Consider the following 51,537-nt stretch of genomic DNA (forward strand, 5'->3'; position numbering starts at 1 on the left):
GAGATTCATCTTGTTATGTGGGTTTTGTCCTGGGCACTTCCATTTTATCATACAAATGTATTATATTTGCAGACAGATAAACACAACATACCCTGTCTGGCATGTGAATGGTTGGAAAAATAATTTTCAAACTTCATCACGAATATACTGTATATTAAAAAGTATTGATTCATTTTATATGTAATCCAATAATACATTTCTCAAAATGAGTTGAAGGTGCACAATGCTTTCTATCAACGTACAAAATGTTTTTTTTTAAATAACTAAGAGGGATGAAATGGAGAAAGAAGAGAGGCGAGAGAAAGCGATAGACAGTTTGGTCTGGAGAGTGCTGCTGCTGGTGTGTCTGACTCTGTCTGACACTGACTTCAACTTGATTCCACCGGAGCGGGAGCTGCACTCTGAGCCTGGGAGAGCCCTCCGCTGTATCAGGGAGGAATGTGCCTCGATGTACCTACTGGACGTGTAAATGTCTATAATTAAGATAATAACGACTTTGCTTTGAGGATGAAAAATAAGCTGCTATCAAACACCTGTTTTAAAGAAGCCTCCCACATCCTGAAGAGGCAAAGATACAGTAAGTCTCGGCCTAAAAAGAAATCACCATGCCTCTATTATATTATCACATGTAAGGGGGTCAGATTGTGTAGAGTCATCCACACTGGGGTTTATATAAATTGTAATGCTCTTTAAGGGTTGTGTTGTTTAATAATCACTTTGCTTTTTAAAAGGTTAATGTGCCTGCTCCTTTTTCCCAAAGAGTCTCCCAGTACACTTAGAAAGACCTAAACAAACAGGAGATAGACAGGGCTCATTGTCTGTCTCTCTCCGTGTGTGTGTGTGTGTGTGAGAAAGAGAGAGGGAGAGAGAGAGGGAGAAGTGGGATGGGGGGGGGGGGGCAAGCGCGAGACAGCCATGTTCTCCCAGCCTCCTCGAGCCAGTAACCATGACAACAGGATGGCTGGGAGACACGGCTCAGGCTCAATTCAGGCCGGTGTCTTTCTTTTCCTCCAAAATAGACCTTGGTCGCGTTTCAAGATCGGTTTGTCCTCCCTGAAAGCGGACAGGAACTAACCGCTCTTTCTCTTTCCTCCTCTCGGATAAAAAACACACACACACACACACACACACACACACACACACACACACACACACACACACACACACACACACACACACACACACACACACACACATCACCGCAATATCCCACGGCCCGAACGGTGCGTATCTTTCAGCCTGCGAGAACTCCACAAACACTGCTGTCCTGCGCCCGTGTTTGTGTGTGTGTGTGTGTGTGTGTGTGTGTGTGTGTGTGCGTGTGTTTGTGTGTGTGCGTGCGTGTGCGCGTGTGTGTGTGTGTGTTTCTGTGTGTGTCTGTGTGTGAGACAGAGCATTTTTTGGTGTCAGATTAAAAAAAGACCAGCAGGACGTTAAACGCAGCCTCCATGATAATACACTAAACATAGCTGATATTCCTCCGTCGGTATCAGCCGTTAAACGGCTGTTTTAACGTCAACACCGCCATTCTCGCTGAAAACGTCAACACTGTAGCCGTGTGTGCTTTATCAAATGGACGCATCGTGTCTCCACTCACCGGTGAAACGCGCTCCGTCACAGGCTGAGGATGAAGAGTTTTACAGCCGCGGTCTTCTCTGTCTCTCTCTCTCCCCCCGCCGGGTCTCCACATCCACACCGGGGGACAAGCACTGACGGACGGGCTCTTTTTGTCTCTCTCCCCGCTGAACGTCCTCACAACGGCATGCGCGTGCTTCCGTTGTACGCCACCTCCACACACCGACCCGAGAGCGTGGTGTAGCCTGCACAGTCTCGCGCAGGCTGTCAGGGGCACGCAGGAGGTCCAGGCGGCGGGGAGCTGATGTAGTGATGAATGGACGGATGAACGGAACCGTCCTCCTCCTCCTCTTCCTCCTCCTCCTCCTCCTCCGCTCCTCTCCTCCGCGGTGTGGTGTGTGTGTGTGTGTGTGTGTGTGTGTGTGTGTGGATGCACTGTAGCCTGCAAAGAACACCAAGCAGCAGCAGCTGTGTTGACACCCGTCACTCTCCTCATATAACTGTACCAGACCTGGAGTGTGTTCAAGTAACTGCTTCAACTTTAACTCCATCCCATAGGAACTGATGTTTACTTGAGATCAGAGGGTACACAAACCACCTGGAGAGGCTCCCAATATATGTCCTCACAAGCATAGATTTTATTTCTCCATCAGATTTGGAACTTGTCTAGCTTTTTGTGTGTGTGGGGGGGGGAGATGATTTACAGACAGCCAGATAGTGCTGTCCAAGGTCTAAAGTCCTGCAGCTGTCATATCCGGGAGCACTGAGCATTATTGGTCACGCTTTAGTTTGGGTAGATAGGAATTTGGTGTATGAGGGAAAACATGATGCATCAAACTGTCAATACCCGGATTCTTTCGACCCGGAGTTAACTGTGTTCGGCATAAATTACATTTATATTCATACATTCATTATAACAAATAACAGGGAGCTCAGCTTTGACTTGGTACCAATAAATTATGATGTGGCTTAAATTCTATTTCATTCCACATGCTATTGTCACAGAACACTACCTTGACCTTTGGTTGTTGTTATCTTTTAATATAGTTGCTCTATAGGCAGTTAGTGCAGGTCAAAATTTTTAACTATTTCTGCAATCTAATTTTAAGAAATCATATGTTTTTAAGGCTTTTATTGTTGTAGATTGCCTCTGACCACATTCTTACCACAGAGGAGCCTGAGTCTCAGTACTGCTGATATTTCTTAGTTCCTCTTTTTTTGAAGGAGGAGAGTGTGAATACTGCTTCCTTTGTGGCAGGACTGTAATTACAGCCTATCCAAAACAGAAGTAATGAACGACTGTAAGTAACACAAGCAGTTATTTGGGCTGGAGAACAAGGAGGATTAGATGCAGTGTTATCTGTCATTTCAGGAAAACTATGCATCATGGTTACTTTTGTCAAAACGACTTTGTATGCCGATTATCAATCATTCAATCAAACTTTATTTTTACACCCCGTATTCACCAATCATATCATGGGGCTTAATAATTTGAACAAGATGCAACATCCTCTGTCCTTAACCCTCGACTATAGTGAGGAATACCTACACAACAAAAAAACATCTCTGTTCCAGGATGGACAAAGGTAACAAAGCACACCAGCAAAATAACATCTTTGAGAGAAGACATGGGAGAGATGTGTTGCCTCTCTGTCCAGCTGAGGAGTTGATTGGCAGTCAAAGAGAGACGGAAAGAGATTGTGAGGTTGAAGAGACGTCTGCACGGAGCTTGTGATGATGACATGTGTTCTGTTTGAAACTTAGATAACACGAAATGTTGAAATCTTGGCACCAGGCTCCTGACAGAAAGACAGTTCATGTTATCTGCCGGCCTATACTTTGACTTAAATTGTTCTCTGCCCTTGCTAAAGCTCAAAGGGCATTTCTTCCAGTCATGTCCACCCCTCACTTTTCACTCCCTTTCAACCGGCTCCTTCAGCCTCGCTCATCTTCTACCAGTAAAACCAATAAAGTAAAAATAAGCCAAGAGACAAGTTCAACTAATTGTATTGTCTCATATTAATACATAGTGGTTGGAGCGATCAAACTCTGAAAGCATATAGTACAGTGCTTTGAGAGTTGCCTCCTAATGGTCCACTCTCAAGGTCATAAACAGAGGCACAGCAGCAGAACAGAATCACACATATGGCTCTGCACTGTCTACTGCCAAGATTTGACAACGGTTTCTTCAGGGAACGTCCACACAGCCCTTTACAGTTTTTCACAATTGTTAACACACGTTTTTCAAAACAATAACGGCTTTCTCAAAACTGCACACACAAAACTGAAAACCTCACACACAAAATGCTAAACCTGACACTCCCTTTGCAAGATGACTCTTTGCCATCAAATCTCTTACCTGTTCACAAAATGGAAATCATGTTTTCATTTGGTACACACAGCCATATTTTCAAATGACACACACATACCATTCATATGGAACACACAACTAAGCATTTGCTTGCACACTACCAAGCATTTACAGCACACTGAAGTGCAAAACTGAAAACACAATCATCAAAATGGAACACACCATATGAATGAATGAGCCATTTCTCCGTCTCATTGTAGGCCTACTTTTTTCATAGTCAAACATAAAACAGCACACAAATATGCAGCATAAAAAGGTTTATTTCGGTACACCCAGAGAACAGTACAGAACTGTAAACCGGCCTACTCACCCCCCCCCCCCCCCCTTCACAAAAATTACAGTTTTTCACAATCATTAACACACGTTTTTCAAAACAATAACGGCTTTCTCAAAACTGCACACAGAAAACTAAGAACCCCACACACACAATGCTGACAGGCCTCGACACTCACGTCGCCACAGGCCTCCTCCATGGCCTGGAGCAGTGGGACCAGGTCCTGTGGGTTCCGTTCATATACCTTCCACCTTCAAGCTGAAAATAATTCCTCAATGGGATTCAGGAAAGGAGAATAAGGTGGAAGGTATAGAATGGAGAAATGTGGGTGGTCCTGGAACCACTCCCGCACTTGAAAGCTCACATTGTCCCGGATGACAACGTGATTGATCCACTGTGGGTCATCTGTCTGGTCAGGTGGTACCAGCAGGTCATGCAGGCCATCCAGGAAGACGAGGAGACGGGCAGCGTTATAGGCCCCTAGGTGGGCATGACGGTGCAAGACCCCATGGTGATTCATTGCAGCACACATTGTGATGTTCCCACCACGCTGGCCGGGGACCTCAACAATGGCCCGCTGGCCAATGACGTTTCTGCCCCGTCACCTCCTCTTCACCAGGTTGAATCCCACCTCATCAATAAAGATGTACTGGTACAACACATGAGCTGTGTCATGCTCCTGGATCAGCATGATAATGCAAGTTACAGTATGGACACAGAGAGGTCAACACAGTGGGCTACAGTGAGACACTGTAGAAAAGGAACAATATTGGATTACAGGTACAATACATGCATGTGTCAGTGCTGAATGTTGGTACTTACAAGCACAAACTCTCACCATAACTCCTTGATGGCTGTGTTCCGTTCAAATGGGACCCTGAACACTTGTTTCATCAGCATGGCAGTCCTATGAAGAATACAGTCCAATGACGGTCTGGACGTTTCTAAATGTAGCATGGTCAGCCAGGATCCGAGTTTTTATTGGTCTGAGTGTGATAGAGTTGTTCTCACGAACCATATCTACAATGTCAGTCTCCTGTTCGGCTGTGTAAATGCTGTGAAATTGCTCAACAGACCTGAATGTTTAGAGATTCGAGTATTTGTGTGTTGTAGGTTGATGCTTGGAGATTTTACTTGAGAAGTGTGTGCAACAACTGAACATTGTGTGTAGTGTTTTGACAACAAGGTGATGTGTAATTGACATCAGAGTGTAAACAAGGAAAGTCAGAGACTAATGCAGATAAGGGAGTGTGAAGTAGTGCCAAATTGGGTCGAGCAATTGGTACATGAAGTGAAGGTTGTGCAAATTGTGCCGAATTTTCGCTTTTTGTGTGTTAACAACTGAGAAAAACTGTACAGTTCCAAGCTTTCCAAGCTTCAGTGTAACGTCTGCATGGAACCTCTGCCTCAGATCCACTGATCAATACCACATTAGAGGGAGAAGAAGGAAGAGGAGAAGAACGGGGTGGCTGAGAAGAGATGAGGAGAGATGAAGGGGACTTAAGAAGGAGAAAGGGATGGGTAAAGCATTGGTGATGATGTGGATAGAACAAAAGGGGCCGCAGGTCGGTGTGTGTCTTTGAAGACAAGGGGAGGAGAAGGTTAGAGGCAGCGAGACAGGTGGAGGGGGGTTACGCAAGGAGAGAGATGGAGAGGGGAGGGGGGAAGGAGAGGGGCTGAAGATGACAAAGAGAGTTCAGAGGATGCACATATGACCGGAGAGAGAGAGAGAGAGAGAGAGAGAGAGAGAGAGAGAGAGAGTGTGGGGAAATAGTTTTTGGGGAAACCCACCGCAGACGCAAAGTCAATCCTAATTACTAATTCATTAAGTTGGCCGGCTCCCTTCCCCCCTCTGCAGCCACCACAAACACATGCACACACACACACACACACACACACACACACACACACACACACAAACACGTGCACTCACTGCTCCCTCTTCTATCCCTCCCTCCATGTCCCATGAGAAGGGGAGCGATGGATGGATAGAGAAATGAAGAGGTGTGTCTGCAGCTAAGTGACATCTGCACGGCCGAGATGGCGGCAACGTGTTGGGAACACTGGAAATCCCTGATGTGACAAAGGGAGGGGGGGCGGCTGATGAGGAGAAAAGCTAACAGCTTGCGTTTTGGTTTGTTGGGGTGGGTGGTCTCCTGTGATGGTGAACATAAGTGTATTAATGTGCAGGGCTGTGGTGTCAGAAAACGTATACGTACGGGTTTCATCATGTGTGCATTTACCTTTGTTTGTGTGTGTGTTCAAATGGGCAATCAAGTGTAAAGTGTAATGGCAGAAGGAGCGTGTGTGTGTGTGTGTGTGTGTGTGTGTGTGTGTGTGTGTGTGTGTGTGTGTTGGCATAAAATGAAATGAAAGCAAGTAGTGGGGTAGATAAATCAATATGCTGATGTTGGTGCTCTAATAATAACATTGTGAGCCTAATCAAAGTGAGGGGGAGGTGCGAGACGAACTGATGGTGTGAGTCTTCAGTCTCAGACTTTCTAGGTGTGTGTGTGTAGGCGACAGAAGTGCACACATACATGTTTTCCGCCACACAAACACACACACCAACACCTACTACAGCGTTCCCCTGCTCATGCTCACACATGCAACTCAATATGAAGAAAAAGGACACAAATGCACACACACAAGGACACATTCTTCGACCCGAGAGTGCATCCACAATCACACACACACACACACAAAAGAAGATGCATTGCTGCTGACTGAGGTGGAATTAAATAGAGAAATCCTCCAAATAAGCATCGATCCACAGAGTTTACAGTGGATCTGCTACGGCAGGGCAAACAACAGGGAGCTCTGTGAGACAGCTGGGGCACACACACACACTCACACACACTCACACACACAAACACACACACACACTCACACACACACATATATACACATGGGATGCATTGTTGGCCCATATTTTTAACACACATACACACAAACCACAAAATGCAATACATCTTGTGGATGTTTGATCTGAGGACTTCACAGCAGAATGTACTTTAGAGTGTAAAAGCATGCACACATATCTGATGTGTGTTTGTGTGTGTGCGTGTGTGTGTGTGTGTTTTTGTGTGTGTGTGTGTGTGTGTGTGTGTGTATGTGTGTGTGTGAAGATGGACATAAACCATATTTTCTACAGGATCTTTACAATTTGTGTCACTGATCACAAACCGAACCTCCCATGACAATGTTCAAGAAGTGTTTGCTGATCAATCAGCTTATGCTATTAAACTGAATAAATTATTTTTAAATACTGTTTTGCAGGGATGCTAACAGACCTTTACTTGTGCAATGTTTGAGGAAAGTAAACAGCAAAGTTGTATTCTTTATTATTCTTTAATCAATAATATTTTGTTTACTAAATGCAATATTTAGCATATTGTATTGGAATTTGGATGGATGGGAGAAAATTATCTGGTCTGTAGGTCAACTTAAACATAATACAATCAAATATTTATATGCTGTAAATCATTTTTCAGCTGCATGCTTCAGAAAACACTTTCACATCTATACCCTGATTTGTTTGAACTTCTCTGACTTTACAGTTTAGTCTGAACCAAAATACCAGGTGTGAGAGGAGCCTTGGACCATGGTTTGAACCAACGGACCAAAAATGAGTGAGACCAAAAGAGCCGATCCAGATCAAACTGACCCATGGATCAGATCATTTGCAGTGTGACATTTTCTTTGATAGTTCCACCAATTACAGGAAGTTGAGACTGCATTAAACAATAGACAGTGTAACAGAAGCAGAAGTCTTCCTCTCTGAGTTCATACCGTTAGAATGACGCCCCAAAGCAATACCATAATGATATTATAGTTACAACCAATACCATAATGATATTATAGTTACAACCAAATGAACATACATTCATCTTCTCTATGGAACTAGTATTGTTTTCCATGTGCTTCACAGATCACATATAAACAACGTAACAAAGAAATTAATCTTGGTTTGGCTCCTAGCTTTAAGCCAGTGTTGTTCATAGGAGATAAATGTTTTCACCATGAAAAACAAATGAGTGTTCAGTTCATTTACTTGGTACTTCTGGGAAACTGAGCGCAGCAAGACACATTTTAGCACCGGGGCATCATCAGTAACACAACAACCTTGATCCACAACACGTATCGTTCCCTGGTTTCAGCTTCATGAAAAAGCAATAAGGAAAAAAGAATCATCACTCCTGCCTTCATGTGGACATCATTATTTAGCTGCACAGCTTTGTGCTAGACTCCTGTGATCCCCCTGATGACCTCATCAGCATTCAGTACTGCTGAAGAGGAGGGGAACACAACACTGTGTGTGTGTGTGTGTGTGTGTGTGTGTGTGTGTGTGTGTGTGTGTGTGTGTGTGTGTGTGTGTGTGTGTGTGTGTGTGTGTGTGTGTGTGTGTGTGTGTGTGTGTTTGTGTGTGTGTGTTGCGCTCATCTGGGTCATTGTATCCACAGGCATGAAAAAGCAGTTTACAATGACACACATCTCTTCATGTGACACAGGCAAACAGAATGGAGTGGGGGGAGGGTTTTCATACGAGCATCAGTCACTTCCACCTGTGACCACTTGTCCTTAACACTGAGCTGAAAAAATGAGCAAACAGAAAGATGCTGTGTGTGTAAGTGTATGTGTGCCTGTGCGTGTGTGTGTATGTGTGTGTGTGTGTCTATCCTAAAATTAAACTGCAGACGAAGAATTGATTGCCACCTCATTGCATGGAATTTCTCAAGTGAAATGAGAAACTAATATGTACCACGTATATAATCTATATTTATATATATATAAATATATATATACCGAGAAACGAAAGCTGTGTTTATATGTGTTTACATGTGTGTGTGAGAGTGTGAGAGATAAGGACAGCCAGACAGACAAGCAAGGAAAACAGTGGCATCTATGCCAACATGGTGCCAGAAAATGCCATGTGTGCCACAGACACTCTGTTGGTGTGTGTGTGTGTGTGTGTGTGTGTGTGTGTGTGCGGGCAGCCAGGTTAACAGACAAGTCTGGTCACCACAGCAACAGTGGCACACTCTGCCCCTCTATGCCAAGTTGTAAATATGGAAGTAATATAAGAATAAGGAAGACCGACTTTCCCTTTAATTACGAGGCAGTTGAGAGTTCCTGTACAATGGGCTAAATTATCATATCTGCCTCATGTGGTATCCAAGTTAAACACTATACAAGTTATAATGTAATCCAAGCAAACATAGCATTTTGAACATTTCTGTTACTCCAATTTGCTTAAAACTGGTTTTCTTTCCCTGATGCATGTGTGGTGTAATCCAAGTGTCTGTAAGGCCCGACATTCAAATTCGACTTGAAACAACGTCATATACACAATGTTGTAAGCCTGAAAGTCTGCCAAAAGTTCTACATCTGTGAAGCTCTAGCTACACACAGGTGAACATCATGATCGTGGTAGGCACAGCTAACAATGCTAACAATCAAGCTTTAGGCAAAGCAGATCACTGTTTTCTGAGAAAAACCACTGATAGATCCACTGCTCACAACCCAAAACCAAAATATGAGCAGCTCCAGCTACTGTTGATCAGTATTTAGCAGCTTAAGAGCCAATCTATTTCCCCCAGGATGTGATACAGACAAAAACAGAGCTCAATGGAAGTGAACATGACAACATGGGATGTTGAGTCAACTATAAACTATTTTAAACTCAATATGAAAACTATGCAAATAGGTCAACACATGGTGTCGTGGTACACCAGTCACCCACAGTTTGTACTAGGTAAATTAGTTTGGGGACTTTACAGACATTCTTCATTGTGGTCTGCTTATGTGAAGCCATGCTAATGTACATCCTCTTCCCAGAGCAGGCGCCATGGTGGTGGGCTCCATGCAGTAAACATGGGGGAGGGTCGAGGAACGAACATGGGGGAGAATACCAATAATTTGACCATGGAAAATTGCCTGCCCACGTTGCTGAATCAGGGCCACAAAAGCATGATGGGAAATATAATGTTGAGGTAAGAAACTGTCATCCTCAGCTGTGCTGCTGATTTTTGAGACATCTTGCAATTATTTTTCTTTATATTTGCAAATGAAGATGTAAAATAAGCAAATGTTGGTACTGGAATAAGATATTAGATAGATTATGCAGATTTAGTCTCAGCAGAGACTTCATGGTGTGTCCTCTCTCGTTTTGTCCTGCATGTTCGATTATTAGAGGTCAAAGGTCATGGCATGTGTTGACATTTGAGCAGGGCTTGGGCAACACACTGCAGACTCCAGAGCCCAGGACACCAGGAAGAGTAGCCGCTGTTACAACACAGTGGCTAATGGGGATCAATGAACTTAAAGTGAAACCCCCTAACTGTGTTCGCCTAAGGGGGAAATTTGTATGAAATTAAAGTGTTTATTTATATAATATAGGAATATGCAGCATGGAAGCATAATATTAACAAAAAACGCACTTAAACCAATACAAAAACAGAGAGAGGCTTTATAACACATAGTGCACGGAAGAGCAAAAGGTGGAAAGTACAAAATGAAGTATTTTAGAAAGATAGTCAGACAGATCCTTGATAATACATTTTGATCTATTAAATTAAGTTAATATAATTTTTATGTATTAAAAGTGGACACAGAGTCACTGCAAAAACATCTCAACACAGGATAACAATCACAGAGCAACCTTCTGACCCTTACCATTTCAGTTTATTATTTGCTCAAAGTACCACAGTGATATGTGGTGCCTCTGGGGGTCTGAATTTAAAGGCCTTAATGGCTTGCATGAATAAAATTAAGGAAGCATTTAAAGAAATAGGTCACATAACTCAAATGAACATTCCAGTAAATTCATTTTAATCCTCTTTCAACCTACATGTGTTGTCTTTTATTGAACCAGAAACAACGTAAAGTTTAACCATTATATGTCACATGCAGCAAGCTACAATGACTAGCACATGTAACAGTTTGGTAAATATTAGACATTATTACACTGTACTTTACAAACAAATGTCTAATGTGTCAATGGATATATGTGTACACCTATTTTCTTTTTTAAATCTATTTATTTGATGTATTTTATCTTTATTACATTTTTGTAACATTGTTATTAATGTAAATGGGGTAAAAAGGTACACGAATAACACAGTTCAATCGCTTTTTAACTTCTGATAAACAATAAATACAAACATATTTATATACTATGACTACAAATTAGAGCTGTGAAAAATAACGCGTTAACGCGTTATGATTAAATTACAGGATTAATTCGTTTTTTTTTTTAAACGCATTTAACGCATGCGCAGAAGGACCTTCCAATTCCGCCACCTCTGCACTAGTCGCCGCTCTAATGCAGTCAGACGGCAGCTGCCATTCAAACAAACAAACAACATGGATAATTCTGATGAACCTGAGGACCTTCTGGACGGGAAGATCGTGTTCCAAAAAAACAAAGATCGAACATTCAGTAAAACCAAGGTGATATGCACACTCTGCGAGAAGACGTTATCGTTTCACCGTAGCAATACCCGCCTAACCACCGCAACGCGAAGCATGTGTTGGTCGGCGAGGGGCGTTCAAGTGGAATGCGCCAAACCAGACTCAATCGCAGGACACATTGTGCAAAAGAAGCGGTAAGCTTTACTGTCAGAGAATTTGAACAAGTTAGTTTGCCTCACCAACTGGCTAAAGACCGAGTAGCTAAGAGGGCCTTTAGAGGCATTAGATTGGATCATGGTGTGGTTAATGGTTGTGTGAAAAAAAAAAAAAAAATGTCAACCATCCTATGGCTAAGAAGCTCAAATAATTTCTGATTGATTTAAAAAAAAAAAAAAAGTTTTATTCAACCACACAATGGCTGAGGAGCCCGAATTCTGTTTAGGATGAAGATTATATTAATGTCCTATATGGAAAAGCAATTACAACTGCTGAAGAACTGTTGAGTTGCAGCGCAAAAGAAAAGTTAAATGTCATAAATCTTGTTTTCACAAAAATATTCCGAGAAAATCGGTAATTAGATTAATCATGATTAATCCATAGAAACCTGTGATTAATTTGATTACAAATTGTAATAATTTCACAGCTCTACAACAAATATATATTGATGTGGCAATGTCACTTTTTAATGAAATCAGGCGAGACCCTTTTGTTTCAGAGTTACTTTTTATCTTTCTCCAGCAGAGGGCGCCCCTCAAGCATAATTACCATTTGAATGTGAGCACATTCTCTCAACGCTAATGCGGATGACGCCATAACGTGTTGACAGCAGCCGGGACTTTCCCAAGGTGTGTCCTTCAAAACAGATTTAAAGGTAAGAACGTGAAGAGAATTAATGATGTGTTCAATTACAGGAAAAAACTTTCCTCTAATGAATCATTGCTGTTAAAAGCATCTGGGGCCTTTAGAAGGTGTTGTTTCAGGCTGACGGGAAGAGCTCAGAAGCTCTGACAACATTCACTATGTGCACACATGATAAAATACAATAGAAATACTCAGATAGCTGAACTTCCTATTCACAGATCAATGCCTTGTTTTGACCCCAGAGGTTAAGAGGGGGGAGTCTGTGTTTACTTCTGTTTGTATCTTTATTTTATCTTCTTCAAAGATCAAATATCAACAGATAAATATACCGATAAGGAAAAGAGTAAGTGAAAACTATAATTAATGTCGTCACTTATCTTACTGTAGATCTGGGTTATTCCCAGACAAGGGGAGGGTTTAACCTGTGGTTATAGATAAAGAGCTAGGTCTAGTGACGTGGACATTAACTACAGGTTCAAATTTGAGGTAAGAAGTAAACCTTTACCTTAAGGCTGATTGAAATGATAATTCATCTTAGTTGTATAGTGTGTATTAGTGTGTGGGTTTGTGTGCAGACCTTGAGCTTTCAGCCCTGATACCTGCAGTGACAAACAGAGAGACAAACACACCAGTGTCTGGTATCACTGTAACACTGGTTTTGGGGAAAAAACACATCTGATTACGGCTGTGGTTTCATTTTGCGTAAGTGGAAGTTCAGGGTAATTTCATCTGAAAGTGACTAAACTGATACTAACCTTACACTGACTAAACCTTTTTTAAATCCCTCTTGGCAGTCATGCATCCTGGCATCATTGATTGTACAATTTGAATAAAAACTCTTTACCATTATTGTATATTGACTGAAAAGAACTTCCATGGCCTTTATTGTTCCTGAAAACTTCAGGAAAAAAGGCAATCAACGCTCAGAGGAAGGAACTTATAATACTGGTGGTGTTCACATGGACTCTTCTCTTACACACTGTAAGCATGATTCCATTTAAAGGCAGCGATATATTTATAACTATGACAATGTTTTCAGTTATGAATAATTCTAAATACACCTTCAGATATTAAATGCTGTTTTCTTTAGGTAAAAGGAATCAGCTAATGGGTGTGACATGAAGGTTATAAGGTTATTTAAAAAGCATCAATAAATTACTCAATTTCTAAATTACTGTAAAATAAAGCCTGAATCTGTTTCCTACTTGTCCTTTTGAATTAAGTCTTGTCATTCATCATTATCCTGTTAGTGGTGTCTGTTCATCACAAGGTCCACAGTGTCGCTTGGTACTTTACTTGTTTTATTATGCAATTGTTAACTTAATACAACTAGAATTAACGATGACCATTAGAGAAGGAAGAGCAGTGAATAATGACAGCCAGATTGGATTTACCGTAGACACTCCCTGCAGGACACACCCACACAGCTCTCATGGGTCAGTGAAGTCAGGAAAACAGGTGAGTCATGGTGGAACGTGTTTGAGACATGTGTGATATAATTAACCATAATTACTCAGATGCACATTACTGGCACTAACCCATCCAACTGGATTTATCTCATCCGACTCCATGAGGCGCAGCAAGCGCAGAACAATGACTGCTGGAATGGTAAGCGGGTCAACAACCTGTTGACGGAAAAGTCCCCATAAATAAATATCCACATTCCATCTCCCATGTGGTGCTGTGATTAATGGGTTCATGCAAAGCCAGCAGGACTTCCTAGAGGAAGATAAGGAATGGAGGAGGGGGGGTAAACAAAGCCACGCAGAGACTGTCAGTCAGATCAAATTAAAACGCCTGAAAATGCTCCCATTTCCCATGTTGCTGCATATGGAAAAGTTACACCGCCTGTCAGGGGAGGTGTCGCTCCATGTGTCCTTGACTGTGGCTACATGTAACAAAGGAGCAGATCACAGCTTGTGTCTGCAGACAGAAACCTGAGAGTGAGTAGGTGTTAATTTGTTAGCTCAAATGTTGGGTAGGTATCCATAGGTCCCACAGCCGCTGCATATATCCTCTCTCACTGGGGTAGTTTGTACAGTTGCACTCCATCAATTCCTTGTTTTCCACCCTAGTCTGTGAATGTCTCGTTCCAGTATAGCCCACTTCTCATGCCCTGGTTCCCCGACCCCTGACAGGGACATGTGGATCCTATTTTTGTTTCACTCATTCCTGAGGGAGGCTTGTAGCATTGAGGTCAAATCGTATCCCAAACTTTAACCATGACCAATTCATGCCTATACTGCTAACCTTGACTTAACCACGAATCATATCTTACCCATAACTTAACCCAGAGCTGGAAGATTAAGTTTTACCTGAGGACACACACACACACACACACACACACAAATGTGAAAAATTAAGCTATACAATATTTTTAGTAGTTGATAGACTGTGTTTATACGTGTGTGTGTGTGTGTTGGAGAGTGTTTGTTATTTCACTTCTGTGTTGTGTTATAGGAATGTAAGTACAAGAAATAAAGAAAAGGAGAGAGGGAGGAGGAAGGAGGAAGGTGGAGAGAAAAAAATCAGGGCAGTGATGTCAGTCCTTCCCACTCCCATTCAGTACAAATGCGACAGAGCAGAGCAGAGCAGAGACTGCATACCACCGCTGCTGACGACTGACCTGACCCCCCACACACACAAACACACACACACACAAAGACACACTCTCACGTCACACACTTCTTCACAAGAGCTGAAACTCCAGAGCAGTGCAGGGAGATGCTACCGGCTGGCACCCACTGAGTAAGTCCACTCGTCCCTCCTCTCCCTCCTTCCTTTCTCTCTTTCTTTTTGTCCTTTGCGTGAATTACCATTCTACAGGGCTTGTCTGCGCTCATTTATCCCTCACTCTCTGCTCGCCGCTGTGAAATGACCAGTGTTTTCTCAGACTGAGAGACTTTTGAAACTTTTCTCTCAGTATGCCATGCACATACCTTCTCCCTGCTCTCGCTCCCTTTCTCTCTCTTCTCTGCATGTGAGCGGAGGCAGAGACAAATCCCAGTCTTATTTGCATGTTGGCGCAGAGCCAGAGCTGGATACTTTGCCTTTATATTTCTGTGTGTGTGTGTGTGTGTGTGTGTTTGTGTGTGAGGAAGAGATGTATGTTTATCTGCTATATGTAAATGTTTGCCTTTGTGTGATGTTGATTTACTGCAGTTCCTGTGCGGGTTGTTATTGTCTGTGATGCCTGTGCTGTGTTCACGTCTTGATTGGAATTGTTTCCTTTGTGCTGCTGAGCCCAAGTTCCCATGTGTACAGTCGATAACAGGCGCTGTAATTCAGGAGGGAAGACTCCTCTTGTACTGAAACTTTGAACAATTTGTCTCGGAGTTGGTCGTTTATTCGCAGATCTCCCTGTCATCACTGGTCTGTTTGTATTGCTCTCAATCACAGACTCAGAATTCAGTCCAACATCAGCTGCTTAGTATAATTATCCTGTTCATCTGTGATACACATGGTCACACCTTAAATATGAACAGAAAAGTTCACCATTGATAAATCACCTCCTGGCACCGTCTGCTGATTTACTGGAATATTAGATCAGCTTCGGGCGGGGATTGGTGAACCGTTATCACAGACTCGAACCCTATTGGCTCTCACTCAGCCGCTCGCTGTTTCAAATCTTCCCTGAGTTTGTGCAAGGCGGCGACTGCTTTTGTAGAGTGTGTTTACAGACGATATTTTCTTTGCACTGCAGGACTTCCTGGCTGAGTTTTAACTGTAACAGGGCAGGCAGTCTATGGCTATCAGTGTCACGTGTGTTGATAAGGAGTCACAGTGGATGTTAATAGGTTTGTGTGTGTGTGTGTGTGTGTGTGTGTGTCTGTCTGTCTGAGAAGCGCTGAACTACAGCCCTCTGTACTTCTGTGCCTGTCTGTTGCACCCAGATAACATATAGTCATTAACACCCCACCCTGTGTGTGTTGACAAACTGAACCTACCTGTTTGTATTTCAGTGTTTGAAAGCACATCAGCATTCCCGCTGCCTACTGTATGCAGAGTAAACACTGCATGCTTACAGACAAACACACATTACTGTTTGTATTGTATTTTTGTCTTATTTGCTTAGGGCCTGTTGTGTTCCAGCAGCCAGAACAGGATTGAATGGAGGTAAACGAAACAAAACAGTAGATATAATCTCTCTCTCTGTCTTTCTCACACAGTCCCCAACACCAGACGCGCTGCACCTTCACCTCCAGAGCGCCCAACACACTCCTGCTGCACAGAGAAAGGCCACTTAACAAAAGGCACTAACAGTGACCTCCAGCAGTAAGACCGTACCCGATCCCACATCCCTCAAAGAAAAGAGGAACCTGACTCCAGGAAGGAGGGGAAGGAGAGGAGCGACTGCATCCCCCTGCTGAAACACAACCCACTGGACGGAGGGACAGACGGCTGTGCCTGGCAGCTGAGAGGAGACAGAGGCAAGATGCTGGCTAAAATCCTCGAGGATATGTGGGTGGAGCCGGAGGTGCTGGAGGCCCTCAACGAGGAGCAGAAGAGGATCCTGTTCCTGAAGATGAGAGAGGAGCAGGTGCGCCGCTGGAGAGCGCAGGTGGAGAAGGAGGAGAGGGAGGAAAGTGAAAGAGGAGGCAGCAACAACAGCAGGCCAAAGAAAGGTAGAGTGGCTTTTTTTGAACTGGTTATACTGGTATGACCTCTCAATCAATAACACCAGAGTATGATTAAGATTTCCAGTAAAGCAAACCATGAAAACACTGACTGAGAAACGGTTTCAGGGGAAAAAAGGTTTGACCGAGGTTGTACAAACACATATATGTACACACCCATGAAAGGAAAAAAAAATAGACTACACAATTTTGACCACATATATCAAAAACTGCGTTGCATTACATTACAACCAAAGCCCTTACAAGTTATATCTCTCGAGTAGATAATTATTTGAGATTTAATAATTAAAGGTTATTTTGCTATTATTATTTGTTATTATTTTGTTGGCAAGACACTATACCTGAAATAACCTCTGACGGCCATCTATGAATGATGTGTGAGAGAAAATGCGCTGCATATAGAAGTGCTTTATGAATGTTATCAAAATAAATTATCAAGTAGTCAATGACACTGGGAAAACGCTATACAAATACTCTTCATTTACCATTTAAACAGAAGGAATATGACAGAATATAATGGATTATAACATTTTAATCAGAGTTTCTGAGACATATCTGTGGTGATGGCACCGGGGGGATTTTTGATTTACGTCCTCAGCATTTGTAAAAATCCGGGCTACGGCCCTGTTCTTTACTCTGTAACTTTAAATAATCACTTAACTTAAGTGTCTTAATCTCATAAAGTCTGTCAGTGGCAAGCCTTCTTACAAGCAATTAATGTCTTCCAGAAATCTGAGTGCACATGAGTCATGAAACATAGACACACAAGCTGTGTGGTTAACACCCTCTCGGGTTACCAATCTCATTAATGTGTTTAGATCACAGCCAAACATTTATGGTCCAGTGTCACTAACCCACGTCTCCCAGTGCTCTCAGTCATTTCATCCAGCCTCGCTCCATTAACAGTGTTTACCTGACTCACAAGCCCCTATCAACTCCACTGGCTCCCCCGCACAATGACAGTGTGTGTGTTTGTGTAATACTTTGTGAGTGTGTTTGAGTCATTGTGTGTGTGTGTGTGTGTGTGTGTGATAGACAGCTTCTATCACAGCCCGTCGAATCATTGTTCAGGCCCCGCCCCACTTTAAACCACATATTAAGTTACCGTCTTTGTTTACCCAATCTCTGCTATGCCACCTGAGAGGCGGCCGAGTGTGTGTTCACGTTGCACAACATACAGACCAGTTTGGCGTCTTTACATTCTTTGTGCTGCCGTCAGGAGAGGCCGTCATTACATGAGCAGACAGACAATCTCACACACAACTACACAAGCCAATGCGTGAGAATAGAGATTTGTGGGTGGGGTGGGAATAAAAAAGACATCTCAGTTCTGTGATGGAAATAGTCAGAGTGGCTTGTTATCATACTTACAGCTCAGTGAGGCAGCATAAAGGTGTGTTGCATACATAACGCATGTCAGAAATGTTCTTTGGTCAGGTGACATCAGACGATGTGTGTCATTCTGCGACATATGAATGGAAACACAGCTGCCTCGGGTCCCAGCGAGGAGGTGATTATGTCTGTCGACAGCCACAGTATCTGCTCATTAGGCCTATTGTGTCTTTCAAAGGGTAAATCTACACTGAACCACATGGGGCCGAAAAAAAGCTGCTGCGGCATCACTGATCTCAAAAGATTGGAATTGTAAAATCTTAACGGCACACGCCTTATCAGTGATGTCACTGGAGGAGTTTCCTCCTTATCAGGTGGAGTATCTGTGATGGAAAACACCTGTCGTCACACATCTGGAAATTGAGATGTCATGGAACAAAGTGTGTTCGGGTTTTATTTGTGTGTCAGACGTCATGAAGGTTAGCTAACCAAAGAGATACGTTGCTGGAATTCTTTTTTCGACTGATTGATCGTTAATTTGAAAACGGGCAGCATTGTGGTGCAATTGTTAGGATTGTGTCTGTGTGAGTACTCCAGCTTCCTCCCACAGTACAAACACAGTCAGATTAGATTAATCAGAGACTCTAAATTGACATCTCAGCTTTGATTGGCTCCAGATACCTCTGAAACCTCAGAGGATATTGGATATATATAATTGATGAATAGGAATGTGGAAATAATAGATTATACAATAATTAAATATGTGTTTCCTGAGTTAAGTCAATATATGAAAGCTAAATATTAGCATTAGAAACATGCGGGCTGTTTCCAATTCAAACCTCACAGGGAGTTTCTGTGAAGCAGACAAAGGTGGCTGCTCAATGACTGGAAGCTGGTGACTGCCTTTGTTTGTCACCTTTCACCTGTGACAAGCTTTATCTGTAGATCTTCCATGAATAATGTTCAATTGGGTGACACAGTTTATTTAGGATGGAAAAGGAATTATAGATCTGTAGAAACAGTAATAGAGGACAAAGTCCACTGCCCCTGTGTGAGGGTTCCCAAGTTCTTTACTTATAGGACAGCACCACCTTCTGGACAAAAGTCGGAACAACAGCGTATTTGACAGCCTCTGATACGCTGGCGCTGTTCATAACTGACATTTACATGTCTCGCTGGTGATCTGCTCAGAAGTGGAGGAATCTAATTGTGTGACTACAGGCGTGAACTCACACAGGACATGTTTCAAACACATTGCTTTCAGAAGTGATGTATGTGTTTATTTCGGGGAAGGGAAACCTGATCGGACATGGTCACTGGAGACACATGTGGACACACGCTCTCTGATTCCTGCTCCAGGTGTTAACTGTCAGTTAACACCTGGAGCTGTTCTCCACTTGTGATCAGATCACGTATGTTAATGCGGGTGTAAACAGGATCTGTGGTGAAAGTACACCGTATCACCTGCTAGCCTCACCCATTGTGTGTCTTTCCTTTCTTTTTTTCTCTCTCCAGCTTCCAGTAAACATGTTCAATGGCTGCTCGGACGGGACGGAGATGTGAGCGTCATTGTAATCGGAGAAGTGGAAGAGTTCAGGTCCTCCAAACTGCTCCAGAGCCTCAGGAACAACAGGTAGAAACCACAGTCTAAGGATATTCCCTTTTATTTACTGACTCAAATAGGATAAGGAAATATAAAAAAAAAAAATTATTTATTAATTTTATTTTTATTTTTTTAATATCAACTAAGCCATTATATGATCATATATGATCATATTTTTCCAGTAGACTTTGATCACCAACAACTCAACAAATCCCCTCCGCTGTGTATTCCATGCTTGCAATATTTCTAACCGGAAATACAAGGACATCTTAATTTTTAGCAAAGTGATGGACTGACATCAAATCTTCCGTGTGTTTAATAGGTTATATAACAGTGAACTGTGATAAGATAAACAGTGAACTTAAGAGTTTCCGTCAGCTCCCGTCTCCTCGTCCCAATTTGTTTACAGAAGTTATTTCCCAAATGAGGAACTGGGGGATTGATTCATATGTTGGGACAGCCGTGTGCGGGACTAAAAATGGAACTCTTTGCCTTCCAGACTCTACAGCGATAATATGAATGGCATCCAGACAGTGAACTTGCTGTCAGGAAGAGAGGCCAGAGAGCTCGGCTTTAAGGAAGAAACCAAGCGGCCCCTCGCAGATGTTAGCGTGAGTTAATGTATTTGTATGTTGCTTTGAAGTTTGGAAGGTAAAATGACCAGCCTACCAGCGTCTCACTGTCAAAGTATGTCCCCTCTTACATGCAGGATTACCCAGCTTCACCGAACGAGCACTCGTCTGAGGAGGACGTGGAATCCTGCAGCGCAGATGACGACCTGAAGGACCCTGCGGAGGACAGCGACAGTGAATCAGGCAGCAGCTCAGACAATCCCAGCGACTGCTATCCTCTCTACAGGCCCTATGTGAGTCACCATGGCAACCAGCCGCTGCTCAAAGCCGGGCTGTCAGACCCAGAGAGAGCCGACCCCCAAGACAGAGGTGAGAAAACAAGAGAGAAGAGGTGGAGAGAACCCTGACGTGTGTGTTTTCGTGTTAAAATGTAAGAGTCCATGTTAATCATTCACTGATTCTAATCCATGCAGAACATGTAAAAGCAGAAACACTATCACATCATTACTATTATTAGTCCTGTAATAGAAACACAATATTTTTTTTAAGAAAGGTTAAGATAAGGTAAGATAAGATAAACTGTTGTGCCATAGGATAAGTACAAGAACACATGCATAGAATATTTTTAGATATAACTTAAAAACTGGGATAATGATACATTACAAACATTTACTCTATACCAAATACAAAATTGAAAAATGTAAATAAAAGTTACTAAATAGTATATATACCATGAGTATTACATGTATTTTTCATACACAATAATCCCTTTTATTTATCCAATATGCACCGATGCTTTTTGCTAAATCTCAAACATTCATTCATCGTTCTACCTGCTTTCATTTATTCTTTGATAGAAACCATTTATCACAAATTTGGAGAGATAAACTTTGTAAGATAATTCAAAACTTTAATCTGATGAAAGTATAAGTAATTAATTAATGTAAATAATCCAAGCTTAAAAAGGAGTCTGGTTATCATCACTAAAAGTGTCCCGTCCTTCTCTTCTTCTCAGGAATTGGGTGTCATGAAGAGACACAGTCTGGCAACAGAGGTCGCGTAGCGCAGCTCAGGAAGGCCTTCACAGATGATCGCCACAGCACAACACCCGCCTACAGCAAACCTCCTATACCTTGCAAACCTGCTCATCTACAGATGAGAAGCACACCGCTGATCCATTAGGTCTCCAGGTGTATCCTCCCTCCTGCAGGAAACCACTTGACCCCATGACGGCAGAGCTGTAACGTGCCCAGGGATAATGGCCGCCACACGCTGCTGGACCACGCTGCGGCCACATTCATGAGGTCCTCACTTGAACCTGAACAGTGAACTGAGGCACACTTTGTTATAACACAAGGACCGACAGACAGACAGAGAAATGTCTGTAGGGGGTGGAGTGAGAGAATGACTTGAAAGCTTTCTGAATGATAAAATGAAGCAGCTTTGATGTTGCTGAGTTTCAAATACGCTCACATAGCTTTTGTTATTGATGGGCATGGGCAGTGTGAGACGTCCACAGTTACACGCACACGGACTGCTGACTACAGGTGAAAATACACACCGTGGCTCACTTCTTAAATGAGTGTTACTGAAGATATATCATTTTAATATCATAAGAGGTTACTGGGAAGAAACTTGATGAAATCATATTATTTGATTCTGTACTCTTTGATGATTTTATTGTATTGGAGTCTGTGGGACTTGTTACTTGTTTGAAAACCACCGATTTTTTTAACATGTTGGCAACATCTTTATCCATTATGTACATTCAGGTCTGTGCAGGGGTTTGTAAATATAATAAAATAAAAGGTCTGAATTCTTTGTAAGTGATTACTTGACTGTATCTGCCTTTCCACAGAACACTCTCACCTTTGACCCCAATATTAATTTAAGGAACAGTTGTGTTGTCAGTACATTACGCAATAAATAAAAACACCCACTTGCCAAATTATCAATTGACTTGTTCTTAGGGTACCAACTTGAACCTTTCCCTATTAAGAATCTGCTTTCTATCAATCAATCAATCAATCAATCAATCAAATTACATTGTATAGCCCATATTCACAAATCAGAATTTCTCTCATAGGTCTGTAACAAGCTGTGGCATCCTCAGCCCTAAACCCTCAACAGGAGTAAAAAAAACTTTTAACAGGGGAAACTGAAGGTAGAAACCTCAGAGAGCCACATGTGAGGGATCTCTCTCCCTGGACAGACAGAAGTACAAAATGTGCCTCGTGTAACAGAGAACATCAGAAAAGAGTATTTACAGCATTGGTTAGAATAAATAGTTTGTAGCGTAATGGAAGGTCAATAGATGGATGGATTATTGTCCGTAATGGTCAAGTGTCTGAGTAGACGTATTGTATATCATGAAAGCTGGTAGGTGCGATTCGGCCCCGCCTGCTGCAGTAACAGCATCACTGTTTAGGAAGAAACAACTGAGATGGATTCAGAGGAGGCCGAGACTCCGACCAAATTACGAAGCAGACCATTGCATGAGGAAATAGGATACACTCGGCAAGTACTTTTGCTTTTAATACTTTAAATACTCACTTACTTTGATTAAAAAAAAAGAAAGCTTAATGTGGCGCTTCTACTTTATTTATGTAAATCTTAGTATATTTATTTGTAATTTTACTTTAGTAAATTGTTTGAGTTCTTTCTCCACCACTGTCTTCCTTTGATTTTTTTTCTTCTTTGTGTCAACCGGTGAACTGGAAATAATGGTGTCACATTCACAACTATGATCACAATCACAAGATGAACCTACACTGCAGTTGGGCAGAGACACTGTTTCCTCCACTGTAGAATATGAGTTTAAAGAAGAAAGAGTAACAACATTTTGAGACCCAAGTCTAGTGAAAGCCTTTAAAGAAAAGCTCCTCCACAGGAATGTGGCCATGATAGCATTGGCTCAATGGTAGCCTATCAGGCACTTGACCTAAATATATGTTAACTATTACATGGATTGTTATAAAATTTCATTCAGACGTTCATATTTCCACATAGGATGATTTCTTAACATCTTGTCCAGATCTTCAAATTATGACAAACACCTGCAAAACAATTCCCATCAGCCCGAGCTACACTCAAATCTATTGTCATGCTATTTTCCAATTGTTAGCAAGCTAACACCCAAAACAAAGGTGCTCTCCATGTCGATCAATTATACTTGCTATACATGAACATTAGCATATTTACAGTAGCATTTAGCTCAATGCACTAAATACAAAGCAGGCTGTAGCCTCACCGGGCTGCTAGTGTGGATACATTGATAAAGTATGATATATTCCCGTCAACATTTAGAAAGCTGTTGGGATTTGTTGTTTTTTGACAGCCAAACATCCAAAAACCACAAGAACATTGTGGGATATCTTCCAGTTAACCTCATCTGCAGAGACATCACCAAAAGAGATTTTTTTTTTAAAGATTCACCTGCTTTCTTTGTACTTGCTTTACAACAACATTAGCATGTTAGCATATTTAGACTAGCATGTATCGCAATGCACTAAATACTAATAATACAAATGATAGCCTCCCAGAGCTGCGAGTTTGGAGACATTTATGAAGTACACTTCATTTTAATGAAGCTATTATATTTAATGTACAATGTAGATTCATCTTATAGATACACAAAAAAGTTCTTATCACAACCTTCATTGCTCATATTTTACTACTGTCACGTGACCAAAAGTTCATGCTAAAGTCATATTAACACAACTAAAAACTCCATTCATTAACTAAAGCCACAGCATCTGGCTGAAAGCTCTGCAATCCATGTAAGTGGAGCTTGTCTTGAACATTTTTGTCAAACTCCATATTTAATATTTCACAGTAAATTGTCTGTAATCAATACCGTTAACAATTCTGAGGCTTGTGACTCTCAGAAACCAACAAACCACTGTTAGCATCTCCTTGTCTCACTTGTTTTGGTGACTTTTTGCCTTCAGGCTGCTCCACAGCTAATGAGACACATGATCATTTTGGCTGAGGTCAGCTGACAGGGGTCAGGAGACTGACTTGGCTCATCAAGAGACATGCACTTTTCTGGCTCTTTTAGGATTACTGACCTGCAGAGTCATAAACCTGGAGTGACTAAAGAGTATAAAAAGGACCTCCAGTTTCTATTCTGGTCAGCCGATTTTGATTTGAACACACTCATTCCCTCTTTGAGTCAGCACTTTAACCCTGTGGCCATTGTTTCCTCTCAGTGGTGAGCTGCAGTACAGATCTAAAACAATTAATAATGTGCCTCTGAAGAATATTCTGCTGCAGCTTAAAGTAGATGGACTAAACTATGAGAACATGTATTACCATGGCAGCACTTCATCTTTAATACTTGCGCTGTAGTTATTACCTAACTATTTGGTCACATGTTCCCTTACTTGTTCACTATTTCCTTGTTTAAACCCTACTCCAGCTGACACGTTGGCTTTTTGTGTTTCCCCTTTCATTTGTATAAGTGTTTAATATTTACTTAATGGGTTTATTGTCCACTGATGGTGTGAACAGGAACAAGTTAATGAAACTGAAAGACTGGCTTTATCCCTGTTAACTTTCAATTTTTTTTACTGCGTGTAACAAAGTTGCGTCTGTTCGTAGCCTTCATTCAATCGGGGTAGGTGGGGTCGCTGACAGGGGTGAGCACAGAGAGGTTGTTGATAGTGATCACTTACACAATGATTATCTATTCAGTGGGACCCATCAGAAAACAGGCCGTCAGAGATCAAACACAGAGCACAGAAAGCTGATTAGCATGTGGTTTAGACTTGAGACAGAGGGCGAGACGCATGGGGAGACAGAGAAAATGGGAGTTAAGTCACGGGAAGCAACACGTCACAGTCAACTCAATAAACCCCTCCGCATTCCCTCACCACCTCCACACCCTCGGCCTCTGTGTATGCGCTTCTGTGTACCAGTGAAAGTGTGTGCGTGCGTTTGTGTCTGTCCACCCATATATCTTGCATCATGTGACTTGACACGAGCAGTCATGCACACAGTGTGAAAAGCCCCCGCTATATATAGTAGGACAGTGTTGGGTTTCTCGGCAAAGCATTGTAGGAGTCTCTTCATCTCAGTCCAGTATTAAAGTGCAAGTCATTTACTTGTAATGTTTCTATCTAGTAAAGGTGATGGGGGTCAACCGGGGCTCTGGATTATTTTCCGTCATGTGTTGACTGAGAGCCTGTATGTTAGCAAACTTCTAAAACTCTGTAAGACCATTTTCCTTTGAAACGCAATGTTAGCCAATTTTCTGAATAAAGTCCTTGTGAAGACTTATATTGAGTCAGGAGATCAAACAGTCTGTTAATGGCTCTACACTGTATAATAACACCTCAGTAGTGGTCTTATTAGATTCTGCACTAAAGGGCAATGCTTTTCTAATTTATAACCGCAGTGTTGAACTAATGAGTAAAACTTCCGTTCCTGCTTGGAGCAGTTTTAAGTCAATTAAATCCATATTAGGGTGTAAAACAAGCATTTTGTTCAACCTCTGAACATTACAAAATTATAATAGTGTAAACTGTGAAGTTAATAAAACATATTATAAACCCTCACAGATTTCTAAACATAACAGGGTCTAATATACTTTTATGTCTTATCTTTACAAAAAAAGAAGATTCTCACCATTAAAGCCTTTTTCTTCCAACGCAAAAACATGACCTACCTTGTCATGATTTTATCCATCATGACCCGACCTAAACTCAAAGGGATCTAGGTATGGCACTCTAAAGAATTGTGGGTCAGCTCAGAGGAAAGGCTTAAATATAGTGACCAATAGTCCCTAGTTGTGGGTCAATCTACAAATACACTACATTTCCCAGAATGCAACCAAAAGCATGTTTTTGTTTGGCTCGCCTGGGAAACACCCACATCCTTTAAAGTTCAGTCCCTAAAAAAGGAAACATGGTTTTGATGACATCATCATGGTCAAGTCCTCATTTAACAGACCTCCAGAGACTGGACATACAACTGGTTTCTAAAGCTGATGACTCATGGCTAGTACACAGGACTTACTTTGGTGAGTAAAATTGTTGGTTTCCCTTTTTTACCCAGAAGACTATACACACTATAGCTTTGTCTCATTACAGGGGCTGCATCCTTCAGAGGACACGATCTACCCGGCCCATGAATGGGTCAGTCTTCCTGGGCCGGGTAGACTGCAAAGGAAGAACTGAAATCAGATGATTTGCTCTACAGAGGATTTCCTGCTGCAGTTGGACATGATGAGAAAGTTTGATTGCCCCTTAAGCGTAACCCTTTTTTTAACGTGTGTACCTGCAGCTAGTGGGCTGAGTTTAAGCCTGATACAGGTACATTTGACAATGTAAGCATTGGACTTCCTTTGAAAAACAGTTTGTCACCAAAGTGCAATGAAACCTTGGATAGGTTGGGTCAGGAAGGATCCAACCGGTGTAGCCTTTCTTTCTAGGGATGGGAGGATACATTTGTCAGCCACATTTGAAGGACCCTTCGAAATGGGACAGTCCGGTTTGATGAAGTCATGCTTCAAATGCAGCCTCTGAAGGATGCAGCCCCTGAATTGACACACATGTAAACCAGCATTTAGCTCTAACATTAGCATAGCACAGCCTCAAAGTGCCACCAACATGGCGGTCGTCTGGTGATTGTATTTATTTGTTAGTGTTGGGAAGATCCCAATTAGAGTATTTAGAATTCAGTAACTGTACTGGAAAGAGAATATGTAAAATCAGAAAATGTTTAGCTCATTGTCAGCTAATTCTCTTGCTGGATATCTATAATGGTATCTGTGTAAAAGAAGTCAGCCTAATATAGTGTATTTGACAGCGATCTTGTCCACATCACGAGGTGGTGTGAAAAAAAAGCCATGATGAAATTTCAGTGCAGGCAGACAGTTATCAACTGGCTTTGCCTAACCTCCTGGAACCACTGTGTCTTTTGGAGATCAGCAGTGAGCTAAAGATTAACAGAATTTTCGGTACACATTACCAATGAAAACGAACACCATGTGAACCCACCTGAGGATCAACATGTGAGAAGGTTTTCAGAGCTAATTTGTTTTCTACTTCATTTTATGGCCGTGCTTTGGTTCGGCCGATAGTAATTCAAGTCATTTAATTATCCAGACTCTTAGTTACATGGTAATTAGTTACATCTTAATGACATTTAATGGGTTTGGTACTGTTCATTGGTAATATGAGACCGAACCAGAAGTGAATGAAGCTGTTTTTAGAAGTTTGTCTATTTGAATCCACCTTTAACAGCTTAAAGGGTCAAAGGTCAAGAGTCCCCTTTGACCCCATAGTCACCAAAATACCTCAGGGCAGATGAGCTTGGGCTTTTCAAGGATGTAGGAAACCATTGTGTTCCTGTTAGGGAGTAGTGTTGCATGTTTTCCAAGTCTATAAAAGTGAACGCAAACGGATAACAGAGACGTAATGAGCTGTGATCTCAGAAAGATGCTGTTTCTGCGAAGCTGTTAGACGTTTTCTAACGCTGGGGTTACTGCCAGTGGAGGGAGAAAAAAATCCACAATGAGACACAGTGTCTCCGAGCAGACGCAGTGGCCAAAATTTCAAAGGTCTGGCTCGTGAGTGAGGGTCCGCCCAGCTCCAGTGCAGGTTGCCTTGGGCTGGCAGGTTGTTCCACTGCAGTGTGTGTTTGTGAGAGAGGAGTTTTTCTCCAGAGTGGGCAGGGCCGCTGGTGCTGTAACATATGTAGGATCCACAGGGGTCTGAGACGGACGCACACCGGCTATACGGACAATGCATCGGTCATTAACCCCGGTGTCCGCGCCTCTCTGTCTTGCTGCATTTCAGTCGGCCTCCATCGCGCCGCTCGCTGGATCTCCCACTCATCTCTCTTCCTCTCTTTGTTTGGCCCACGTTATCTTCATCCCCTGCTGTCCATCTCCCAGTCCTCCTCCCTGCATCTCTCTCCCCCTTTCTCCTTTCTCTCCCCCTGTGGCCTGCGTTTCATCTCCCCCAGTTTCACCCACTCTCTCTTACACCCCTTACGCCCCCCTCCACCTCTTTCCTCCCTTTTCCTTCACTGCCCTTCACCACAGTTCACCCCCACCACCACCACCACCCCAGGATCCGCTTTCCACCACCTCCTCCTCCCCCACTCCCCCAACTCCCTCTCAACCCTCCCCCCTCCTCCTCTTCTCTGTCCTTCGTTCAATCCCTCTCCCCTCCTCCTCCTCCTCCTCCCTTTCTCTCCTGCCATCTTGCAGGCCAGTGGAGCCAGACTGCAGGCGTTCAGGGAGTCACTGGACCTGCTGGGCAGCGGGTGACACAGATTTCCGGTGTGTGTGTGTGTGTGTGTGTGTGTGTATGTGTGTGTGTGTGTGTGTGTGAGTGTGAGTGTGAGTGTGTATGTGAGTGTGTGTGTGTGCGTGTGTGTGCATGCGTGACGAGAACAGGGAGGGGGGATTAAGCTCCAAATCACTAGAAAGGCACAGAAGAGAGAGAGAAGGGGGGCGGAGAAAAAAAAAGCTGCAGATCCAAGAATTTGAAATTCCCCCTTTGTCTAGGAGATGAAGAAACACTAGACTGTGGACTTTAACTAAAAGACTGTGTGTTTCTCATTCAGTGGGAGCGTTGTAATAGCATGATGTTGGAGCTCACTGCTTTTCTCCATGAGTTGGCAGGGTCCTGTGTTGGCTGGCGTGCTGTGCTTTCTCTCTGCCTCTCTCTCTCTCCCTGCCTGACAAACACGGACGCACACACGCACAACCCCCCCCCACCCCACAGATGCACACACACACGCACACACACACACACACACACACACACAGAGCAGTCCCTCTGCGATCCCCCTGACTGAAGGCGCACAGGAAGTGCAGCCGTGGCCCAATTATAGCGTGACACCTCGGGCCGGCCGTTGCCATGGTTACGTCTTCCCTGCGGTCCCCTGGAGTGTGGCGCCGAGGAAGAAGGTCTTATCACATCAGCCATCGTTACGGCAACAAGCAAAAACCCACCCTGTAGCCTCAGTCCAGCTGGCTGTGTATTAGGCTTGTAATGTGTGTGTCTATGATCTACACTTGTGAATAAAAAGGGAAATTGTGTCAGTGTGTGAATACGGGAGAGAGTGTTTGTGATTGTGTGTGCATGTCAGGTTAGGTGTGTTCCAGTGCATAGGCCGGACTTGCCAAGGCAGCGTGTACGTGTTTGTGTGTCTGTGGGGTTGTGATAAGGTTCTCAGCCACGCCATTAGGTGACTCATAATCCACACCTCACGCACACACCACGTTAGAAAGATGGCTGCAAACAGACACACACACACCCAATTAAATACAAACACACACACACACACACACACACACACACACAAATAGTATAAACACAGTCTGTAGACAAGTGCACATGGCCAATTTCTTTTATTTCAAAAGGGCAAACAGAGCTATACAGTACAAGCTGCACATGAAATAATTTAGCCTAGGCTGAACTCATTCATTTCTTGCTGATGCAGTGACGTCAGAACAACAGAATCAAAACTCCCCATTAGAAACAAAACATTTGGCTCCTTTTTTTTTTTTTTAAATGTCGAAACACAACACATCCAAACTGGAAAGGGATGTAAAAAAGACATAATGTTTTCCAGATATTTACAGGCTATTTACAGCATTTTTGTCATCATCTAAATATTGACACACATTGGTATCCTTCTTTCTCGCCTCTCCATTTCACTGATTGTCAAAAGGAAGGATGGGAACGAGTGTGGACATTCTTTAACAGAGCTGCAGCTCCTCACTAAACACAAGATGCAGAGGTCTCTGAGACCTCACAGTCTGAGTGTGTTGACGTTGTGTCCCATGTGTTATTATTCAAACGCAGCTCCTCAACAATCATCCAACCAGGACCCTCTGACAAATGCTGCCACCACAAGCGTTACTATCCATCCAAGACTCCATTGCTTCTCTCCTGTGAGAGACCCAAAGTAAAGTCGGACCCCCTGAGGTCAAAGCCAGACACTCTGCTCTCAAACCCAGGGCCTCCCGGCTTCCTCTTCAGCTCCTCACACTTCCTGTATTTACAGATCTGGTGTCCCCTCTTGCGATTGCGGCAGCTGCTGCACTGGTCGCAGTTCGTCTGACGCCGACACGGTACGCACTCCCCGCACCTCTTCCTCTTCCTCCTGCTAGCACTGCCTGCGCCCAGGGAGCCCGGAGAGTAGCCCTCGGCCACCAGCCCCTCGATGCCCTCGGTTCCCATGGCGGCACTTCTCCAGTGGCCTCCCCCCATCTGGAAGCCTGCCAGGGGAAACAGAGCAGGGCTGAAGGGGAACCAGGCACCTAGGAAGGGCTGGAAGTCAGTGCCACATCCAGAGGAGTCCTCTTCCTCCTCCTCGGGCCCAGACCCACTTCCTTCCCCATCTCCCTTTCCCCCCCTTGCCTCTATAGCCTCCCTTTTCACTGGCTGGCTGCTCTGTGCACCCAGGTTGGCCTGCTCCGTGGTGGCGGGTGTCAGAGCCAGGAGCCCGGCGCGCATCAGCAGCTCAGCGGCATGGGCCAGGTGGAGCCCGCTGGGTGACTCCCACATGTCGGGCCAGGAGGGGGTACGGCGAGGCTTGGTGTGTGCGGGCTGGGCGGCCCGCTGCTGGGCTGGGGAGGGCTGGATCAGGCCTTTGACGTCCATGGCCTGGGAAGGGGTGGAGATGTAATGGGAGAGGCTGTAGGGGTGGTTGGAGCGCTTTAGGCTGGGTCTCAGTGGTGCGTTGGGGATTTTAGCGCTGCTGTGGGCTTGATCTGAGGAGGAAGGGCCGGCGATGTCTATGGCGGTGGACATAGCAGTGGCTGTGTGTGGGGGTGTTTGTCCTTCTGTGTGTGTGTATGTGTGTGTGTGTGTGTGTGTGTGTGGAGGAGAAGAGGTGAGGGAGAAGGGGATTGACGCCGATGCGGGATTGACAACCGTCCTTGCTGTTACTTCAGCCAAAATGGCAAGCCTTGGCCTGTGTCCCTATTCCCATTCTCTGCAGCAGCCTCGGAGTCCTGGAGAGCTAGAAACGAACAGGGGATGAAGAGAGGAGGGTTAAGAATAGAAATGTTGGAAAGACAAATACAGAAAGAGAGGAAACCCAGGAGATAAGAATGGGATATGTTTCTAAGCTACAGCCACAACACACAGAGACAGAGCAGAGAATCTGAGCTTAAAAACCAAAAACAACATATATGTAAATAATGTGTAAATAAAAGAGCTATAACAGAGAGTAACTGAGGCATCTATCACACAGTGCATGCCCTGCCGCTGATTTCCGCATACAGGAGGCAGTAGACTATCCCTTTAAGAATTTCACGGTATATCAATGCAATCAATAACAGAGCGACAACAATATGCAAAGATATGCGCATATGCGCAGGTCAAATGTGGAGCGCGCTTTTCAAATACATTTTGACGACTGCTGTTATGTGTGCCAGCCAAAGCTTTAGCTCCAGAGAGCAACTCTACATCGAGGAGAGTAAAAAAACAGGCTGTCTTTTGTCTGGTATCGACGACGAGGAGCGAGGTGCGCAACGATGCGGTGGCTGTGGATAAAAAAAGCGAGCAGGCTGTATTCCGTGTCCACGTTTAGAGAAAAAACTGTTCCGCCGATTAACCACGGGACATGGTTGTTGCCAGGGGACATGTGTGTAGACCTATCGATGGATCGATGGTGGAAACAGCGATCGATCATTTCGCCGTGGTTCAGGTTACCTAAGAAGACGGTGCTCGACCGACGCCACGGAGAGCTGACCACAGTCCGAGTGGTCGCTGCGACACGGCAGCTGCGCGCAGGAAAACGGCGACACGGCGAAAAACACGGCGAAATTCGACCGGAAGTGTGGGCGAAACGTCTCGGGCTTACCTTGTAAACACGGTCCAAACTCCCCTGTCACAGATATGATGAAGTCATGAACTAATGGCGTGCTGATTGTAGTGTATATGGACGGCGGAGCTGCCGATTCCTCCTCCACCTCTCCGTCCCGGAGGGTCTGCAAACACTCTGCACGGAATTTGGGGGCGTCGCTCAAAATGCGAAGTGGACTCTGCAGCCGAGACCGTGGTCAGAGCGACCCCAGCACAGAGAGAGGGAGAGGGAGAGGGAGAGAGAGAGAGAGAGGCTGCTGTCACACAACACTGAACCATCACAGTGTCACTAATACACGTCAGCACACACACAGCACTGGACCATCATTACACACCAGCACACACACTGCACTGGACCTTCATTACACGCCAACACACACACTCATACACACACAGTACTGGACCATCATTACACACCAGCACACACACAGCACTGGACCATCATTACACACCAACACACACCAACACACACACACTCACACACACTCACGCACACACACACACAGTACTGGACCATCACAGTGTCATTACAGGCAACACTAGTACAAACCAGCACACACACATCACTTGACAATAACAGTGTCATTACACACAACACGAATACACATCAGCACACAAACCGAACTGGACCATCATTAAACACTACATTAATACACACCAGCATACACACAACACTGGACCATCACAGTTTCATTACGCAAAACAATAATATATGTCAGCATACAGACCACTGAACCGTCACAGTGTTGTTACACAGTACTTTAATACACACCAGCACACACACAACACTGGACCATCATTACACACTACATTAATACACATCAACAAACAAGCAACAATGGACAGTCACAGTGTTGTTACACACAAAACTAATACATGTCAGCAGACACAACACTGAACCATCACAGTGTTGTTACACACTACACATCAGCAGACACAAAACACTGAACCATAACAGTGTGATTACACACTAAATTAATACACATCCGCAAACACAACAGTAGACCATCACTAGGTCATTACACAGTACACGTCAGCACACACACAACACATGACCATCTTTACACACTACACTAATACACATCTTTACACACTACATTAATACACATCAGCCAACACGACACTGAACAATCACAGTGTTGTTACACACTAAACTAATACACACCAGCAAACACACAACACTGAACCATCACAGATTCTTTACACACTACACTAGTACAAACCAACTCACGCACAACACTGAACTATCACAGTGTCGTTACACACTACACTAGTATACACTAGTACACAAACACTGTGTCAGTGAACATGGGCGTCAGGTGTGAATTATTGCTATGATAAATAATTTGATATCATACATGTTTATCAACATTTCAAAGGGCTCATGATAAATAATATATTAAAATATGAACTAATCATAATGTCAATTAATAATCAATTGTTTACCTCCACAATGAAGACTCCAGTTAATACACTTATTATACCGTTATATATAATGTTACAGCTATGTATATTAGGCCTCATATCACTGAACAGATGTTTAGGTCTTTGTCAGTTTCCCCTGTCCTGCATTGACTCCTGTATACTCGACTTGTGTGTTGACGAAATGGGATCCAGCCTGTGTGGAGCTCAGATTGTTATACCTGCTTACTTTTATCTGTTAAATATAATTAACTGGATTCAGATATATAAGCTTGTCTGCCTGGTAGTAGCAAATTGGTGATAATAGGGTTTAGACTATATTAAAAGGGAAGATGCTTTATTTATCTGTCAGCTTTGTCATAGAATTTTACAGACACAAAAAGTAGGACAAATACAAAAGTAGGTTAACCGATAAGATAAAAATACGTGAAATAAACTTTATGACTTTTTTTGTTTTGTAAACACTGAATGATTGACCAGTTTTATCAACACCGGAAGTGTGTTTCTCCCAGCATGCATCTGTACATAACACTTATATTTACAGTTATTAAGTGAATATGTGGCCTTCACTGTCACACACAGTCCATGATATGAGGTCACTTTAAAAACGATTAACCAATAAAATAGAAGAGGGTCATTAGACTGATAATTATTAACTGCAAATAGATGGTCAGCCTCAGTTACCAGAGGACGTTAGCATGTTGTGTGTAGATGATTCGCCACCACGCGGGATGTGATGTTGAAGCACGTGCGTCGTGAGCACAGTCCACGCAGTAGAGGCAGCGCGCGCCGTGGGGCCGCCATACTGAGGTGACTCCTCACGCGGGGACGCGGAGTCCACTCCACCTCTTGTGAGAGTCCTGCATGCATCTGGCACGAGGCCAGATACCTCGTGCGTGTCAGCGCGTGCGCGAGCGTGTCACTGTGGGAGCAGGGGGCCCACCGCCGTGCACTCGCGTACCACTCCGCTGTCTGGCCCGGACCAAATCGTGCGAACACAGCGCGTCCTAGCGGTCACCGCGCACACTGCCGCGTCTTAAAATGGCCTCTTGATTCTGGTGGTGGACACTGCAGCAAGGCAGCCTCCTCACCCCCCACCAGGCCTCAATCACTCACACACACACACACTCACTGCAGGCGCCACACAGCCCTGTTTACTTATTATCCCCCTCTGTTAATCCACAAACACTCCGCCCTGCCTCTCTGAGGTGAGGTGGATAAACTGAGCACATTCCATCCTGTGGTTAAAGTAATAATCAAACTAAACAATAAAGTGGAGTTTGGCTCCAGACTACAGTCAAATAAATTAATCAGAAGGGAGGTATAAAAATCACATTGTTAATCAAGTTTTATTCACAAAATACAGGACAACAAGTCAGACACACCACAGCCAGTAGAAAATTAATCTCATGAAAAAGCTAAATATATCCTTTATAAGCAGAGGTTTACACTTTACAGATTAAATACAACAGCTCCCCCTGAAAGCAGACAATAAGTGCGTACAGTCGATAGTGTTTCAACAGCTCCCAAGACTAAAAATGATTATGTCATACAAACTAAACTTCTGCCTCCTCTGACAAGAGCAGAGCAAACAGAAACTTAGTGGTTTCCTGTATTTGTGCAAAAATCAAGTAACATTCACATTAGTTATGCGTGTTCAGACTCTGGGATGTAGATTATAAGGCCTGTGACGAATTCCAATCAAACACTGGTCTGACTGAGGCTACGCACTGCCAGCTCATTATGTATCAACCACCTGCTCCACATCGAGGAGAGGACGGGGGGGGGTACAGGTGAAACCAAACGGGAGGAGATGATGCCCACACGGCGAAGTATTTCACTTCTATCGTGTGGGGAGAATTTTGACCCAAATTCAGAATGTTAAATCCATCAAATTACAACTGTGCAGGCAAAAAACACCTTGCTGTTTGACTGTTGATTGTCAAAGTCCCTTCCTTATCTCTCCTCAAATGACCTTTGGTTTTCAATGCCATCCAATGCGGGAACCGGTGGAATAACAGATATAAAAACATTTTCTTTGTATCCTTTGTTTTGAGTGTCACAGTTTATTAGCATTTATCAATTAGACAGCGTTAATGATTATCGTAAACACGTGGACAAACTGAGAGGGGGTAGGCGAAGGAGAAGTCGAGGCAAGATGGAGTTCTGTGATTGGTTGATTTAAGTATCCTTCTTTTTGATGATGAGAGGCCCGACGTTGTCCCCGGTCTCCTCGTTGTGTTTGGTGTGGGCTCCGTCGCAGTAAGGGAACTGCAAGAAGAAAACACACAACGTTTAAATATAAACAATATCTGATCAACTTTTGGTCGTTTATACTTCACGATATGAGACACATCTCATATCAGTTCGGTGGTTTAAGTGTTTCCACAACATAAAGATGCTTTTAAGGCTTCTAACCCTAAAAAAGGATTTTCTGACCACTAACAAGTTGATCTGTTTGATAAGAATGTTCAACAACACAAACATTCTGCTGTGGCCTGACCTTCTTTGACTTCCAGCAGCGGCAGTACACAGCCTTGGTGCCGATGTCCTCCATGTCGAAGCTGTGGACCACTTTGGGACTGTCTTTGCTGATGCACGTGTTCACCTGGCTCTTTTTACAGCTCCGTCCACTCAGGTAGTGGCTGACCAGGAAGCCTCCAACAGCTGCGACCACTGCGACTGGCACGGCCACCAAAAAATGCTCTACAGAGACAGACATTCATGGTCAGCAGAGAAATACAGAAACGTACAAAGTGAAGAGTTGTTAAACGGTTGCTTTTGCACGTTTCTGCTGGTCAAGGATCTACTAAGTGTGAAAAGCCTGGATATAATATTTTCTGTATGTACTGCTCAGCTTCTGATCAATGGTTGGTTTTCAACACTTTTGATGTAGCACTTTTTAAGCTAAAGTACTTAAATGATTGTTGCTGTTCTGGGTTTGTTCCCTCGTGGTTGAACGTACTTCAGCTAAATGATCATTAATGTGTGATGTTTAACAGTTGTGTCTTGTAAAGAGCGAGCTTGAAGACCCTGGACCCAGAATAAACCACACTTCCTGTAGTTCTGCATCATGGCAGGGATGATAATGAGGTCGAAGGATTCCTCACGAACAGGGGCCTGCCTGATGGATACAGAGGAAACTTTCCATTCTTGCCAGGCGCTGTGAAATTGCGGGTTTTAGCGAAGCAATGAGGAGGATAATCCAAACCTACTGAGCATCACATGACGCAGAGTCGCAGGACAAGAAGAACATGGGCACGGCGGGCGATCAGGGTCAGCTAGTTCAGCTGCTCCATCAGAGCGGCGTGCGTGTGACACACACACACACCCACCCACCTCGGGGGGGTCGCCTCCAAGTATGGCTCGAGCTGAGGGGCCAAGAACCGTCCAAGTGACTGTCTCGAGTTGGAAACACAACCTGTGGCTGACGTGCTGTCAGCCAACTAAAAGGCTCATGAGCAGCCAAGGAACAGGTTCTAAATAAAATGTACTCCCTGTATTTTAAACATGTAAAGTCCTCTGCCAAAGAGCGGTCTCCCTAAAGAGCAGCGTGCTGTGTAACTGCGTCTTTCTTGCGCAGGGTTAAGCTGAAATAAAGGTTTAGTTTACGATAAGCGGTCATTTAATGCTAGCATGCTATCAGCTAGCTGAGATACTTTACCTTTGGATAGCCTGAAACCCGAGCTGGGTAGCGCGGGCATCTGAGGCACGGCTAACTGCGGCATGGCGGGGAGACTGCTCATGTTTTCCCGGGACGACGGTCTGTTTGCAGACAGGGCTCCAGCACAAGGTCAACTGACGTCGTCTTATGTGAACTCCGCTTCAGGTTAGCCAGCCTACGTCACCTCGCAGCGTCTGCGGCGGCAGCCAATGAGAGGCCGAGGAGGTTCTGCGACGCCAAGAGGATTCACCAGAACCTGCGATGGACTTCCGGATTCGCTTCTGTTCGGTTAGAAGACGGAACTGCGAAAAAGCTAAACTTTCTTCACCTTGATATAAATCATGCAACGGTTTGAAAGAGGACCTCCTTTCCATATGGAGCAGTATAAACTTCAATACAAAATACTAGTCTATTTCCGCCACTATGTTACAGAAATCCTATAAAACATCAGAATGAGAAACTTTACCAAAATGATTACTTATCTATTAAATAAGGAGCTCTACGCAATATGTCTTAGTTTCTCCCAATGAGTTAGTATGTTTAAAATTATAGTATCATATAATGACTTGTCATTTCCAATCAATGCCTAACTATCTGGAAACATTATTTGCAAAACGTTATTTGTAACTGAAAATATGTATCTAAACACGGCGACTCTCCGAATAAAACCATTAAATAATCTCGAAATAACATCATTTTGAAATGATTTACTATTCCAAGAATAATCCATTAGTATCTCAAAACGACTTTATATTGCGAAAATAATAAAATAGTCTAGAAAAACAACTTAATTCCAAAGTATCATATTGAATAAATCTCTATAGTAATGACTCACTACAATCACTCATTGATTGACTTGGTATTTCAAATAATGACTTAGTAGTTCTTAACACCAACTTAGTATCTCATGATACTGACTTGATGTTTCAAAATAATGACTTACTAACTCAAACACCACTAACTATTTCATAGTTTTGATTCAGGATTCTTTTCCTTTCACTTTCAGAAATGGGCTTCCATACAGTGATATATATCAAGCTCCACTTGACAGCCGTTTTTCCAGAGCCTTCATCTACACTACATTCTCAGAGGATTGACTTTTGTCACTTAGTAGCTACTGATCAGGATTGTAAGATACAATAACTGTGTCAAACTGCCACACGTTACAGCTTTATAATAAGTGAATTATCCCTTTAAAAGACAACTTGTATGCTGAAACTCGACAGGTGGAGACGAAAGATTCTACCGGACAGAGAATCATCAGAACCTCTGTAAGCTTTGATGAGTCCCATACCTTTCTAAAGAAGGATTATGTACCAGATCTATGACATTAAGAACCAAAACGATGACACACAAATTTAATACAATTATTGCAACAGAAAAATTCTGAAGCATGGACAGAGAATCTGCGTTTGTGCACATTTACTGCATCTCATTACTTGACATTAAAGCACCACTGGAGGGCGATACAAATTCCACCAGCAAAGTCAGTCACTGAACAGTTGCAATGACAGAAGTTAAAGGTTTAAAGCAGAAATGTCAATGCAGGTATTCAGCTGCGTATTTTTTTTTTTTTTTATCATCGTAGTTTATTTTCACACGAAAATGAAAAGCCATCGCAGCTGACTGCAGACATGTGGAGCTGTAATCCTTAAATATTAACATCTTAAATTCCATTCAATTTTCGTTTGTTTAACTTAGTAATCAGATATCCCTCAATATGCAATAATAGTTTTATTAGAGGAGATTCATTCTATAAAATAACAGTGATCCGATGTGGTAATGACGTCTTTCCGCTGCTCATTCTGCTAAATGTCTGTAGAGGTGGGTCATACCCTCTTTACCTTCACATGTCTTTTAAAAAAGTTCTTAGAATGAGTCAACACAGGAGTCATGGGTTTTTATTACACAGTTTAATCAACACACAAAGCTCAACGAGCCTCTCAGGTAATTCAATATACAGAGGTTTTGTGCAAGAAGAGTGGGTTCTCCTCGCACCCAGAGCACAAGCCAGTCCCATAGCCATTTAAGATGTTAGCTTCTAATTTAACAATAGCAAAAAAATAAAATAAAATGAAAATAAACAAAACCAAAAAAATGCAACCTAAAGAGTTATGGGGTTGGGGTATAAAAACACAGGTTAAACTAAGAAAAATAATTGCTTAAATACCTGGTCCAGGACCTCCACTTTGTGAATAAAGAAAACGTGGCGGGGGGGTGACATGGGGTTATAGTTGTGTGTGTGTGCGTACAAAGGGGTCAATTTGGGTAAGGTGTTTCGAGGGTGGGGGGAGGGGCAGAAGGTGTGGGCTAGGGATAATTCAAGTAATTTCATAGAATCCAACAGAAGACCAGAAGAGGCCGTTTTACACAGCCTGCCATGGTGTAAGGATTTTTAAGTGTATAAAATACAGAGTGCCCTTCAACTCGCATGCGAAAACGACTTTCTTGAATAGTCACCTCGACAGATGGAAATTACAAGGACAACAAAACAAGAAAGTATGCAGAGTGTAAAAATCCCTCCATATTATTGTACCCCTTCCCCTAAAAAGAAACGAAACAAAAAGGGAAATGAAGGATAAGGTCCCCTCAATGTTTTTACAGATGCTCAAAGGAATGCATTTAGTGATTTCATCTGGGGGGAGATGGGTGAGGATGCAGGTGTGTATGTAAAAGGGGAAGTTAGGTGGGGGGAGGGTTGTCGGCTGCTGGCACAAGAGCCCAACCTGCATCATGATCAAATATAACGGAAGTCAGGAGATGGGAGGCAGGAGGTAAAAAAAGAAGAAAAAAAAAAAGGAGCAGAGAGACAGGTGTTACCAATGCAAGTTGACAATATGTACACTGGAGGATAGAAAGGTGAGCTGAGAGGCGGGAGGGGGAGGGGAGAGTCAAACAGAGAGAGAGGGAACAATAGAGAGGGAAAGAGAGAGAGAGAGGGTTGGGGAGTCGGGGCAGAGGGAGTTTTACAGGTACTCTGGTGAAGGGAAGGGGGGGGGCGTGGCTCAAAGAAAGCACTCCAATGGAAACCAACAAGATCTTGTTTTAAACTTCTCATTTTGTTTGTATGGTTTTTTGTTTGTTTTCTCTTTACGTCTGTAGCTCCCCTAACTTTATGTTGTAGAGGTGGTTGGCCATGATTCTACTCCAACACTACATTGCATACTTTTGTGTCCATTCCCGCGCTATTTTGTTGTATCTGTGGACAAGCAGAGAGAAAGAGAAAGACACATGGAGTGAACTGTTAGTTGACACATTTGGACACATTAGGATTTAATTACACAAACAAAACATCTGTGGGGAAGTTGAAACACAAGCCTGTTTTATTCAGCGATCCTGTTTCACTGCTGTTAAAACGTCCCTCATTTTGTTGCTTTTGCCCGTTTACACTGACCCAAACAAGCTGCAGTATTGACATGGTGTGAAATGCATCATGTCCCTCCATTCCAACTCTTTACATAGGTCAATTCTGCTCTATGACTACCTCCACCGCTTTAAAGGCTGAAAGACAATGACCCATACTCCATGTTTGTACCCGTTGAGCCAGAATAGAGGCACAACATTCCAGCCTCGGACTGGCAGAGTTCATAGGTGTCCCCTCTATTTGTCACCATGTGTACATCATAAGTTTAGCGGCTGACCTGACATCAGCAGCAGAGTGACCAGCTGGCTGCTTCTCTACAAGACAACACAGTTCTGCCATTTAGCAGCAACAGGTCGGTCGATTTCATCTTCCTGTGCAGCAGCTAACAGAAATCACTGCTGCTGGCCAATCAGTGATAGGAAGGACTGCACTCATCAAGCATATATTTGACAGGAACAAAAGAACAAAGAGCCATTCCCACAATCCTGGTTATGTCCGTTGATCTGGTCGGGACATGATGCGCATTGTAATCGGAGATATTAAGTGACAGAAACCAACTAAATGTCTACAACTAGGGCTGTGATGTGACGTTAATTATTTTTTGCAAGTGAGGGCATGTAACAGCTCGACTGGCCGAGGCAGAACGCACAGAGAGAGAGAGACAGTGAAAATATATTGCTAAAGGAACCAGTTTAGTTGCCAAATCCAACCAGAGATTATCACGCATGTAAAAACAACATCAACCAGGTTTTTCAGACAGAACGTTACATTATCATGTTCTATGTGTATGTCAAGAACACTAATGACAGACAATCACTGACTGGACAGTGTCACTAAAGTAGACAGAACATTCACTGCACAGATCAGCAAGGAAACACCAGCCAACTGCTCCAATGTAAGAGAAACTTACTCATAGTCCCTGTACTGTCTCACTACTGATCTAAGATGATGTGTATATTTTACCATGTTACAGGTCTAGCAGCAAACACGGGAGGGAAACTACAATTGTGAAGGTCAGATTGAAGAATTATTCAATTTGAGGGATGAATATAGCAACATTTCAGAGGCTGAGAGCGAACAGAGATTGGATTTGTAAAACCAGTTCACACAATTTAAGCTTTTTCTTCCTGTTCATTCAAGTCCAGGATCTTTTGTTGTACTTGCATAAATGCTTCTGTTATATATTTAATTGTAAAGCATAAGTGATCATCAAATATCAGTTATAAACGTTTTCTGAAGACATGACCAAAGCTGGTTAAATTCCTTGGGATTTCTGCAAAGTCTGCATCATGGCAGCAGTTATTGCCTCATCAGCACCTAGTTCAGACATAAACACGTTTTCATGCAGCTCCAGATCCAAAGATGCAAAAAATCATCATTGTTTTTCGAGACTGCTGAAATAAAAATAAATACATGTTTAATGCTGAAAAGACAGCACTAAGCAGAGGAACAAATCACACTACACTGTTCTGATGCACAAAACATGAAGCAAAGCACTTACTTTTCCCTGTCCGTCTTGTAGATGCGGGCGATCTCGGGTACTAAGGGGTCGTCCGGGTTTGGGTCGCACAGCAGAGAGCAGATGGACAGGAGGACTGGAATGGAATGAGAGAAGGTTATGATTCAACCAATCAGCATTCACAAATGGAAACAGATACTTTCAGAATTTCTAAAATTTTTCTTCAAATGAGCCCAAAATTTAAGTTATGTCGAGTATGTCATGACTATTATACATGGAATTAATGTCTCATGAAAAATAAAAAAAAATAAAAAAAATGTGTGGTAAGAACATTAAGATTTACAGATAGTGCAGTACAAGGACCTCTGTGAGAGAAATGCAGAAATTTTAACAAAATGCAGTAACATCAGCCATTTACCAGGAACCATACGAGCAGCGGTTCATGTCTGACGTCCAGTGAGGAACAGCCTACCTTTGGAGATGGTGAGAGCCGGAGACCACTGTGATCGCAGGATGTCAAGACAAATGCTGCCGTTGCTGTTGATATTTGGGTGATAGATTCTTGTGGTAAACGCAACCTGAAAAAAAAAAAAAAATGTATACACAGGCAGAGTGGGGGTGAGAAAGAGGGACAGGAAACTGATATAAAGCTGTGGCATGTTTATAGTTGACAAGTAGCACTTCTCAATGTGAAATGCAATGCTGTGCTTAGCCTATTCATGCTTACCTTTGGCGGTTTGAAGGGGTAGTCTGTGGGGAAGTGTATGGTCAAGAAGAAAACCCCGCTCTGATAAGGACTGTCATTCTAATGCAAGGAGAAAGGAACCCATCAATTGCAAACAGGGCCAAATTACATTTAAGACTAAATTTAACAATACATTATACACAGGGGCTGCGGTTATCATGACTTCTTCTCTGACTAAATTGATGAAGTAAGCGCTGAGCAGTTGGTTCAGACTACTTAAGCCCCATTACATCCTACATTGGTTAAGCACTGTTTGAAGAGCAATGTTGGGTCTTTCAGAGAGAAAAAAATCTCTGGACTGTATGTGAGAACACAAATGTCAGAGGCTCTGGACTTTCTCCAGAGTTTCGACAGCCAGCCCTGTAGTAAAAACTCCCCACGTGAGAACGCACCAGGAGATCATCGGAAGGATTCACTGCAAGCGAGTGGGTGTGTTCATGACGTTCTTAAGACAGATGTGAAAAAAACAGCGACACACACGTAGAAGACAGCCACGCAGAGAGCTTTTGGTGGTAGGAGCCGACACTGTTGTGGATGTGCTATAATCAAATCACGTGATCTACGCAGCAGAATCCATATGTTACGTCCGGCCACTGCACCTCCCCTCACATGAACCCTCCAGAGATTTCTCTGTTGTCGGCATCTGAACGGGAAATCTGACGCATTGTTCATGTTTGAAAGGTGAACTCCAGAGAAAGTCCGGACATTCCACAGAGTCTGAAAACGGCTTCTGTTTGTTTATTCCCCAAAAAACTAGAGTGTGATGAGGCTGTGAGAAAGTGAATACTTACAGGTCCCATTATTGTGGCTTGCCAGTGAAACACTGCAACAAAAGAAACAGAGAAGTTGGTTAACAGTATGAGGATAAATGTGTCTGTGAGGTGTAAAAATCATATTTCACATGGAGTGTGCAGGAGTAACGAGCTCCTATCTGCATCTCATGCCAAATATGCCTGGGAACATCGTATAATCACAATAAACATTTTTTTAATGATCAGAAAAGACAAGTTAAATGAATCAAATCAATAGGTGTAATAAACATTTGAACATGTCCACATTTTAGCATCCTGATGAGGTCTGATGACATCTGTAATGGTAAAAAGTTGATTGTGGTAATCACGGGTTAAAAAACACTTTTCTCGCAGCTTGTAGACGAGTGGTTAACTAGTTCTTGGATGGCAGCAAATGCGGTGAAGAGGGATGTTGCTGCTACTCATTTTTCCCATACTGATGTTCGAGAGTCAAATGTCACTTTAGATCAAGTACATGTGATTAGGGTTGCAAAAAATAATTGATTTAATAGATTATAAAAATAGTTGGCAACCAATTTTGTAGTCGGGTCTATTATAATGCAAGGCACACACTGTGGCAGCGTCTCCTGAGATGGGGGCAGTAAACCAGCCAATCCTGTGCTTTGTTCAGCTCACATGACGATGCCGTCTCCTCTCTGGAGTCAACGTTTCAAAAATGGCTGAGAGACCGTTAGCCGCAAACTGTGTAAAGGTGACTCCACATGGAACCGCAGCACAAGATCATTGTGGTATGAACCTGAAGAGAAAACTTGTAGATCTGCTTCTTCTTCTTATTTCTCCTCTTTTCTCGGTTTACTGAGGATTTAAGGTTCATACCGCAGTGATAATGTCCCGGTCTACAGAGACTGTGTGAGTGACAGATACACCGACAGTCACACAGAACATCATTTTGACTTTTATTGCGACTAGTACTAATTGTTGTATAAGAAATATATATTGCATCATTTGGACTTGTCCAAATAATCATTAATGCTGTTTTAACTATTCAAATCTTTTCAACATCTGTAATAGGTTCAAACTACATTGACGTGTGTGTGATTTCTCATCATGGATATCGATAATTCAGTAGAATTATTATATTATATCATTACCTTAAATTCCAAACAAGATATCATTAATTTGCCCTAATTTATGATTAAATTAAGTTTTAACTTCAGAGATTGGTGTTGTAGATATAAACTTCAATTTTGAATAGTTAGAATAAAATCTAAATCTGGAATAATCGTCATAAAGCTGCTGATATCTGTAATGAATATAAAAACATCATAGTAGAAGATGAAGTTGCTTATCAAATAAACTACAGGCAAGGGTCAAAAGCAGCTTTTGAGTAATAATCGATAAAATAAATAAAAAAAGAATAATCATAGATAGATAAATGAAGATTAATGGTTCTAAACCATCACACTTCTGATAGCATATCATACCTCCATGTAATGGAAGCCTATTTGAAGCCCATTGAAATATATGTAAATTTTTTGTTATAATTTGACCACAAACGCTTCCCCTGGAATAATAAAAAATTGATAGTGAAAATAAATAATAGAAATTGTTATAAATTATTACCACCCCTATTTTGTCTATTAAGCATACACTAGACTCAGTCACCCAGTACTTTTTAAGCACCACGTATCCAATGCCAAATTTGGCCGACGTTATTTGTTGTTCTTCTTGCATAGGAGGAAAAAAATATTAGGAGGAAAACCAGAAATATATCAGCAATACACCTTATTTATTAATGGGTATAGTAACAGATTATAACATAACATTTTTGCTGACCAGATAAACAAAATATGTTTTAAAAAATGACTTAATGTGCCAATTTGTACTCAAATACCCAGTGAATTTTCTCTGTTTAATTCAACATAAGACCCATTTACATACTAACTACCTATGCTCCTGTGTGCATGTCACAAATCTCAAATGTGAGATAATGATGTGGTGTTGGTCCCCTGTGAAAACCAGGTGCTGCACTCATGATGAGCATCACCACACCCCTCCCTTACAAGCTGCAGCATCATTGTTCATCTGTACAATGAGGCATATGTCAACCTTTATAGAATATCAGCATAAACTTATTAAACCAAAGTGTATGGCTGACTATTTGTTATATTTGTTTATTTATAATTCTTGTGCCAACTGAATTTGCGGACATCATATTGTCTGCAGTTGGTTGGTGGAACAAGCTAGTGTTAGCAACAAGGGTCAGTTAGCTACATTCGTTTTAACAATATTCAACGTTCTGAAAAACTGCACATTTTACAGAAAGGTCTTACCACTCAGTTACACAGTAAATAAAAGCCGTTTGTTTTATCTGAATTCTAATACCAATAACAGGTAGTAATAATTAGTAGTCCACAGCAGCATGTTTTAAGGATAAAAGCCCTGCCACTGTATTAGCAAACTATCAATCACCTGACTAATTCCACATGTATGACACAGTCTTACAATCTCTCCACAGACAATAATGTGATAACATTATGTTTAACACTAAACAAGACCATGCATCATGAGAATGAATGTTTTGTCCTGCTATGTTGCTATGAAAAGTAAATTATTTACAGTTAAATATTTTTAAAATTAGATTGCTATGATTAGTTCCTGACAAAACATTACAATTTAAGATATTATACATCGTTCAAACCCGGAGAAATCAAATTTTATTGAAGGCAACAGGATGTTTCATTGCGCCATGTCACCATTTACCTATCTCTGCTTGAGAGACGGGTTGCTACAAATTCTAAGGCAAACAACGCATGATAAAGGAGAAACACACTTCTTGCAAGTTAGCCAATTGACCAGCCGGCAGTTTTTTCCCTCCCCTGTTTGTACTGGTCACTCGTAATGGATCCCGATTATTCATTGACGTTTGCTGTGAGTTTTTGTCACCGAAGCTACAATAAAAGTTTAACATGGGGGAACACAAGAAAAACAACTCCCATGATCCCATAGTAATTCATGATGTCATCAAACTAGGTCTTCTGTTATTGCTATAATTAGGAGACCCCTAACAGCCAAAGTTACATATTGTATGTTTAAAAACCATGACCTGACAACATTAGGCGACAGTTAACATATATTTTATCCTTTGCTTGTGATGTTACTAGCTGCAAGTTGCCTTTCTTCAGTCAGAAAGACCACGACCTCAGTACAAACAGTGTTCACATAAAATGATGTAAAGACAAAGTTACATAAGTTTCATGAAAATCTCTTCATTATTCAAATTCACAAATAATGGAACTCATTGTGTCTACCACAACATAACCAAAACTACTATACTATGCTTATTAGTGTTGCACGGTATACCAGTACTAGAAAGGTATCACGACACCCAGCCTTCAAAAACCTTACGATAGCTAATTTTATTAGTATCGTTACTTTATGAATGAAGCCCCTGGCACACCTGCTGCAGACCAGCTGTGCCGCGGAACGGCTGTGTGTTGCAGTTGTCAGTTGGTCACACCGGCTGTGGTTCAGCAGCAAAGCTGCTACTGCAAGAGCTATGTTTTTACATTGTCTTTAGAATGGTCAAATTTGTGACTGAGTGTGTGTGAGGGAGACAAAGCGAGAGAGGGGGAGGGAGAGACTACTGCCCATCACCTGAAGTTCTTTACGTAAATTATTGATATAACTACAATCTTTCTGAGTTCTGGTATAACTACAGTATTTCCTTGTTTAAAAGTAGTCCTATGTACTCAAATAAATCAGTACTATACAGCATGAAGCCGAGAATCTTCCACTCCTGCAAATATTTCATGATAAAAACCTTTTTAAAACAAATGAATGGATCAGTCAACAGAAACATTCGATTAAACCTTTAAACTAAAGTCAAATTTCGCTTTTCATGGTGATAAAGCTCAAACTTAGGATTAGCCTGCACACCACTGGTAGCCTAACAAACCAATTACGCCCTCTGCTATGACAAATGTATCCCCATAATTTCTCTAACCCTTACTACAGAGGTCTGGTCTGACAAGAAAATGTCCAACCTTGACACTTCTTCAGTGTCTGATTTTACTCGTCGCTGTGTATTGTTTAGGTGATAAACAAAAGCTGCTTAGAAGTGAGTGAAGAACAGAAATGCTCAAAGCAGAAGTACAAGTTGGTGGGATGTTAGAGTGGTCTGTTTTAGACTGCTAGTAGCTTCAGACATAGTCAAGGGCGGACAACACACTTCAAAGCCTGCACAAAGCAAGCAGGTTGTCTGCTGAAATACTAAAGATTGTAATTAAAGAATAATTTCGATTTGGCCTCTGAGATTCCACAGAATTCTGTTCACAGGAGCTACGAATTTCAATTTTAAACACTATTATGAAGAGAGATTGATTCTGTGTTTTTTTTAAACTGATGGTTTCTTTCGAGGATTGTCTGACAATAATTGGACAATTATTTAGGACATCTTTCATTATTTAATGCGGTCCCTGTTTGGGTGTCCCTGACGTTACCAGTTTTCTATTCAGTCAGAAAAACTTGCTTCCCATCATTATCTTATTTTTACTGCCAAATTGCAAATGAAATTAGTTTCCAGGGAAATATTTACAGTATGAGTGTAATGTATCTAATATTGTGTACTCCCAGTGGTGATTTACTACATTACAAAGGAATAAAAGACGTTCCAAATGAAAAATGCCCCCTTTGTCGTATGAACTTAGGGCGGAAGTGGAATTGGGAAGTAGTTATAGAGTTGGGCATATTATTATTTTATAATGACTATTATTTACCAGCAGTATTTCCTATGAAAAAGTCCAGGTATTTCTTGGATCTACTTGACAGAAAAACCCCAGAATTCTTATCTAGTCTAATACACTGTACAAGACATCAAAAGTCAGCACCTTCACTGATGTTTGTATTTCCCCTTCACAAAATAGTCCTCAGCTTGAAAACATTGTATGCATTTGAGTTAAAAGTTGTGATAAGAATTTGTGGACAATTTTCTGCAATCAGTCTTAACAAAATAATCATAAAATTAAACCTGTGATAAAAGCTGGAGACAATTCATACCTAGCTTACAGCTGAAGTGATCTATTAAGTCTGACATATATTAGAAAAAACATTTACTTTGCTGTTACTTGTGGGCATTCCATAGAGAACCATTTCTTTCTGGGGGTTAACTGGTGACCCCATCCATCAGTTAATAAAAATAGAGCGTTCATTTTGAGGCCCAGTTCCACACAACTATCAGGACAATGAAGGTGTTAATGTTCACTTACTGTCATCTCCTACTGGTCCTGCAGAACACTGGGCTGGTGGATCCCGTGCCAAGTCGTTCAACTCCTGTGACAAACAAATGATAAGTCAGTTCATCAGGACCTGCAGTATGTTAGTCATTTAAATATTTCCATTAAAAACAATCTAAATAAAAGAAAATATACTATTATTTTAGCCTGACACAACCTCAAACACTCCATATAGCAAAAAACTAATTCCTGCAAGAAGATTTTTAATAATCAGTTACTAACTCCTACTAATAAATACCACGTAACATGCCTCATTATGGCAGGTACCATAGTAACAGCACTCAATTTCCCCTCTGGTACAACCAAGCTACTGATTTCAGAAAGGATTGCGACGGCCTCACAGGTGGAACGATATGACAGCAGAGGTATTACTCTAAACCAAATGACACTCAGTTCAACCGAACGTAAGCTAGTTGTGTGTAGCCAGGTAGACCCTCGTTAGCCGTATGCGTTAGCTGTAAATGCTAGCTCCTGCTGGCAATCGACAAAAGCACAGGATGTCAAGCTATGGTGGATGATCTGCCTCGCTGTGACATGTGCTAACCCTACTGGAGGGACGACACCGGGCATAAACCAACCCGATCCCACCGACAAACGTTAAGTTGTAATAAGGAGCAGCTGCTCGCCTGCTGTCAGCTACATGACATGAAAAGGCGAGCAACGCGTGGGGCCCGTTTTCACCACAGCAGCACAATGCTAACATAATCACCGTCGATCCCTTTATTGTTGCCCTTCAATCGACTGCAAAGCTTAATAATGTTCAATACATACAATACCACACCTACACTAAGCTGACTACTAGAAATAAACACGTTTTGATTCAAACAGATGCGATATAATGGAAAAAACACGCTAGCTTAGGTTACATCCAGCCACAACCCCGGGCTGTTACAATCCCACCTCAATCCACAGATTGATAGAAAACCATCATAACAGGTTAAATAGACAGAAGAAAGAGATGGCGAATTGTTAGGTCAAAGTAAAAGTGTCCCCTTAAATCAAGCTAACGTTAGCGTGCATGCTAGCTGGGTAACTTATCTGTCAAATCAAGGAGCGAGTCCGGTGAGCTAAAGCTACGAAAATAAATAATGTTAGGTACACGGACTGAGTGTGTGAGTTGCATCACAGGGATGAGTCGTAAACAGGAAACGTGTATAAATTGAAACTACCGTCGCTTGACTTTAAATATATAACGTTACTGGAGCTGGCTCGATAAGGGAAACATCTCGGGTTAGCTTACCCGAGCTAGCCAGCAGCCACCGGGGCAGATAATGTTGGCCAGACACAGCTAACACACGCCGCTGATATCACCAACTAGCAGCGGTCGTAGAAACATTAAACATTAAACTGTTGGATTAACTGTCGAACGGTGAACCGACGTGACGGAACCACGAGCCGCTTCCGTGACTGGTGTTTGTGAGCGGGTGGTGGACTTGGCCCATTCGTAGCGTTACTGGTGAACACAGGAAAGCGGCGCATTGCTGCTCTCACTGTCGTCACTGGCTATTCACAGACCGTTAGCTGGCGGCTCCGACCTAGCCCGGCTGATTTGGACCTTCTTTTTACGTCGTTCACGACACATTACAGCCGTCAGAAAGGCTTCCGACGGTTACCGGTGGAGCTAACCCCCCCCCCCAGACCAAACTGCGAAATCCCGGGCCACGCCGTTCACTTCCTTACCTTGTGAATTCTTTTCAGAGCCATTGTTGTGCTAGCGGTTCTGTCAGGGAAAACGTGCGATTAAAATGGCGATGGAGATCACTGTCCGTCGGTAATACTACAACTCGGCTATCATAGAACAGGCTGCGCTGCGCTGGGTTAGCTGATCGCTGCGTGAGGGGACCACCGAGAGATATTCGAAGCGAACCAGAAAGATAGAGGGGGGAGAACCGCGGTCCTTCCTCCGACTGCAGCGGCTACCAAATCACTGCGGCCTGTGTTATGCCAGCGGAAACCAGCACAGCACTCCGGGACCGAACCCGCCTCTTCAGAGTAAAAGCACCCTGCAACAAGAAAAGCAATGGAACAATGTCAGGGCTTCGTGTCCATTAACAACCACAGAGGATTGCCTCATCGGCTACTTTGAAATGACTCACCCTAAGTGTGTGAAGGAGAGGTACGCAGGTCGTTCCTCCCTGCAGCAGTGAGAATGTATAACCAGCTCTGCTCCTAGTAAAAACTACATTCACCACCATTATGGACTGTACTGTAACACCTTAGGTCGCAACATTGCAATATTGCAATATTCACTGTGCTATATTCATCTTTCTGTTGAATATCCAAGGTTCATGTGCAATCCATTTACTGAACATATTCTCACACTGCGTTTCTTCCTGTCTTTACAATGTATACATTAGTTTAATGA

General features: G+C 42.6%; 5 protein-coding genes across 6 annotated transcripts in view; 1 reads left to right on the forward strand and 4 right to left on the reverse strand.

Annotated features, from left to right (window-relative positions):
• The window catches only part of psd2 (pleckstrin and Sec7 domain containing 2), a 39,524-nt gene extending 37,662 nt beyond the window's left edge, over positions 1-1,862 (reverse strand). The window contains exon 1 of the mRNA XM_053428891.1: positions 1,598-1,862. The gene's annotated coding sequence lies outside the window, so the exon portion shown is untranslated. The remainder of the gene's footprint in view (positions 1-1,597) is intronic.
• Positions 1,863-14,986: 13,124 nt separating this feature from the next.
• On the forward strand, positions 14,987-22,468 carry zgc:92242 (uncharacterized protein LOC436899 homolog). The gene is made up of 6 exons (XM_053429458.1): positions 14,987-15,242; positions 16,664-17,119; positions 19,979-20,096; positions 20,566-20,677; positions 20,776-21,007; positions 21,654-22,468. The coding sequence occupies exons 2-6, from the start codon at positions 16,930-16,932 to the stop codon at positions 21,818-21,820; spliced, it is 819 nt and encodes a 272-aa protein (XP_053285433.1). The 5' UTR covers positions 14,987-15,242; positions 16,664-16,929; the 3' UTR covers positions 21,821-22,468.
• A 7,520-nt stretch (positions 22,469-29,988) lies between these two features.
• On the reverse strand, positions 29,989-32,763 carry cxxc5b (CXXC finger protein 5b). The gene is made up of 2 exons (XM_053428801.1): positions 32,471-32,763; positions 29,989-31,624 (listed from the first exon to the last, which is right to left on the reverse strand). Exon 2 carries the CDS (start codon positions 31,411-31,413, stop codon positions 30,520-30,522), a length of 894 nt encoding a protein of 297 aa, XP_053284776.1. The 5' UTR covers positions 31,414-31,624; positions 32,471-32,763; the 3' UTR covers positions 29,989-30,519.
• A 2,461-nt stretch (positions 32,764-35,224) lies between these two features.
• On the reverse strand, positions 35,225-37,746 carry zgc:110843 (uncharacterized protein LOC541492 homolog). The gene is made up of 3 exons (XM_053428540.1): positions 37,559-37,746; positions 36,398-36,600; positions 35,225-36,165 (listed from the first exon to the last, which is right to left on the reverse strand). The coding sequence occupies exons 1-3, from the start codon at positions 37,638-37,640 to the stop codon at positions 36,076-36,078; spliced, it is 375 nt and encodes a 124-aa protein (XP_053284515.1). The 5' UTR covers positions 37,641-37,746; the 3' UTR covers positions 35,225-36,075.
• Positions 37,747-39,443: 1,697 nt separating this feature from the next.
• ube2d2 (ubiquitin-conjugating enzyme E2D 2 (UBC4/5 homolog, yeast)) lies at positions 39,444-51,132 on the reverse strand. 2 transcript variants are annotated; one of them, XM_053428537.1, is made up of 7 exons: positions 50,853-51,132; positions 49,146-49,209; positions 43,918-43,949; positions 43,109-43,186; positions 42,854-42,959; positions 42,424-42,517; positions 39,444-40,757 (listed from the first exon to the last, which is right to left on the reverse strand). In XM_053428537.1, the coding sequence occupies exons 1-7, from the start codon at positions 50,874-50,876 to the stop codon at positions 40,712-40,714; spliced, it is 444 nt and encodes a 147-aa protein (XP_053284512.1). In that variant the 5' UTR covers positions 50,877-51,132; the 3' UTR covers positions 39,444-40,711. The 2 variants fall into 2 exon arrangements, with proteins under 2 accessions (XP_053284512.1, XP_053284514.1); XM_053428539.1 differs by lacking the exon at positions 50,853-51,132 and adding an exon at positions 50,413-50,604.
• Between the last annotated feature and the right edge of the window lie 405 nt (positions 51,133-51,537).

Source organism: Pleuronectes platessa, chromosome 8 (assembly GCF_947347685.1).
Source record: "Pleuronectes platessa chromosome 8, fPlePla1.1, whole genome shotgun sequence".
NCBI lineage: Eukaryota > Metazoa > Chordata > Actinopteri > Pleuronectiformes > Pleuronectidae > Pleuronectes > Pleuronectes platessa.

Coding starts and splice junctions, on each gene's coding strand:
- zgc:92242 (XM_053429458.1), top strand. CDS start 16,930: ATGCTGGCTAAAATCCTCGAGGATATGTGGGTGGAGCCGGAGGTGCTG. Junction 17,120..19,978: donor CAACAGCAGGCCAAAGAAAG/GTAGAGTGGCTT, acceptor TTCTCTCTCCAG/CTTCCAGTAAACATGTTCAA. Junction 20,097..20,565: donor CAGAGCCTCAGGAACAACAG/GTAGAAACCACA, acceptor TTTGCCTTCCAG/ACTCTACAGCGATAATATGA.
- cxxc5b (XM_053428801.1), bottom strand. CDS start 31,413: ATGTCCACCGCCATAGACATCGCCGGCCCTTCCTCCTCAGATCAAGCC.
- zgc:110843 (XM_053428540.1), bottom strand. CDS start 37,640: ATGAGCAGTCTCCCCGCCATGCCGCAGTTAGCCGTGCCTCAGATGCCC. Junction 36,601..37,558: donor GGGTTTCAGGCTATCCAAAG/GTAAAGTATCTC, acceptor CTGTCTCTGTAG/AGCATTTTTTGGTGGCCGTG. Junction 36,166..36,397: donor GCTGCTGGAAGTCAAAGAAG/GTCAGGCCACAG, acceptor TTCTTCTTGCAG/TTCCCTTACTGCGACGGAGC.
- ube2d2 (XM_053428537.1), bottom strand. CDS start 50,876: ATGGCTCTGAAAAGAATTCACAAG. Junction 43,950..49,145: donor AGGACCAGTAGGAGATGACA/GTAAGTGAACAT, acceptor CTTTTGTTGCAG/TGTTTCACTGGCAAGCCACA. Junction 40,758..42,423: donor TACAAGACGGACAGGGAAAA/GTAAGTGCTTTG, acceptor GCTTGTCCACAG/ATACAACAAAATAGCGCGGG.